General features: G+C 38.3%; 5 protein-coding genes across 5 annotated transcripts; 4 read left to right on the forward strand and 1 right to left on the reverse strand.

Annotated features, from left to right (window-relative positions):
• Window positions 1-11480: 11480 nt before the first annotated feature.
• On the forward strand, window positions 11481-13715 carry LOC115969942 (L-lactate dehydrogenase A-like). The gene is made up of 2 exons (XM_031089584.1): window positions 11481-12309; window positions 13068-13715. Exons 1-2 carry the CDS (start codon window positions 11701-11703, stop codon window positions 13509-13511), a joined length of 1053 nt encoding a protein of 350 aa, XP_030945444.1. The 5' UTR covers window positions 11481-11700; the 3' UTR covers window positions 13512-13715.
• A 1700-nt stretch (window positions 13716-15415) lies between these two features.
• LOC115969884 (L-lactate dehydrogenase B-like) lies at window positions 15416-17923 on the forward strand. Its single transcript, XM_031089519.1, has 2 exons — window positions 15416-16205; window positions 17238-17923. Exons 1-2 carry the CDS (start codon window positions 15597-15599, stop codon window positions 17679-17681), a joined length of 1053 nt encoding a protein of 350 aa, XP_030945379.1. The 5' UTR covers window positions 15416-15596; the 3' UTR covers window positions 17682-17923.
• Window positions 17924-18141: 218 nt separating this feature from the next.
• Window positions 18142-21954, reverse strand: LOC115969783. Its single transcript, XM_031089394.1, has 2 exons — window positions 21079-21954; window positions 18142-19059 (listed from the first exon to the last, which is right to left on the reverse strand). The coding sequence occupies exons 1-2, from the start codon at window positions 21357-21359 to the stop codon at window positions 18465-18467; spliced, it is 876 nt and encodes a 291-aa protein (XP_030945254.1). The 5' UTR covers window positions 21360-21954; the 3' UTR covers window positions 18142-18464.
• Window positions 21955-30369: 8415 nt separating this feature from the next.
• LOC115970072 (NADH dehydrogenase [ubiquinone] 1 beta subcomplex subunit 8, mitochondrial) lies at window positions 30370-34302 on the forward strand. The gene is made up of 4 exons (XM_031089742.1): window positions 30370-30576; window positions 30734-30820; window positions 31268-31363; window positions 34018-34302. The coding sequence occupies exons 1-4, from the start codon at window positions 30439-30441 to the stop codon at window positions 34072-34074; spliced, it is 378 nt and encodes a 125-aa protein (XP_030945602.1). The 5' UTR covers window positions 30370-30438; the 3' UTR covers window positions 34075-34302.
• A 6442-nt stretch (window positions 34303-40744) lies between these two features.
• Window positions 40745-41553, forward strand: LOC115971842 (14 kDa proline-rich protein DC2.15-like). Its single transcript, XM_031091917.1, has one exon. The coding sequence runs from the start codon at window positions 40813-40815 to the stop codon at window positions 41290-41292; it is 480 nt and encodes a 159-aa protein (XP_030947777.1). The 5' UTR covers window positions 40745-40812; the 3' UTR covers window positions 41293-41553.
• The last annotated feature ends 30536 nt before the right edge of the window (window positions 41554-72089 follow it).

The following is a 72089-nucleotide window of genomic DNA, read 5'->3' on the forward strand; positions in this document are numbered from 1 at the left end:
AGAGAGAGAGTAACACTAGGGACTTAAGAAAAAAAACGCTGATTATACCAACGAAAAAGAAGGAAAACCTTTTATGGGCTTGAGAGAAGATCTTGGAGGTAGATACCACAGTTAACCTAGCTCTTTACACCCACGCTCTACAAATCATATTGTCTGGGCCTTTTACGTACGAACCCAATACTGTTTAGGTTCGTCACCAAATCGTGTCCTTACAATTGGCGCCGTCTGTGGGAAGAGCTTGTGTTAACTTGTACAACCTCCGATACAACGTTTTCGATGGAAGGAGTGGAACTGCCTCACCCCGCAGCGGGGCTGCATCAGGGGGATATCAGCCCACATCAGGCGGAGTCAAGGGGCTCTCAACATGATGGTCCTCGAAAAAGTCCCGAACGGAGGGAAGTCCAAGAGGGGAGCATACATACTACTCACACCACGAGAACCCATACACGCGGGAAGAGTCACGTTTCCCACGTGAAGCATGATGGGGATCTGCAACGTGAAATTGCGGACTTGAAGAGAGAGTTACGTCATGCACGACGGGAGCGTTCCCCACCTCGCTCCGAACTATCATCCGGGGAGTCGGATGGAACTAGTTACAGGCGGAGATCGAGAACTCCGCAGAGTGAGACTTTCTCCTACGAAGAGGAGCGTCGTCATAGGCGTAGGCGTAAAAGTCCAACTAGTAGGGGCGTGGGAAACGATGCCATGAACAAAGTCTTGAGTCAAATTTCCAGGTCACCCTTTACAAGAAGCATAGATGATGCTATCCATCCTCGGCGGTTCAATCAACCTACGTTTTCTCTGTATGATAGCCATTCGGATCCGGTGGAACATGTAAGCTATTACAGCCAGAAGATGGCTATTCATTCCAGGGATGATGCCCTGATGTGCAAGATTTTTCCGTCGAGCTTGGGTCCGACGGCGATGAGGTGGTTCAATGGCTTAAGGGCCAACTCTATTGGATCTTTCAAAGCACTGACCCAGGCTTTTGGTGCTCGTTTTATTACATGCAGCAGGACTCCTTTGCCGTTGGGGTCCTTGTTGACCTTGTCTATGCGAGAGGGCGAGACTCTCAAGAGTTATTCGGATAGGTACTGGGAGATGTTCAACGAAATAGGAGGGAAGAATGACGCTGTGGCCATAACTACTTTCAAAGCTGGCCTCCCAGCTGATCACGACTTGAGGAAATCCTTGACGGGTAAACCTGTTACCAGTGTGCGCCAACTGATGGACAGAATAGAGAAGTACAAAAGGATAGAGGAGGATCAGCTTCAGGGGAAAGGAAAGGCCAAGATGATCCCTCAGGAGAGGAGAGATTTCAGGTCGGATTGTTATAATAACAACCGACCAAGGCGGGACTTTGTTGGCCAGTCGGCCTCGGCAGACACCCAGGTCGTTAATGCGGTATTTCGGGAGCCTGTTCAGCAGGTTTTGGAGAAGATAAAGGACGAGCCATTTTTCAAATGGCCTAACAGGATGGCAAGAGAGCCTACCAAACGCAACCCGAGTTTGTATTGCCATTACCATCAGGACCATGGACACACGACAGACAACTGCAGAAATTTATGGGACCATTTGGAGCAGTTGGTCCGGGAAGGAAAATTAAGGCAGCTCTTACATCACTCCAGTGGAAGGGCGAGCCAAGCAGGTTCCGAGGTGCGTGGGGATGCTTCATCAAGGCTCCCTCGGGGTACAATCAACGTCATCTTTGCGGCCCCAGGGAGGACTGGATCTTGCCCCACCAGAGTGTTGTCGGTGTCCCGATCCCCGGCTGAGGATCGTTCTCAAGCATGGAAGAGAGCCAAGAAGCGTGTCTCCTTGGTTTTGGGTTTTTCAGATGAAGATTTGGAGGGAACCATACAACCCCATGAGGATGCCTTGGTGGTAACGCTGAGGATCAGTGGGTACGATGTCCGAAGGGTGATGGTTGATCAGGGAAGTGCAGCGGATGTGATGTATCCGGATTTGTACAAGGGGCTAGGTTTGAAGCAGCAGGACTTGACAACCTATAATTCCCCTCTGGTCAGTTTTGAGGGAAGGTTAGTCACTCCCATGGGGCTAATCAGGCTGCCCGTGCAGTCAGGCACGGAGGTGGTGGAGGTGGATTTTATTGTCGTAGATGTTTTTTCTCCGTATACGGCTATCCTGGGCAGACCCTGGCTTCACACACTTAAAGCGGTTTCATCTACCCTGCATCAGAAGGTGAAGTACCCGTCCGGAGACCAAGTGCTGGAGATAGTAGGGAACCAAGCGGCTGCTCGGCAATGCCAAGTAGCGGCTATACTGCATCGGCCTGAGGCAGAAACCTCGGCTACAGCCGATAATGAGTCATAGCAATTAAAGATCCCAGCATCAGGTTTAGACGTACCAACCAATGGGGTAGAGTGTGAAGATCTGGAGAAGGTGACCGTTGCTGATGATCCAGAGAAATTCTTTCGGGTTGGGGCCAAGTTGCCTCTGGAAGAGAAAGCGAGTTTGCTGGAGTTCCTCCGAACTAATGTGGACGTCTTTGCATGGGACCCGTATGAGGCTCCAGGAGTAGACCCAAATTTTATTTGTCACCAACTCAATGTAAACCCTGCCGTTCCCCCCAGAAGGCAAATTCCTCGGCGACCATCGAAAGAGCATGCCGAGGCAGTCCGAAGTGAAGTTGCCAAGCTCAAACAGGCTGGGGCTATCAAAGAAGTCTTTTACCCCCAATGGCTGGCCAACACGGTGGTAGTGAAGAAGAAGACGGGGAAGTGGCGAATGTGCGTGGATTTCACGGATCTTAATAAGGCATGCCCCAAAGACCCATTTCCTATGCCGAAGATTGACCAGCTAGTGGATGCGACCGTGGGCCACCCTAGGATGAGCTTCTTGGATGCCTTTCAAGGGTATCACCAAATACCGTTAGCCACCGATGATCAAGAAAAGACCGCTTTCGTGACCCCGGTTGGGAACTACCATTACAAGGTGATGCCTTTCGGACTGAAAAATGCTGGATCTACCTACCAACGCATGATGACGAAAATGTTCGAGCCACAGCTGGGCAGAAGTATTGAAGTTTATATTGATGACATGGTAGTGAAAAGCAAGGTAGTCACTGAACATGTGGAGGACCTCACTAGCATTTTCGGGATACTGAGAGAACACAGGTTGCGCTTGAATGCTTCGAAGTGCTCCTTTGGCGTAGGTTCAGGAAAATTCTTGGGGTACATGGTGACCCATAGGGGAATTGAGGTTAATCCAGATCAGATTAGGGCTATTAACAGTTTGCAAGCGCCCCGGAATCCAAAGGAAGTGCAGAGGTTGACGGGGATGACCGCTGCGTTAAACCAATTCATTTCCAGGTCAGCCGAAAGGTGTCGTCCTTTTTTCTGTCTATTACATAAGTGGCAGGGATTCGAATGGACCGAGGAGTGTGTTGAGGCGTTCCAGCAGTTGAAGAATTATTTATCCAAACCGCCGATCATGTCTAGCCCTGAAGTGGACGAGATATTGTATGCCTATCTGGCGGTAGCTCCACACGCAGTCAGTTTCGTCTTGATGCGAGAAGACAATGGCGTCCAGAGGCCGGTATATTATGTAAGCAAATCCCTCCATGAAGCGGAGGTGAGATATCTGCCGTTAGAGAAGGCCATACTGGCAGTCGTCCATGCGACACGTAAACTTCCACACTATTTTCAAGCTCACACTGTAGTTGTTTTGACCCAATTGCCTCTCAAATCCATACTTAGAAGTGCTGACTATACCGGCAGAATTGCCAAGTGGGGGACGATTCTGGGTGCTTTCGACATCAAATACATGCCCCGCACCTCTGTGAAGGGTCAAGTACTCGCCGATCTAGTAGCGGAATTCGCTGAGTGCCCTGAGGAAGTTAGTAGGAATCAAGATCACATGGATGAAAAATCGGTTGGCATAATATCCGCGCCAGGAGGGCCGGTATGGAAGGTATACGTGGATGGGGCCGCAAACCAACGGGGAGCTGGACTGGGATTGGTCCTGATATCTCCCGAAGAGGTCATCATTGAGAAGTCGCTAAGGCTGGGGTTCTCAGCTACTAACAATGAATCAGAGTACGAAGCTCTGATAATGGGAATGAGCATGGTCCATAAAATGGGTGGAAAGGCAGTGAAACTGTTCTCGGACTCGAAGCTGGTCGTTGGCCAGGTGACTGGAGAGTTGGAGGCCAGAGACCCGAGAATGCAAGGGTATCTGAACCGGGTTAGGCATATGCGAACAGAGTTCGAGTCGTTCGACGTATTACATATTCCACGAGGCGAGAATACCCACGCAGACTCCTTAGCGACCCTTGCCACCTCCTCAGCACGAAATTTCCCACGGGTAATTATCGTGGAAAACTTGCATACCCCCACTTCACCAGAAAAGGAGATTTGCCAAGTTCGCCAAGCTAGTTTGACGCCGTGCTGGATTGACCCTATATTAAAATTTCTCGACAGTGATGTGTTGCCCGAAGATAAGGTAGAAGCTGAGAAAATACGAAGGAGAGCACCTCGGTACTGGTTGTCCGAAGATAAAAAGCTATATAGACGGTCCTTCTCTGGGCCATACTTGCTCTGCGTGTCTCCCGAGGCAGCAGAATTAATCCTGGAAGAGTTGCATGAGGGTATTTGTGGAAGCCACACAGGAGGAAGATCCCTGTCATGCCGAGCACTAACGCAAGGTTATTGGTGGCCGAATATGCAGAAAGAAGCGTAGGAGTACGTTAAGAAGTGTGATCAGTGTCAAAGATATGCTCCGAATATCCACCAACCTGGAGGAGTTCTTAACCCTCTCTCAAGTCCTTGGCCCTTTGCACAATGGGGGCTAGACATTGTCGGCCCTTTTCCTAAAGCTATAGGAAACAAGAAGTACCTGCTGGTCGGCACAGACTACTTCACCAAATGGGTTGAGGCTGAACCCTTGGCGAACATCCGGGACGTAGATGTGAAGAGGTTTGTCTGGAAGAACATTGTTACGCGATTTGGAATCCCACGAGCTCTTGTTTCGGGCAACGGGCTCCAGTTCGATAGCAATGCCTTTAGGAAATACTGTTCAGAACTGGGAATAAGAAACAGATATTCCACTCCAGCTTATCCGCAAGGCAATGGGCAGGCTGAAGCTGTTAACAAAGTCATTGTCCATGGGCTTAAGAAGAGACTAGACGACGCGAAAGGAAGATGGGTGGAGGAACTCCCACATGTGCTTTGGACGTATCGGACAACGCCCCGGCGTTCGACGGGAGAAACTCCTTTCTCCATGACCTATGGAGCCGAGGCCGTTATTCCGCTGGAAACTGGATTCCCGACATTAAAGACCAGTGCATTCTCTTCGAGTAATAATGATGCGATGTTGGAAAAAAGTTTAGACCTGATTGAAGAACGGAGGGAAAGCGCGATGGTTCGGCTAGCTTACTACCAGCACAAACTCAAGCAGTGCTACGATAGCAATGTGAGGATGAGGCCGTTAGCCATAGGCGACCTGGTGCTGAGAAAGGTCCTGGGGGCCACTAAGAATCCAAGCTGGGGAAAACTGGGACCCAATTGGGAGGGACCGTATCGAATTACTTCTGTAGCTGGAATAGGGGCTTATTATCTAGAGGATCTAGACGAAAAACCTGTACTCCATCCTTGGAATGTAAATAATCTCAGAAGGTATTATTATTAGTAAAGAAGTTTTAATTCAAATATTCTCTTTTAACTTACGTCAAATATGCATTCTATGAGTCCCGCATCCTGTCATATCATACTGAATTGTTAAACAGAAACTGAGTTATGCCGGGTCCTCGGATCGCAAACTTAGTGGAAATTAACATCCTATCATACTGAATTGTTAAACAGAAACTGAGTTATGCCGGGTCCTCGGATCGCAAACTTAGTGGAAATTAGAATTGTTAAACAAACTTTAGTGGAAATTAACATCCTATCATACTGAAATCGCAAACTTAGAAATTAACATCCTATCATACTGAATTGTTAAACAGAAACTGAGTTATGCCGGGTCCTCGGATCGCAAACTTAGTGGAAATTAACATCCTATCATACTGAATTGTTAAACAGAAACTGAGTTATGCCAGGTCCTTGGATCGCAAACTTAGTGGAAATTAACATCCTATCATTCATACTGAATTGTTAAACAGAAACTGAGTTATGCCAGGTCCTTGGATCGCAAACTTAGTGGAAATTAACATCCTATCATTCATACTGAATTGTTAAACAGAAACTGAGTTATGCCAGGTCCTTGGATCGCAAACTTAGTGGAAATTAACATCCTATCATTCATACTGAATTGTTAAACAGAAACTGAGTTATGCCAGGTCCTTGGATCGCAAACTTAGTGGAAATTAACATCCTATCATTCATACTTAATTGTTAAACAGAAACTGAGTTATGCCAGGTCCCTGGATCGCAAACTTAGTGGAAATTAACATCCTGTCATTCATACTGAATTGCTAAACAGAAACTATGTTATGTCAAATCCTTAGACCACTAATTCGGTAGAAACTTACCTGCTAAGTTGTGCATTGAATTATTAAATGGCAGAAAGAGTGGTGATGAGTTTTCTAAATCATAATCTTAGTAAAAGTAATGCCCTATGAACATTCGTTAAGGAGTCAGAAAGAGAGAGCTTCGAATACAAGATTGGCGTACAATAAAAGAGGCGTCTGAAATGAATCCATCCAAAATTACAACGACAAAGTAAGTAAGTGTAAAGATAACTTAGAACCATCAGAATGATAAGAAAGTAAGCGAGAAAGTCCTCTACTAAGTGTCTAAATTAAAATTACAAAGCAGTTTCCATCTTTTTACTTCTTGATGATGCCCCCAGCCGATTGAACTGTGGAGTCCAATTCTTGTTGAAAACCCTGTGAGACCGTATATGTCTTCGAAGCAGTGGTGGATTTGTTTGGAGAAGCTCCTGGAGGGGAGTTGCGAGGTAAAACCTCCTCGCTGGGGTTAATAGCTGGGGCTGGAGTATCAGCTTGGTGTGGTTGAGGAGCTGAGGAGCGTATCGCTTCGGGGTAATATACGCTCTCTGGCTTACGTAGTTCAGATGAGGCTTCAACCCCAGCACGGTTAAGAGCCTCGCTCCAGGTTCTCGCACAGAAGATGCGGCAAACCTCCGGAACTTCGGCTCTTAACGCTTTCTCAGTTTCAGCTATCCCGATTTCGTAGCCCCTCTGCTCGGCTTCACCCATTGCCTTCTCAGACTCGATTTTTGCTTTCTCGGCTTGTTCTTTAAGCTTTTCGGCTCTCTCCCTTAACCTCTGAGTTTCTTCTAGATGCTTCTTAAGAACAAGAACTTGCTCCTGAGTTTTCTTCAGCTCAGCATTCGCCTCGCGCAGAAGCTTGGCCTGTTCCTCGGCCTGCTTCTGGTAGCCTTCTGATGACGATTCAGCACTCTTGCGAGCTTCTTCCTCGACCTGTAGCTTTTTCCTTGCGACGGTTAGATCCTGTTCAGATTTGGACAAGGTTTGAACAGCCATTACCCTTCTTTTCCTTTCACCATCTAGCTGGTTGGAACAAGCATTGAGCATCTCATCTAGCTTGAAGGTATTTTGGATGATCTGTAAAAAATAAAAAGGGGGGGTGAGTTAGTGTTATAGTTAATGAAAAGTGCGCATTAGTAAGTAACAGTCACAGAATGAAGCAGTATAAAAGATAGCTTCTCACCATGCCCAAATATCGTTTATTGTCAAGGATGAGTTGATTCTTCCTCACATTCTTTAGCTCAGCCATATCCTTTGGGAGCAATAAGGCCTCCTCTATGGCCGAGGCCACATGACACCCTATGCCGCCGTTATAATCCCTTACAGAGGCATCGTCTCGCAGGGGTTCCCCACCGAGCATAGGAACTGGCAGCCACGCTTGTGAATCGGGATGTGGGAAATCGGATTTCTCTTGGCCCCGCATAGAGGGCTGTCTGGTTTTCTGCTGCTTTGCCGCTCGTTGGACATCCTCCTCTCGAGTGGGACGGGATTTGCTCGCATCTGCCACCCCCTTACCTTTCTGCTCTCTGCGCTTCTCTGGCTCGGCAGTGCTTGGCGGTGCTGTTTGCGGAGATGATTGAGGAGGGTGGCGGGGGACTGGAGGAGAAGACCTGGCTGGAAGAGATAAAACCTGGGATGGTACTGTTTGGGCAGGTGCAGACGTTCCCTGTTGACCTCCTATCAGCTCCATTAGGCTTTTTTGGGGTATCCTTTTTACCCCCATCTCGTCAAAACTTTCCTCGGGGTTTGAGGGCTGATCGAAAATCTCAAAATCGTCCGTGGATCCCGATACTGTAACAACGGTTTGCTTGCTTGTTTCCCTTTTCCTTCTCCTATTGGTCACCTTTTTCTTGAGGGAAGGTGAAAGTGAAGAAAGCCCCGCTGAGACGCTGGCCACGGAAAGAGGTTCTGTGAGAGGTGTGTGTTCGGGAAGTAGAATACCCTCTGGAACGATGAATCCTTCGTAGGCAACACTGACACGGCGAAGCCGAGGATCGCGTGCCCTAATCACGCCCTTCGGCGCCTGAAAGCCAAAAGAAAGGGGGGTATATCCGAGAATTAAATGTGCTGCTCGTAGTTGACCATCAGCCTCGTTCACGTATATTTCAGCTCTCAATAATCTGTCTAGGCTCGCTTTATTGACCAATCTGAGATTGGGCTTCGTGTAGCGTCTATCTGCAAGACCGTTGATTTTAAAGTTAAAAATTGTGAGACGCGAAAATAATAAAGGTGACTAAAATGTGATCATGAGCTAAGTAGCATAGGTCTATAACTTCGCACCCACCTGGCGTTCCCTCCACTGTCGGGCAAGATAAACCATCATGCCATTCCCCAGAAAAAATGAGGAAATCTTCTTTTAGGTGCTTATTTGAAGTAGGGAGGCACTGAATCAACCTTAATTCAGGATATCTCGACTTGAGATAGTAGTCCTGGTCAGCTAGGCGGTGAAGGCTGTACACCCAATTCACTTCGTGATGGGATAGATTTAGACCCATTCTCTGATTCAGAGCGTCTATGCTTCCCAGAATCCTAAACATATTGGGAGCGCATTGGGTGGGGGATAGCCTAAAGAAATTAAGGTAACCCCTAGTGATACTACCCATGGGGATGGTCATCCCTCCTTCAATAAAGGCGATCATGGGGATAACCACTTCCCCAGTTTGCCTGGCGTCAACCCACTCCCCTTGGGCCGCATACCTCATCCCTACCGTTGGTGGGATATTGTACTTCATGCGGAAGTTTCTAATACCCTCCTCGGAGTCAACGAGACACCGAAAGGGATTCCTCTGTTTCCCCATTTTTTCTAAAGAAACTTAGTAAAAAAAAAAAAAAAACTTTTTGATTTTGAATAAAAATGGTAAAAGCTTCGAGAGGACTTACAGGTTCAAAGGAAGGACCTCGGACAACGTACGATTATTTGTAGTCGCCAGGAGAATAGTGAAGACAGGAAGAAGGCAGGTTCAGTGTATAGGCCTTGGAACCGCGTAACCATTAAGGGTAAGGTACAGGTTTAATTTGGGAACGCCTTTATAGTCATGTGAAGATTGTGAGCGGCGAAATTCCCGCTCACAAAACAAGAGAAACCCCCTACCGTTTGATTTGGATCTAACCGTCGAACGTGGGAGACAAGGGAGTTGTCAGAATTTAATGCTGCCAAAATCGGGGCGCTGAAGCGTCAGGGGCATGCCCCGAAACGCGCACAGGTGCAGGCTCATGACGTCAAAACCCACCTTTTCTCCTGAGGAGTCGAAAAGTAGGATTTTGAGGGGCTATTGTGGGGATCATTTGGTTGATAGGCCCATAGGATTCAGAATTGGTTGAGGATTGTTGGGCCAGTGGCCCATCCGAGGCCGTATACCCGTCCGAGGACGTCATGCTCCTTGGCAGTATGCGTCCGAGGACGATCGCGTCCGAGGACGATCAGGCCGTGGTCTCACCGCGATCAGATCTCAGAATTAGGTCATCTCAAAGGGTGGAGCAGCCGACTAAAGATGAAAGAGATAAGGCAAACAAATATCTGAAACTATAGCTGCCTCCGCATTAATGACCTCTCAACCAACTCTCTGGCCGCATTAATGTGGAGGTGATACCTGAGCAGTAGGGAAGCAGCCTTACAGCTGCCCATAGGAAGTTCCAGGAGGTGCCAGATGGGACAGAAAGAAATCCCCCGGACACAATCTACACGTGTTCGGTGAGGATGGATCGCGAAGGGGAGTATATAAACTAAACGAAGAACATGAAGAGGGGGATCGAGAAAAAAGAAGAACACTCATAAAACTGAAGAGAAAGAAGTAAGAAGGAGGAGAGAGAGAGTAACACTAGGGACTTAAGAAAAAAAACGCTGATTATACCAACGAAAAAGAAGGAAAACCTTGTATGGGCTTGAGAGAAGATCTTGGAGGTAGATACCACAGTTAACCTAACTCTTTACACCCACGCTCTACAAATCATATTGTCTGGGCCTTTTACGTACGAACCCAATACTGTTTAGGTTCGTCACCAAATCGTGTCCTTACAGCTACCAAAACAGTTTGTAAAAATATTGTAAAAAAGTTTGTGAGTATAGCATTATGCTTAAAAGAATCAATGCTATCGTTTTAAGGGAAACAAAATGTAATTTTATAGAACAAAATTGATAAAATTAGTACACATATATAATAATTTTTTATTATAAAAATTGTGGGGGCCATTGCCCCCCTAATCTAATGATGGCTCCGTCCCTGGTTATAATGCACTCTAATCTCACATATTTCATAAGATTGTGAATGATTCAAGCACATTAATTGTGGACGTCATATGTTGAAACTCTATATAAAAATAAATAAAAAAAATTTTAGAAACCAAAAAAAAAAAAAAAAAAGCATTAATCTCTTGATTTAACATACTAGAGAGAGGAAGATTAACAATTCCATAAAATAAAATAAATGGAAACTATATGGTCATATATATAATATATTCACATTTAAAATTTAGATACAGTACTTTATGTACAATATATTATATTCTCTAATTAAATTTAAACACATAACTACATTAAATTTAATTATCTTCTTTACCATAACTTTTGAGTGGAGTTGTGGTGTGATTTTGTGTTAAAATTCTACTCCCTCTCCCTTATGTGAGTTTGTTTCTTTAAAAAAAATTAATTATCTTTAAAAAGTATAACACTATCTATATTTTATTCATCTATACATGTTTCAATATATCCTGTTGGTATACAATTTCAAATTCACATTTTATACAACATTATACACATTTTTACCTACACGAATTTCAAAAAATTACAAACAACGTTACTCAAACTCCTCTATCAAACATCCCATATTCTCCAAAAAAAAAAAAAAAAAAAAAAAAGAAAGAAGTTTAAACACAGTTATTTGTCCTGCACTCAAAATTCTCAACAGGTTAAAAAGGCGCGTGGTCCTTGTATTTTATGTTTTTTTTTTTTTCTTGGCGGCCCAAATAAATGAAGCTGTTGGGCAGGTTCAGATTCGCAGTCCCAAAGTCTTGTCCATGCCTTCTAGAATGTTGACCATTGAAAATCGCATTTCGTTCTCCCCACTCAAACTCAACCGCTGACCGTTGTGTTGCCCTTCTTTCTTTCTCTCCAACACATATAAATCCCCAACGCTCTCTGCAACAAAGAAACAAACCTTACACCACAATCTACACACAAAACAGTACTAAACACACGCACCCACACACACACACACACACACACACACACAATGCATAAGAGTGGTTCAGCATCATCACTTGGTCCAGGAGGGCTGGACCTAACCCCGACCTTCTTCAGGCAAATTCAACGCGCCGCCCCTCCTTCCCCAACTAAGCGACACACCAAAATCTCCGTCGTTGGAGCCGGCAACGTGGGCATGGCCATAGCTCAAACTATTCTGACCCAAGACGTAGCCGACGAGCTCGTCCTCATAGACGCCAAGGCCGACAAGCTACGTGGCGAGATGCTCGATCTTCAACACGCTGCTGCGTTTTTACCTCGCACCAAAATCCAGGCTTCTGTCGACTACGCACTCAGCGCTGGATCTGATCTCTGTATCGTCACTGCTGGGGCTCGCCAGATCCCAGGCGAGTCTAGGCTCAATCTGCTGCAGAGGAATGTGACTCTGTTTAGGAGTATTATTCCTCCGCTGGCGCGTTACTCGCCGGAGGCCATTTTGCTTATAGTTTCTAATCCCGTTGATGTGCTAACTTACGTGGCGTGGAAGCTATCCGGATTCCCTTCGAATCGGGTTATTGGGTCGGGTACCAACCTCGACTCCTCCAGGTTTCGGTTCCTCATCGCCGATCATCTCGACGTCAACGCTCAGGATGTGCAGGTCAGTCACTTGTCTTCTTCTTCTTTTTTTAAGATTCTCTCACAAAAAATGTAGTAATGCACTGATGCTTAGGGTTTGGCTAGAGTTTTGCGGATTATCTGCATTGGAGTTACAGAATTTCATATTGTATCTGGTTTATGTTATTCCGATTTTTATTTTTATTTTTTTATTTTTTATAACATATGTGATTAGGTTCTTCCTTAAAAAAAAAAAAAAAAAAAAAAAAAGGTTAGGTTGTGACTTGAAAAAGTGAAACATAAACGGACATGTCCGTATGTTGAAAGCCTTGTCCTAATTGAATAAACCTAGCTATCTCTAGCTTTAATTGGATTTTCTTTTTCCTCAGGCTACTTTCAAAATTAACATCTGCCTTGTTCAAAAAAAAAAAAAAAAAAAAACAATTATCAGTGAATTCAATTTACAATTGTGGCCTCCAAATATATATATATATTGGTAATACTAATAGATTTGTTATTCTAACTTGTATTTTTTTATTGGGCCAACAGTCAACTATAAATTTAGTTAATTGACCATGCATTGACTATTAAGCCATAAATTTAGTCGATTTTCTTTCTTTCTTTCTTTCTCTCTCTCTTAATATATATATATATATATATATATTTATATATTTATAATAAAAGAATGAAGGATATGAATGAGAGATTAACAAATTAAATTAATTTAGGTAATGCAATGGTACTTGCTTAATTTAGTAGACTCTAACTTGTTAATAAACTTGGTTGTAATAATTAATGCAGGCTTTCATAGTTGGGGAGCATGGTGATAGCTCAGTGGCACTATGGTCAAGCATTAGTGTCGGGGGCGTGCCGGTATTGAGCTTCCTAGAAAAGCAACAAATTGCATACGAAAAGGAGACCTTAGAGAATATCCACAAAGAAGTAATAGATAGTGCTTATGAAGTAATAAGCCTCAAAGGGTACACATCCTGGGCTATTGGGTACTCCGTGGCTAACTTGGCTCGATCCATACTAAGAGACCAGAGGAAGATCCACCCAGTCTCGGTCGTTGCTAGTGGGTTCTATGGGATTGAAGGTGGAGACGTGTTCTTGAGCTTGCCAGCCCAGCTTGGTAGGGGTGGAGTCTTGGGGGTGGCCAATGTGCATTTGACTGATGACGAGGCTCACCAACTTAGGGACTCTGCTAAAACCATCTTGGAGGTGCAAAACCAGTTGGGAATATGAGTCACATCATAGTGGATCCCTACTTTTGAATCCCTTTCCATTTGAATGTTTTATTTTTAATTTTTTTTAGAGACGCAATATGCCTATTGTGTATGTTATCTTTTGGGGGTGGATTTCAAGTTTATGTTTAGTTGATCTAACTTTCTAAAGTAATGTTTTTATTTTAATCAATTAATTAGAATTAATAAAAGAAAGCGTATTGAATTTTTTAATGGTTTCCTAATCTATTTTACAGTATAGCAAGATTACTTGATATTGTGTATTTCATTTATATTGGCTTTAATTTTTGGCCAATAGGTCAATTTCTGTCTTGAAAACTTTTTATTATTATTATTATTGAAATTTATATTTAAAAATATTATAAGTGCTTTTTACAAAGGATCCAGACACACATTAACAAATTCATTTAAGGAAAAGTTTTATTAGAAATTGAAAAAGTTGTCGATAAACTTTTTTCTAAAATTGGTTTACTATTGTGTGCCCTTAGGGCACACATTAATAAAATTCTTTTTACAAAAGTTATAACTTTTCTAAAGGGATGGGCAACAGGTCCAATGTGGTATAAAATATAGAAGGACTATATTGCAAACATTTGAATAAAATGAGTCTTATTAATTTTATAAAGGCGAAAACACTATTTTAGTCCATACATTTTGAGATTATGGTCAATTTGGTCTTTGTTATTTTTAACTTATAGTTAATTTAGTCCTTACCGTTAACTCACTAACGGAAAATGTTTATATGACAAACGGTTTGCCTTCTTGGCACACATGCAGCTAACATAATAATATAAAATCAGTTAATTAAATATTATAAATGCCACATCAGCATTTTAATAATAAAAGAAATCCATGACAGACAAAAAAATTCTGAAAAGATTAATTAAAAGAAAATGATTTTTTAAAAGAATCCTCACTTTCTTTTATTTTCTTTAGAATTCTTGCACTTTCTTATTTTCCAAACACAATATACCGAGCAACACCCAACAACTAGCAACAACACAATATGAAATCAAATCCCAATACCGAGTGTTTAGCCAAAAAAAATCTCAACAGTATTGGGCCTGTTAAGATGATGACATGTGTCTATTTTTACACACGTGTCATCATCTGACTGGGTCCAGTGCATTGGACCTAAACCAAGTCCGATATATAATTCTATTTTAGAATATTTTAAGTATATATGTGTTCGAGTCTCACTTAAACTTCGCCCCTTATTTTTCATACTTCACAAAAATTTATACTTATAAACTGTACAAAAAGCATTCTAAAAGTAGTAATCTAATAAAATCTAAATTATACAAATTTCATAATGGAAAAGGAAAGTGAAAACCGTTGTTAGTCGCCCATAGACTAAATTGGGTATCAAGAAAAAGCTGGATCATCAATCATTTACTCCTTCGATATAGAAGGGTCAGATTTAGGTCCAGTGTCTAGTAGTAATGGACCCGTTAAGATAATGATATGTGTCCATTTTTAGACACGTATTACCATCTGACTAAGTCTAATGCATTGGACCTAAACCAAGTCTGATATAGAATTCGATTTTAAAATAATTTAAGTATATATGTGTTCAAATCTCACTTAAACTTCGCCTCTTATTTTTCACATTTCACAAAAATTTATATTTATAAAATAATCATCGCATTATAAATAATATATACTTATATAACAACCGCCACACTAAAAATAAGTGCTGATAAGTCTCTTTGATTTGATGAGCAATGATCCAAGTTAGTACAAATTGATGTATCACAGTTCACATTTTCACTAATTATAATTTTTTTTATATTTATTTATTTATTTAGAAACGGTTGAACCGTTGAATAGTCCACCAGTCACACGTTTATTGTCCACTCAACACTAAAAACTTTCCTGGTAGTCAGCAGCATCTATATAGAACAGGAAGAATAAAAGGAAAACATTGGGCCATTTCTTTGACCACTGAAAAACCCCATTACGCAGCTCAACCATTGTCTTGCCAGCCTTCTTTCTTTGTTTCCTTTTTTCTCACTCTCCGACACATATAAAACCCCCTAACCCCCCCTCTGCAACAAACAAAGCAAAACACAAAAGTTGGATCAGAATGCACCCCAGTGGTTCATCTTCGTCACTGGGTCCAGGAGGGCTGGACCTAACCCAGGCCTTCTTCAAGCCCATCCAACGCGCCGGCCTCCCTTCCCCAGCTAAGCGCCACACCAAAATCTCCGTCATTGGAGCCGGCAACGTTGGCATGGCCATAGCTCAAACCATTCTGACCCAAGACTTAGCCGACGAGATCGTCCTCATCGACGCCAACCCCGACAAGCTACGTGGCGAGATGCTCGACCTCCAACACGCTGCTGCGTTTTTACCACGCACCAAAATCCATGCCTCTGTCGACTACGAGCTCACCGTTGGATCTGATCTCTGTATCGTCACTGCTGGGGCCCGCCAGAACCCGGGCGAGTCTAGGCTCGATCTGCTGCAGAGGAATGTGGCCCTGTTTAAGAATATCATTCCCCCTTTGGCTCGTTTCTCGCCTGAGACTATTTTGCTTATCGTTTCCAATCCCGTTGATGTGCTCACTTACGTGTCCTGGAAGCTATCTGGGTTCCCTTCGAATCGGGTTATTGGGTCGGGCACCAATCTTGACTCCTCCAGGTTTCGTTTCCTCATCGCCGATCATCTTGACGTCAACGCTCAGGATGTGCAGGTCAGTCACTTGTCCCATTTTTTTTTTTTTTTTCTTTTTTTAAGGGTTATGCTTTTGGGGTTAAGCTAATGAGTGCACTTAGTAACTCGTTAATAATTTATTTTAACAAAGTTTTGATATTATTTTTATGAAAAATAAAAAAAATTATCAAAATATTAATTTTTTTTCTTTTCTCATAAAATTTTTTTTAATTAAATTCTTAACCGTTGTGTTAAGGATATTTGTTAGCATTTCTCATGTAAATTTCTTTAAGGAAAATTATTGAAAGGAAATTATTGAATAGTGGGAGTGTGCCATAAATCTTACCATAAATTTATGTACCAAAAAAATACGCAATTATGTTACTACCTTATAATTATCTTATTTTAATAGTTGTTGAATTTTTAATCCATGGAGGGGAGTACGCATTAAGGTGCTCTGACAAAAAAGTGGTTGAATTTTTAATCCATGTCCATTACATCATGTGAATAACAGTTTCAAGAAACAAACCATTACGTGGAAAACGTGGAGAGTCCCTTTGGGAAAATGGAAATGGTGCTTTGTAGTGGATGATCTGCATTGGATTAGAGATTTTTTTGTTGTTACATAATTTCATATTGTAATTTGTTTATGTTATTCTTAATCTGATTCCATTAACTGTGATTAGGTTCTTCTTTATTATAGTATTAATTAACAAAAAGTTAGGTTTTTTTTTTTTAATATAATTATTATTATTAAAAACCTGTAATTGTAAATTCATTTTCTAAAGTTATACTTACATTATTTATTGGACCAAGAGCCAAGTATAAATTGAGTCAACTGACCATGTATTGAATGCTAAATTTAGTAACCAGGTCTTTTTGTTCTTTTTCTATAGTTTGTACGTAATAAAACAATGAGGAATGAGAATGCCAGGCCAACAAATTATCTTAATTGTTGTAATTCCCCCCTCAAAAAAAAAAAAAAAAAAAATTGTTGTAATTTTATGGTACTTGCTTAATTTAGTAGACTGGGCCATGTATTAAATAAACTTGGTTGTAATAATTAATGCAGGCTTACATAGTTGGGGAGCATGGTGATAGCTCAGTGGCACTATGGTCAAGCATTAGTGTTGGAGGTGTGCCGATATTGAGCTTCCTAAAAAATCAACAAATTGCATACGAAAAGGCGACCTTGGAGAAGATCCACAAGGAAGTAATAGATAGTGCTTATGAAGTGATAAGCCTGAAAGGGTACACATCCTGGGCTATTGGGTACTCAGTGGCTAACCTGGCTCGATCCATACTGAGAGACCAGAGGAAGATCCACCCAGTCTCGGTTTTTGCTAATGGCTTCTATGGGATTGAAGGTGGAGACGTGTTCTTGAGCTTGCCAGCCCAGCTTGGTAGGGGTGGAGTCCTGGGTGTGACCAATGTGCATCTCACGGATGAGGAGGCCGAACGGTTTAGAGACTCTGCTAATACCATCCTGGATGTGCAAAGCCAGTTGGGAATATGAGGCACATCATGGTTGACCTTTACTTCTAATTTGCATATTTGCATGTCTTTTGGGCCTTTCTGAACTTCTTTGGGTTGCTTTTATTTCACTATTGTCTAGTTTACTTATGATAGTCCTGTGTTTTTCTTAGAGACCCAATATGCCTATTGTGTATGTTATCTTTTGGGAGTGGATTTCAGGTTTATGTTTAGTAAACCCATTTAGTGCTTTTATTTTAATCAATTAATTAGTATTAAAAAGAAGGAAGGCTATTGAATTTTTTAATGGTGTTCTGAACCTTATATCCTTTGGGGTATTAAAAATTCATTGAACACCGATTAGAAAGAAGTAGACCAATATACAATCAAAATTCTACAGAGCCACGAAGCACACTACCCAACACTATTTCTCAGTCTTTCACAAGGGGTACAAGTATTAGAAACCTGTATTAAAGATAATATACAAAATGTTTTAAAGCATCTTTGAGACTGAACTATCATCAGTGTCGAATCATTAGTTTGTAAGTTGCTAACAGGTTACACAGAATAACATTTTGGTGGATTTGGAGATTCACAAGAAATAAAAGATGCTCTCTGTTTCTCTACAACACAAAAAAATAACTACAGATTTACACCTCTAAAAGCGCTTTTGATATAGTGATTTCAATCTGGGAGTATTGATCTACTAAAGTGTAACAAAATTATAACTTTTGATATTCTCAAAAAAGAAAGATAGAAACAAAAAAAAGAGGAATTTGCTAACCTCAAAAAAATCTTTAAAAAAATTAAAAGAGAAGTTCCCCACTTATGTAAAGAATGGGATTGCCAAATTAGTGATGTTTCGAGCGCTATCATACTTGGTACTCTCAGCAATTTCCTTCAAACCAGTCCAAGTTTTTTTTCTTCGTTTATTTGACATGCTCACAGTTTTTTCTGCATCTATTGGGGTAGAATTGTTTTCAGCTCCAGGTGGTTTCTTGGATGCTGATCGGTTCCTCTTTCTCCTTCTTGACTCCAACAAGGTAGTACCAGTTTTCACCAATGGAGTTACAGGACTATCTGTAGTTGGAATTTCCTTAGCTAGTGCTGGTGAAGAAATCTCATCTGTTTTATTGATACCATTCTTGTCTCCCGTAACCTTCTCCAAGTTAGTGCACTTCCGAAGCCTGGATTTTGCAGGTTCTGATTTTAAAGATGTTTTGGCTTTTGAGGGACATATCTCTTTCATATGTCCTTTTGGGGTCCCTCTCTTCAGATTCCAATGTGAACAGAAGTGACATTTGTACACCACGTTGTTCTGTGTGAAATCATTAGTTTTCTTGCGTCTATGCCTTGCCCTTGCCCTATTCTTTTCAATTCGAACGGTGCAGTTAAACCCAGGCTGAAGAATTGTTTCACATCTGCAATTCAATTATGTGGCAATCAAGGCCACTCTACATGTTATTTACTATGAAAGAGGAGCTCAAAATTAAATTAAGTGCAAACCAGTGTTGGTGACATATTTTGCCACTAGAATTAACTCATAATAAGCACATGTAAGTGTAATATGAAAGTGGTAGAAAAAAATCCTTTTACCAAGTATATTGCATGGTTCTTGGTTCTATGTAAATAGGTAATCAACAAAAAAATAAAGAAAGAAAGAAAGAAAGAGAAAATCATACAATCCATACAGTGGGAAGTAAAAACTGTTTGATGCTTCATATTTGCTAATCAATTTGAGACCAATGTTTTTATTTAAGTTTCATAATCCTACATCTTACATGATATTATACTCTAAATGCAAGTCTTTTAATGAAAAAATCACCAAACTAATTAAAGCCACATTGAAAGAATAAGAAAGGAAGATCACTACAAAAATTTCTAGTCAAATCATATGTTCTAGCAAAAAACAAGAGGATGATGAATTAGGAAATGAGGCATTAATGCTTTATACTTCCAGTAGGCAGGAAACACACACCAATTCCATTTTTCGGGGAGTTTCCAGCAAGGTTGACTTAGCATTGTCATGGTAATGTGCATCTAATTTATCATTTCTAGATAAAGGTTGAGTAGTGACTCATAAATAATGTTACTAAGATAAGTCAACACTGAACTAAGAAAACTTTACACCAAAGAGACTTTGCTTTGCAAATGGGACAATGCTAGAAGTTCATTTGTTCATGATTAGAGATGCAAAACCCCAGGTGCATGTTCTAGTTGATGCCATGAAGCTTCATGATTTGCTTATTTTGATGGATGAGCCTGGGCACTGGGGATTGGACAGTAATTCCAGATGCCTATTTCCTCCATAGTCTTAGGGTGTTACGGAATTTCAAGATTCCCATGCAAGTTCTCACATAAACTTCATTTGCATTTGGGAATGGTTGTAATTCCAAATACTCTGCAAGTAACTGAAGGTGATGGAGACAATACCAACCACTTATCATATCAGTTTTCTCTAACCTATTTGAAGGCTAACTGCAAAAGAACATTCTCATTTAATCCAGTCTTTCAAACTTCATTAAAATGTCCTGCTATTTATGCACAGTAGAATGCCTAAAGCATACCTACTCCATACCTCCACCATATTTAATTTTTTAGCATTACCATTAGCTTGTACAACAAATAAACAAAATCTCTATTACAACCCTCCTCAATGCACAAAGACATAGGCCATGCATTGAAAGGTTCTTTTGCCAAAATCTCATAAGTATTTCAGTGTGTTTGAAAAGTTAGCATATATGCACCTCCATCCTCCATACACAAATAGAAAAGCATATTGTTCATTTGATAATTGAAACATGCACATTAACACTAATGGAACTTATATATGTTTGAAATCAGGTCAGTTTGGTCAGGCAGTTACTCATCCATCAGCTCCTCTAGTAGATCAGAGCAATTTTATTAAGTGTCTAAACATGGTTCACTTGCGATACTCACACACACACACACACACACACACACACACACACACACACACATAGAAACCTTCATTCTAACTACCAAAATTCTACATAGACAGCGAGTTGAACTCTAGGCATGAAAAATGTCTCTTTCTTATTATAAAATCCCTTTTACTGTACAGTGTACAACCTACACTAATTAAAACACAATACAGTTGCTCTCAGTTATCTATTTAGTAACACTTCAAAATTCAAACAAACAACAAACTCGTAGTGCAAAGAAGACCTTTCCATAAAATATCTCATATGTTCTTTAACTCCAAGCTCTACTTTTGCATTAACAAAAATATGGAAACAGTTTACCATTCAACAAGAAAAATTTTAAACTTCAGGCAAAGGTAATTACAAGAAATATGTATGCATCCATCTATGCAAGAGCTAACCATCAAATAATCTTCAAACTGAGCTCAAGCCCCTACAAGCAATTACCAACTAAAAAAAAAAAAACTACAGTATAAATGCAAGTTAGATACAAACCTCTCACATGAAAACAGAGAAGGGTCAGCACGCTCCCCCATGGCCTCTGTTACAGTGGCCAAACGTTGGCCAAAGAAAGCACCTAATGAAGGAATAGCAGCCTCCCCACTGGCCCATGTCGCTAGCTTCTGCAAGTGCTCAAGTTTTAACATGGATTTAGCATTCTTAGAGCCAGCTTTGGTTTGCTTTCTTCCAGTAGCTTCTTCCCTCAGCGAGATTGGATTGTGTAACCCAGGTGACGACACATTTGGTGTTTTATTAGTCCTTCCTCTCTTGCCCATGTTTTCTCTTATTTTGTGCTCTCTCTCAATAATTTTATCAAATAATTTTATCAAGCACCTGGTGGAGTAGCTTATTGGGGGTAAAACAAGTCTAAAAGGGTTTTGATAACTGGGGGTTTTAATAAAATAATATATTCAATTCAATAAACCATCACAAACCACCACCGCTTCAGCACAACCATAGCCAACAACCAACATAAACCACCACAGCACAGTCATAGCCACCATCACCGGCACCCACAACCTTTACAAATCGGAACCCTCACCACCCAAAAACCAAATCACAAACTCACCGAACCCACGTCACAAACACCACAAATCACAAATCACATACCCACATTAAAAATCACAAACTCACGCCACACCTTGGCCGAGATGAGCAGCGACAAGTCACTCTGAAAACCCAGCTGGGCGAAACGGAGGAGCTGGGTGATGGGAGAGGGGGCAAGACGGAGCGAGGGCTGGGCGAAGGGGAGAGAGGGCTAGGCGATGGTGGCATTGGCTTGAGAGAGGCACTGAGATAGGAGGCTGAGGGAGGGACGCTGCGTTTGTTTCTTCTGCGTGAGAGAGGGTACTCGTTTCTGGCGTGGGGGAGGCTGAGGGATTTTTTTTCAAAATAACTACAAACCCAAACGATTTTATTAGTTAGCAACGTTTTCAAACTATTTAGGAAACTAACAATTCGAGTATGTGAGACTCAATTTTACTATAGCAAATCAAGTTTAAGAGAGCCGATTTCTTGAGGAACTCGAGTCTTTAAGACTCGATTTCCTATTCATCATCTTCTTCGTTAGTTCTTTTTTTTTTTTTTCTCCATCTGCCGTCCCACACCTTCTTCCCAACCCCCAAAAAACCCAAGACAATGCTTCCTTCTTCAACTATATCCATTTCTCAAAATCTCAAACCCAAATCGCAATCGGAGCAGAAATGGGTTTGGATTTTGAGAAATGGATTTAGATGAGGGGTTTGGATTTTTGCTCCAATTGAGATCATGAAAAAAAAAAACCTAAAAAAAAAAAAAACCACCACAACCCACTAACCACAAAACCCACTCAACCACTGCCATAGCCATAACAACCACAGCTACTGTCACCACCACCCATAACCTTAACCCCCAACCACCAAAATCACAACAAAATCTCAAACCTAAACCCATAACCGCATCATTAACAACAATCGGAAAAACATAAACAAAAGCCAATCAGGGATCAAAACACCATAAAAAATCAGAGAGAGGGATGTGGGTTGATTTGGGTTTCTAGATTCAACAATTTCACTATATGTGGGTTGGGTTGATGGAAGTAGTGACTTCATGGAATGTGTGGTGAAGAAACGGTGGTTAAGAGAGAGAGATGTAGATCGGGTTTTGAAGGAGAGAGGGGGTTGAGATGGAGAGAGTGATAGAGGGAAATTTGAGAGAGAGAGAGAGAGTAGAGAGCGTGAGATTTGAGAGGAGAGAGAGAAGGGGAATACCTCCAACATATTTAATTATTTAGCATTACCATTAGCTTGTACAACAAGTAAACAAAATCTCTATTACAACTCTCCCCAATGCACAAAGACATAGGCCATGCATTGAAAGGTTCTTTTGCAAAAATCTCATAAGTATTTAAGTGAATTTAAAGAGCTTGCATGTATGCACCTCCATCCTCCATACACAAATAGAAAAGCACATTGTTCATTTGATGATTGAAACATGCAAATTAATGTTAATAATGCTTATATATGTTTGGAATTAGGTCAGTTTGGTCAGGCCATTACTTGGGCTCTAAAGAAATGTAGTCATTAGAGAGTCAGTTATTGTTGATGACTCTAATGCCTCTTACAAAAACTAACTTATACATAATAAATTAATGTAAAACAAGGAGATAGAACATCTTCTTCTCGCCCCTTTTTTCTCTATCTATTGCTTCTCTAAAAGGTTCTATATTGGACTCTAATATCTGATGTCATCAATAGGAATAAGGATATACATGTTTGTGTGTGTTTATGTTTAAACTTGCCTCATGTCCCAGATCAGTGCAATTATATTAAGTGTCTAAACATGGTTCACTTGCTACACACACACGTATATATAAAAACCTTCATTCTAACTACCAAAATTCTACGTAGACAGCAAGTTGAACTCTAGTCATGAAAAATGTATCTTTCTTATTATAAAATCCCTTTTAATGTACAGTGTACAACCTACAATAATTAAAACATAATAATGTTGCTCTCAGTTATCTATTTAGTAACACTTCAAAATTCAAACAAACAACAAACTCGTAACGCAAATAAGACCTTTCCAAAAAATATCTCATATGTTCTCTAACTCAAAGCTCTACTTTTGCATTAACAAAAATATGGAAACAATTTACTATTCAACAAGAAAAATTTTAATCTTCAAGTGAATGTGATTGCAAGAAATATGTATGCATCCATCTATGCAAGAGCTAACCATCAAATAATCTTCAAATTGAGCTCAAGCCCCTACAAGCAATTACCAACTAAAAAAAAAAAAAAAAAAAACTACAGCATAAATGCGAGTTAGATACAAACCTTCCACATGAAAATAGAGAAGGGTCAACATGCTCCCCTATAGACTCTGTTACAGTGGCCAAACGTTACCTAAAAAAGGCACCTAATGAAGGAATAGCAGCCCCCCCACTGGCCTATGTCGCTAGCTACTGCAAGTGCTCATGTTTTAACATGGAATTAGCATTCTTAGAGCTGGCTTTGGTTTGCTTTCTCTTAATAAGATTGGATTATGAAACCTAGGTGACACATTTGGTGTTTTATTAGTCCTTCCCCTCTTGCTCATGTTTTCTCTTATTTTGTACTTTCTCGCAAGAATTTTATCAAGCACTAGGTGGAGTAGCTTATTGGAGGTAAAACAAGTCTACAAGGGTTTTGGTAACTGGGGACTCCTTAAACTAGATGCACAAAAACAAGCTTTATATGCTCCACACAATGGAGAAGGACTTCTCTGCACAAAACTAAACAAAACGGTATTGACCCTTTAAGTTCAGTCATAGTTTAATTGATTCTTAAAATTTAAAGAACTACAATCAAATCTCTAAAATTATAAAATTTTTATAATGGGAAATTCCTCCATGAAACAGAATTAAGGTTTTGAGGGATGACGTTATATATAAAATCATAAAACAATAGAAAAATGAATAATAACCAAACCCAAGGAATTAAAACAAACTCTTAGCACAAAAGAATAAAAAAGAAAGTAGTTACATGAAGGTTAAGCTGGATTGCATGAACGGAGATGGTTGAGGCTGCATAAAGAGGATGGTGGGAATGAGGACAAAGCTACACGACATGTCGTCGAAGAGGCAACGTCGAGCTCGAGTCCAGGGTGCTTTGCCTTGCTGCTTTGTAAGTCCTTTTTGGGTGATAATTTGATTTGTTTGTTAGTAGTAAGACTGATAATAGTTTTACAAGTCGGATAGTCGAATTTTGGTTCTTTTTGTATTCTTTTGTAAAACAAAGAGATAGAACATCTTCTTCTCCCCCCCCCCTCTTTTTTCTATCCATTGCTTCTCTAAAAGGTTCAATCTTGGATTCTAATATTTGATGTTATCAATGGGAATAAGGATATATGTGTTTGTGTGTGTTTATGTTTAAACTTGCTTCATTTCCCAGATCAAATTCAATGAATTGAAAAGGAAGCGTACTCATCCATCAGCTACTCTAGCAGATTAGTGCAATTCTATTAAGTCTCTAAACATGGTTCATTTGCTACAAACACACACACACACACACACACACACACATATAAAAACCTTCATTCTAACTACCAAAATTATACTTAGTTAGCAAGTTGAACTCTAGGCACGAAAAATGTCTCTTTCTTATTATAAAATCCCTTTTACTGTATAGTGTACAACCTACACTAATTAAAACACAATACAGTTGCTCTCAATTATCCATTTAGTAGCACTTCAAAATTCGAACAAACATCAAACTCATAATGCAAAGAAGACCTTTCGATAAAATATCTCATATGTTCTCTAACTCAAAGCTCTACTTTTGCATTAACAAAAATATGGAAATAGTTTACTATTTAACAACAAAAATTTTAATCTTCAAGTGAATGTGATTGCAAGAAATATGTATGCATCCATCTATGTAAGAGCTAACCATCATATAATCTTCAAACTAAGCTCAAGCCCTTACAAGCAATTACCAACTAAAAAGAAAAGAAAAGATAATTACAGCATAAATGCGAGTTAGATACAAACCTCTTGCATGAAAACAGAGGAAGGTCAGCACTCTCCCTTATGGCCTCTATTACAGTGGCCAAACCCTGCCTAATGAAGGAATAGTAGCCCCCCCCCCCCCCCCCCCCAACTGGCCCATGTTGCTAGCTTTTGCAAGTGTTCATGTTTTAACATGGATTTAGCATTCTTAGAGTTGGTGTTGGTTTTCTTTCTCCCAATAGCTTCTTCTCTCATTGAGATTGGATTGTGAAACGCCGGTAACACAATTGGTGTTTTATTAGTCCTTCCTCTATTGCCCTTGTTTTCTCTTATTTTGTGCTCTCTCTCAGGAATTTTATCAAGCACCTGGTGGAGTAGCTCATTAGGGGTAAAGCAAATCTACAAAGGTTTTGGTAACTGGGGTCTCCTTCTTAAACTAGATGGAAAAAAAAAAAAAGGCTTTATATGCTCCACACAATGGGGAAAGACTTCTCTGCACAAAACTAAACAAAATAGTATTGATCCTTCAAATTTAGTCAGAGATTAATTGATCCTTAAAATTTAAGGAACTATAATCAAATCTCTAAAATTATAAAATTGTTATAATGGGCAATTCCTCCATGAAACAGAATTAAGGTTTTGAGGGATGATGTTATATATAAAATCGTATAATAGTAGGAAAATGAATAATAACTAAACCCTAAGAATCAAAACAAACTCTTAGCGCAAAAGAATAAAAAAGAAAGTAGTTACATGAAGGTTAAACTAAATTGCACGAATGAAGATGGTTGAGGCTGCATAAAGAGGATGGTGGGTACAAGGACGAAGATACATGACGTGTTGTTGAAGAGGTAACGTCGAGCTCGAGTCCAAGGTGCTCAACCTCTGTTGCTCTATAAGTCCTTTTTGGATGATAATCTGATTTGTTTGTTAGTAGTAAGACCCATATTAGTTTTACAGGTCTGATGGTCGGATTCTGGGTCTCTTTATTTTCTTTTGTTTTGTTTTTGTTTTTGTTTTTTTTGTTTTTTTTTGTTTTTTTTTTTTTTTTTTTTCGGAGTAAATGGTTTCTTGGAGAATGCACTGCTTGGTGCTTCTTTGATGTATATTGTGGTTGAAATACTCTATACCTCCAACATATTTAATTATTTAGCATTACCATTAGCTTGTACACAAATAAACAAAAGCTTTATTACAACTCTCCCCAATTCACAAAGACATAGGCCATGCATTGAAAGGTTCTTTTGACAAAATCTCATAAGTATTTCAATGAATTTAAAGAGTTTGCATATATGCACCTCCATCCTCCATACACAAACAGAAAAGCATATTGTTCATTTGATGATTGAAACATGCAAATTAATACTAATGGAACTTATATATGAATCGAATCAGGTCAGTTTGGTCAAGCAATTACTTGGGCTCTAAAGAAATGTAGTCATTGGAGAGTCAGTTATTGCTAATGACTCTAACGCGCCTTACAAAAACTAACTTAAACATAATAAATTAATGTAAAAAGGGAGATAGAACATCTTCTTCTCCACCCTCTTTTCTTTATCTATTGCTTCTTTAAAAGGTTCCATCTTGGACTCTAATATTTGATACCATCAATGGGAATACACACACACGCATACATGCACACACACGCACGCATACACACACACACGCACATACATACAGAAACCTTCATTTTAACTACCAAAATTCTACATAGACAACAAGTTGAAATCTAGGCATGAAAAATGTCGATTTCTTATTATAGAATCCCTTTAATTGTACAGTGTATAATCTACACTAATTAAAACACAATACAGTTACTCTTAGTTATCTACTTAGTAACATTTCAAAATTCAAACAAACAACAAACTCGTAATGCAAAGAAGACATTTCCAGAAAATTTCTCATATGTTCTCTAACTCCAAGCTCTAGTTTTGCATTCAAAAAAATATGGAAACAATTTACTATTCAACAAGAAAAATTTTAATCTTCAGGTGAATGTGATTGCATGAAATATGTTTGTATCCATCTATGTAAGAGCTAACCATCAAATAATCTTCAAACTAAGCTCAAGCCCCTTACAAGCAATTACCAACTAAAAAAAATAAAATAACTACAACATAAATGTGAGTTAGATACAAACCTCTCGCATGAAAACAGAGAAGGGTCAGTAGACTCCCCCTTGGCCTCTGTTATAGTGGCCAAACACTGCCCAAAAAAAGGCACTTAATTAAGGAATAACAGGCCCCCCACTGGCCCATGTTGCTAGTTACTGCAAGTGTTCAAGTTTTAACATGAATTTAGCATTCTTAGAGTTGGTTTTGGTTTGCTTTCTCCTAGTAGCTTCTTCCCTCAATGAGATTGGATTGTGAAACCCAGGTGACACATTTGGTGTTTTGTTAGTTTTTCCTCTCTTACCCATGTTTTATTTTATTTTGTGCTCTCTCTTAGGAATTTTATCAAGCACTTGGTGGAGTAGCTTATTGGGGGTAAAGCAAGTCTACAAGGGTTTTGATAATTGAGGCCTCCTTAAACTAGATGCAAAAAAACAAGTTTTATATGCTCCACACAATGGAGAAAGACTTCTCTGCACAAAACAAAATAAAATAGTATTGATCCTTCAAGTTTAGTCATAGTTTAATTGATTTTTAAAATTTAAAGAACTACAATGAAATCTCTAAAATTATAAAATTATTATAATATGCAATTCCTCCATGAAATAGAATTAAGATTTTGAGGGATGATGTTATATATAAAATCATAAAATAGTAGGAAAAGGAATAATAACCAAACCCTAGGAATTAAAACCAACTCTTAGCATAAAAGATTAAAAAAGAAAGTAGTTACATGAAGGTTAAGCTTGATTGCACAAACAAAGATGGTTGAAGTTGCACAAGGAGGATGGTGGGTATGAGGACAAAGCTGCACAACGTGTCGTCGAAGAGGTAACTTCAAGCTCGAGTCTAGGGTGCTCTACCTTTGCTGCTTTGTAAGTCCTTTTTAGGTGATAATCTGATTTGTTTGTTAGTAGTAGGACCCATAATAGTTTTACAGGTTGGATAATCGGATTCTGGGCCTCTTTGTTTGTTTTTTGTTTGTTTGTTTGTTTTTTTTTTTTTTTTTTTTTTTTTTTTTTTTTTTTTTTTTTTTATCGGAGTAAATGGTTTTCTAGAGAACGCATTGCTTGGTGCTTCTTTGATGTATATTGTGGTTGAAATACTCCATACCTCCAACATATTTAATTAATTAGCTATACCATTAGCTTGTACAACAAATAAACAAAATCTCTATTACAACTCTCCCCAATGCACAAGGACGTAGGCCATGCATTGAAAGGTTCTTTGGCCAAAATCTCATAAGTATTTCAATGAATTTAAAGAGTTTGCATATATGCACCTCCATCCTCCATACACAACAGAAAAACATATTGTTCATTTGATGATTGAAACTTGCAAATTAAGAAACTTATATATGTTTGGAATCGAGTCAGTTTGGTCAGGCAGTTACTTGGGCTCTAAAGAAATGTAGTTACTGGAGATTCAGTTATTGCTGATGACTCTAACACCTCTTACAAAAACTAACTTATACATAATAAATTAATGTAAAACAAGGAGATAGAACATCTTCTTCTCCCCCTTCTTTTCTCTATCTATTGCTTCTTTAAAAGGTTCCATCTTGGACTCTAATATCTGATGTCATCAATGGGAATAAGGATATATGTGTTTGTGTATGTTTATGTTTAAACTTGTCTCATGTCCGGATCACATTCAATGAATTGAAAGGGGAAGCCTACCCATCCATCAGCTCCTCTAGCAAACCAGTGCAATTTTATTAAGTGTCTAAACATGGTTCACTTGCTATATCCCTGAGTTTGTTACTAAATTCTTTGGGCTTTCTCGACCCTTTTACTACACCTTAACCTCTCATTACCTTTTTTAGCTTATTGGCCATTAAGCCAACCTATTGTGTTTACCAATTCATTCCTTGGGCTTTCCCGGCTCATTTACTTTTTCTTTACCTCTTATTATTCCCATGAGTTTACTATTTCATTCCTTGGGCTTCCTCTGCCCATTTACTCATTCTTTACCTCTTTTTATTTTCATTGGATTGTTGGCTATCAATCCTGCTGCTTCAGCCTGCTGGGCTTGTTTCCTTGTTTCTTTACCATTTTGCCCCTCATTTCCTTCTCATCTTCTCTATTGTTGGGCCTCTTCTGCTGTTGGGCCCTTTGTCAAAAGTGGGCATCAACAACGCTCTTGTTAAAAATTAATATTATATTGGCATTTTAACTCTTGCATTAGGATGGAAGAAAAGAATCTCCTCTCTTTGACCTTGAACTCTAAATTAAAAGAATTAGTACATATTGTTTCACTGAAATTTTAACCTCTTTTTTAAGAGACAAACTCACTGCTAAACATGCACACACACACTTAATTACACTCTCTTACTAAACTTAAACACATTACTTAATCTAAATTACTACTACAAAATGGCCTACTAAAAATTTAGCCTAATTCCTTTATATTTTGTATTTTAGTGGATACTAATGGAATAAGTTTGTGAGAGAGTAGTATCTATAGCAGAATCGAAATTAAGATGGTTTTAAAGCCTTGTAGGTTGTAGCTTAATTAGATATTTAAGATTTAAATCTTTATTGAATATTTTTTAAAATTTATTTTTTGGACTGCCGTAAATTGAAGCGGGCCGGTTCACCTTGGACACGAGCCCAATACGGAGGAGAATGAAGATAGCTTCAGACGCTGTCGTTTAGACCGCTTTTCCTTTGATCACAATATATACAAATAGAAAAGAAAAGAAAAGCGAGTGTTTGGTGCTAGAGAGCAGAGAAAGAAGCAAATCAGGGGGAAAAGAACAAAAAAGAAAGGAAAATGGCAGGGAGATTGAGCAACGTAGCTTCTAGAATCATGGGCGGAAACGGCGTCGTATGCCGCTCCGTCGCCTCCTCTCTTCGCCTCCGCGCCGGTATGGGCCTCCCCGTCGGCAAACACATCGTCCCTGACAAACCGGTCAGTACCTCCGAAAATCACTAGATTTTCACTCTCTCACACACACTTCAATAATATATATATATTTTTTCCCCTTCCATTTACTTCAAAATAGTTTTGAAAAGCATTGGAAACGAAGCCCTAAAAACATGATACTGTGTGTGTGTTGATGTTTCAGCTTCCAGTGAATGACGAACTAGTTTGGGACAACGGGACCCCATTTCCCGAGCCTTGCATAGATCGCATTGCTGATACTGTTGGAAAGGTAACACTATTGTCTTGCCCAATTATCATATCCATTTCTTATTATCTATTTCAACATGGTTCAATTGTATTGTATTGTATTGGTCAATGCAGTCATAAGTTTTGCCCTTTTAGGATTTGGGTTAATTATTCGCAAAATCCATCCTATACTGTAAATTTTGAGCTGATTGGCAACAGATCAGTGGGCTAATTGGATAGTGGGATGCACTAATATGTCAGAATCAACTGATTAGTTTTCATTAAGCAACTATATCCACTCCAATCAGTCCATTAATTTTTGTTAATTTTAATGTTGATTTTGGATTGCGTGTTGGAAGCTGTGAAAAATCTTGAAAGTTTATAGCTTGGGGTGGGTATTGTAATTTGCAAATGACCCTATAGTTTAGGGTGGATAGCTACAATTAACCGTGACCGCATTTTGTTTTCGTTTTTGTGGTTTTGGAAACAGTATGAAGCATTGGCTTGGCTTTGTGGAGGTTTGAGCTGTTTCGCAGGTTTGGGACTGTTGGCTGTGTGGAACGATAAAGCTTCTAAGATACCATTTGTAAGTCAAGAAGCTTGGATTTGATCTTTCATTTTGTGTTTTGAATTTGCAGAATACAGTGATTTTCTATGATATTTTATAAGGTTATTATTTTATAATTTTGAACTTAGTTATGCTTTGCCATATCTTTATTGATCTCTTTTTGAATATCAAAAAAAGAGGAAGTGAGTTTGTTGCCTTGTGTAGTCATTGGATGAGTTTCTTGCCATTTTTGATGGTGTAAAGGGGTAGTAATCCTTTTGTGAGTAATGGAATAGGTTGGAGAATCCCAAAGAGGGGTGCAATCAGGTACGTGAGAAATATGCAAAAAGTGGTTTTAGATGCTATAAAAGATAGGTCTTTCCTCAATTACAATGATTTGAACAATTAGAAGGGTTCATGTAGCTGACCTGGATTAGCTGGGTCTAAGACTTCATTTACTTATTAGTTATTTATTGGAAAATAGGTTCGAACCCCACCTCTCCCTCCCCCAGTGTCTGTCTGTAATTTTTTTGGAAAATAGGTTCCAATTTGAAATGGTAGAAATTGGAAAAAAAATCTTAATTTAATGCTAATATTAACGTGAACATCCAAGAAAATTCAATAGTCTTTTAAGCACTCCTTTTTGTTAATGTTTGTGATAAATTAGAGCTCCTGCATAGAACCTTGAACAGAAATGTTATGTACTTGAAATATTTTTTAGATATCTTGGATTGTTATAGAATAGAAGAAAAGAAAACATGTGGCTGACCCTAACTAATATGTTGAGGATTCCCAAAATTTTGGGGTTAAGGCTTTGTTGTTGTTGTTGGATTGTTATCTTTAAATTTCATGCTCATGTGCTTAGTGTAGCAGTTTTTAACTTTGCTTTAATGTTCATATATTAACAGAGCTAAAAATATAGCAAAATTTGTGTTTGCTGTGACCCAAGTGAATCAATTTGGGACCAGATATTATGCATAACATATACTCTAAAATTATGGAACAGAATCAAGTCATCCACTTCTCTCCTTACTTATTGAACATAATGTACAAGTTGGTTTGATCTTTCTAAATGAAAAAAGGGTGATCAAGTACAATAATCTAATGTTATGAAGGTGATCTCCAACTCCTACACATTGACATGTGACACTTCAGGAAAAAGAAACGAATGAAGCTGGTCTTCGTAATTAGAACCTCTTGAAATGTGTCATCTTGGGCAAAAGAAAGGAATGAGTGGTTGGATTCAATAAACAATTCATTTTAAATTAAATTAATTAAAAAATTATTTTGAATTCCATTTTATTTTCTTCTTCTTCTTCCTCTCTCTCTCTCTCTGTGTGGGCCAAGAAATTACAAAACAATAGACAAGGTTGATGGCTAGGCGATTATGTGTCATGTGCCGTTGGATTTACGGTGGTGCTCTATTGGTTGATGGTGTTTATTTTATTTATTTATCATAATTATTTTTTTCACCTGATGGGATTGATTTGAAGAATTTTGACTTTGAAATTGTCTCATGCTTGGGTATTTTGGTTGGATTGTTGTGGTTGGTGAAGGAGGGCTTGGTAGGTGATCATTGAGGTTGCTTAATGAAGGATTAGAAGCCCAAGGTGGTAGTGACATTGAATGGCACAACTGGCAATTGTGCCTTTTGGGTGGCAATTTGGATGATTTGGGATGTTGACTGTGGCTTGGGGTGTCATGGGTGCTCGGTGTTGGTTGGATTGTGGTAGGTTTTTTTTTTTTTTTTTTGTAGGCATAGTCTGGTGGCAGAGATTTCTTATGGCTGGCTGATTTGATGGAATTCCATGGCAGGGCTCTTGTGGTGGACGAGTCTTGGGCATGATGGTTTTGGACATGGTGTTTGTGGGTTTGATTGGTGAGACAATAGAGTGTGGCTAAAATTGGTGTGGTGGTGGTGGTGTTGCTGTGGGTGTGATTATTCAGCGATGTGCTGCTGTGGGGGTGTAATTTGGTTAGTTTTGTGTGGTGTTCGGTGTGGGAGGATCTGGCCAGGGGAGAAAGTGCTCAAGTGAATGGAGGAAGCCGGTTGTGTGGTGGTGAATGGTGATGAGCTTAATGGGCTGTCAGTGGGGTGAGAGAAAGGTGGCTGTTTGGCAACTAGTTGGCCATAGAGGGTTGTGGTTGTTGGTAGTTTTAAAATTGGGCCATGGTGGCACTAGACGGAGGAAGACGAAGAAAGGAAGAAAAATTTTTAAGCAATTTTTTAAAATTATATTTGAATTTAAAAAGACATTTTTATTGAAATGCTGTCATGTGCACAGAGTGCGATAGTGTTCTGCCAATAATCAATGGAATGATAACAAAAGGGTCAATTTTCTCAAAGTTTAGGGGTTTATAATTTCACATTGGAAGGATAGGAGGTTAGTTTGATTTTGACCTAGAAGTTCAGCGTGTGTTTTTGCATTTTTCCAGATAAAAAGAGAAAAAAGCCTAATTTCAAGTGCATCACTAGATCCAACACCAATTATCTTGCTAAAACTAGTTCAACGTGAAGGGAGTGTACTTCGTCTTTGAAGTAGTCTGGTGTCAGCGTTTGGTCGTCTTAAATCTTGTCTGTATATTCCATTCTATTTGACATTGTATATGTTTTACTCATTTCCTGATGTTTTTGTAGATCATTTAATGCTTTCTGATGCTGAATTGTGACATTTCCCTTTTCTATTGAGCAGGCGCCAAAAGTCTATCCATACGACAACCTACGAGTGGAGCTTGGCGGTGAACCATAGTTGGGTCCACGGGCAACTAATTGAACAGTTATTGTTGTTCCAGTTGTGCGTACTTTTTGTTTATTTGTATGGTTTTGGAGTTTGATTGGTTGAAATAATGCACCATGTTTATGTGTCGGCAAAACAAACATCTTCAGACAACTGGCAAAGTTTTCTTTTCTTCGTTATTATGTTGATTCTCATGACAAGATGCATAAATTCCATGTTTTATTTGTGTTTGTTGCATAATGTAATGATTGCAATACCGTAGTGTAGGGTACCATGTATTAAGGAAATGAAAATGATGGAAAAAGTAAAGGGCAAATTACAACTTATCCACTGTGGTTTGGCCTGAATTTAAGTTGTCTACTTTTGGTTTGAAATTTGATACTTCACTCACTTGAACTTTGCTCTATTAGGATTTCATAACCCACTTCTTTATTTGTAGTTAGAAAAACACATTTTAATTTGAAAATATAATATTAAACGAATCAAAAGGATATGGTTTGGAATTTTACAAAAAAATGGATGAACATTAGCCTTTTAATTTGTAACGTTCACATACATTACACCATCTCCCCAAGAAACCCATAAAGCAAACCCCCAAGAAACCCATAAAGCAAACCCAGAATTCATATAGAAAGAAAAAAAATAAATTTGAGAAACAAGTTTATAGAATAACCACATTCTACTTCGTCATCTTTGTACTCATTTTTAACAATAAACTCATTGCAAAAGCAAAACACAACCCAACTCAAAAATTTTATCTCTATTCTCTTAATCCAAGATGACCAATTCCTAAACCAAACCCAAATTTCTTTCATATAAAACAGAAAGAAACAATGAAAACCCATATTCATGTAGGAAAAAAGAACCAACCAGACTTCATATTGAAAGGAAAAAGATAAAGCAAGAAAAAGAAACACCTTGATATTAAATATGGAAAAGAATTGAGAAGAAAGAGCAAAATTGTCCTAGTATTAGAAGGTTACTATGGCCGCTCAATTCCAAAGAGAAATCGACCATGACCACATACATCATGGGCTTTTAATGCACTCAAGCTTCTTTCTCTACCTTTGAAATTTCAAAATGTTCATAACTCTAGCTTTTTAATCTATCTTATTTTATGTTTTTGAATTAAAATGTGTTTTCTAACAATAAATGGGGAGGTGGGTTACAGAAGCCCAACAGAGTTTAGCTTAGGTGGGCAAAATGCCAAATTTCAAATCACAGGTAGAGAACTTAAATTCGGCCCAAACCACAGGTGGGTAAATTGTAATTTAACCAAAAGTAAAATACTTAAATGCACAACTGGATAAAATGAAAGACCTATATTTGTTCTAAAGATTTACATGGTGTGGCATGAATCAAGAGCAGCTGGTATGCTTTGGTCTCCACACATGGTCACCAATTCTATCGTTGAGGTGTTTTTATTTTTGATACCATGATGGTTAGTTAAAATTAGTTATTTTCTGATGATATATGCTTACCTGCATACTTAGCCTTTAATGTACTTCGAATGTTTCATTCAAAACTCAGCAAAATTGTGAGAAGCATTTCTAATTATGTTGTGATTGTTTATTTTATTTTATTATTTTATTGTTAATAATAGGGTTTGACTTATCTTCAATTTTTTTATTTTTTTAATTGGACATATCATTTTGTTTTAAATATACAATGACAAGTAGCAATGAGTTTTAATCTCAACATTTTATTTAGTTAGCGGATGACCTGACAGTCTCTCATTAAAACAAAAGAAGATTCTAATTAAAAAGTACTGAAAGTAAATCAAACACTTAATAATAAAGCGGCAATGGTTTTTGCTCTCAGAATGGTTTATGCTCTGAAAATGGTTAATGATCCTCGGAGCTGATACAAATCGTGTTAATTTGGAACCTTAGAATGCAGAGAAAAGAACACGTTTGATTGACTAATGAAATGAAAGAGGATCTATTTCAAGCTGGAAGCCATTAATATAGAATTAAACAAAAATTGTCTTCTTGTAAACACATGCACAAACGCACAGACAGAGTACTTGAAACTTGAAAGAGATGGGACGAAACCAGAAACGGCAACAGTGCCATTGGTGAAAACTATAGCGACAAGAGATTGTTCGTTGCTTGGAAGGGAGGCTTTGGTTCCTAGATTTGTTTCAAATTGTTGTAATTGGTAGATATGAATGCTGCAAATTCTTGCAAGCCAAAAGTGTCAAACTCCACCGTTATGTCAACTTAAGCTCTTGCTTTAATTGATTTTCCTTTTCATTTAAAAAAAAAAAAAAAGCCCAAACAAACAAACAAACTACTTCAGCGTTAGTTTATTTTCTGTTCTGCCCTTCATTACTTCATTTACCGACTGATTACCTCCATGTTCCTTCATTCACACTAATGCTCCGGAATGAGACCTTGATAAGGAAGGTCACAATGCAGCATTCAATGTCAAATCTAACTATGCTAGACCTTGACAATTGATTAACACCACCACGGATAGGTTTGTCATATTATATTGTAGTTACTAGCAAGTGTGTGGATATTAATCCATATTGAGCCTCCCATAGCTAGAATTGAAAATTGAGGTCAAAGTTATCGGTGTCACAGGATCATGTCTGAACTATGTGTAACATCAGTGCCCAAATCATCTCATTGGTGCATGAATAGTAGTGTGTCGACATAACAATAATTGGTAGTGTGTCGACATAAGAACAATATAATAACAATAGAATTAGTCATATTTGTTATATTTAGAGCTTTGTAATTCAATTAATTAGAATTTTTTGGTATTTCTTGTAAAGACATTTAGAGTTTAAATTTCCATCTCCCAACTATCAAATTATGAAAGAGTGATGTATTAATCTTGATGGTTTCACACCTTTTTTTTACCCTCATTGGATTAGGAGATTATGCCTACCAATTATTTGTCTTGATATTTGATGTGGTTCCATCTCGATGAAATGAAACCAAATATATGTTTAAACCTTTATGTTTCACTGCTTTTTTTAGCATCACATAGCTTGTTCTTATCCCTAATCTGTGCATTTAGTCCTGAAAAGAGGCGAAAACCTACTCATTTTTGTTGTTGTTTATTTTGGTTCTCGTTTTCTGAAGCATTTCACTTTTTGCTATTCTTTTATCTTGTTTTCGCTATTACCTTCTTCCACCTTCAGTTTCAATCAATCACACATGTTTTCACATGGGTTTGCCGTTTTCTCTGAAAATTTTGAAAATATAAAATTGAATAGCCCTCTATACTAGATCACTAAGATTCTTTGCATCAATTGGGTTGCTGTAAATCCAAGTGTAAATGACTCCAGCTTGGCATGACTCAGTAAGTTCCCAGTGAACTATGGCTTTCTTATTCTTCTTCCTTTTTTTTTTTGTGTGACTGCATCCAGTGTCAATGAAGCATAAGAAAGCTACTACTTCATAGTTAATCTTGAGCATGTACAGAGTACCATGACATGTGCTTCCCTGGCCAATTACAGCACACAACAAAGTGGGTTCCTACATTCCCATTTCTGCAAACTCATCAGTCATCAGTCACCATCCAATTTCCATTTTCACTACTTAGCTAAGTGACAATAACAGCACCAGGGGCTCACATGCTTAATGATTTGGACGCATCTAGCTAGCATTCTGAATTGTAGTCAATATAACCGGTTTTGAGTGAGCAACGTTTTTTGTTTTTTGAGAAGCGAGTGAACCGCTAATAACCAGTATCCATAATCACATGATAGATCGAGATCGAGGACCTAAATTTAGCCATAATTATCTTATAGGTTTGCAGTTTTTTTATACATGTGTATCGTTCGTGACTCCCTAGCTGCCAAATATCTCAACAAGTAAATTTTTTTGTGAGTTGATATCGACAAGTAATTGAAACATGCTTAGCATATACTATATATGTTGGGAGTTTAGACCCATATTGATTCTTTCTTCGAGAAAAGCTGAATTGATTTTTTTTTTTTTTTTTTTGGTTTTTTTTTGGGGGAAGGAAAAGCTGAATTGATTAATTAACCAATTATGTATAATTGATTTTTTTTTTTTTGAAAACATTATGTATAATTGAATTAAATTATGGTTAATTTCACTACATAAATAAACATAAATAGTATAACTAAAAGTAAAGTGTAGAAAATAAATAACAAATCAAAATATTTATGATATGAAAAATAAATGGCCAGCAACAACCAATGTAAAAAGCACACCAAATTAAGGTTTATCTACCAATAAAAATCAATTGACCCTAATTTGTAATGCTATCTCCAATATTGATTTGCTCACATGATCACACGCAACTCTAACCTGATTGGATTCTTTTACTTTGAATTCCACCACATGAACTCCCTATTCTTGACTTTAAGGACCATCTTGAGGTTTGCACATCAATTGCACTGTGATTATATCGTGGCTTTAGGTTCTTCATCAATTTTTTAGGAACTGATATTAATATTTTTAGTATCTTTGGTTTAATGGTGAATTGATGAACTTTGGTATAGAAACCCAGTGTACACAAACAACTCTCTCTTCACTTTGTTTAGGTCAACTTTAATCAACCCTTATATACTCTAAGAAATAGGGCTTGAATTCCCAATTAGAAGTTGACTTGTAGGCTTAATAAAAATAATGTTTGACGCATCTCAATCGATCAAGACTTAATTGAGGTGGCTATCGCTAGCTTATCTCTATTGATCAAGGTAGCTATTGCTAGGACAAAAACATCATTTCTCTTCAGCTATTCTTTTGTCTTCAATCTTGATCTTAAAACGCACATCTTCAATAAACAAGACTTGAGCTTTATTTATTTATTTTATTTTTAACATGATTTTTAGAACAAATTCGTTAGTTAGCATGCTTATGAAACATATTTGTAAACTAGCATCTTTAATCTTTTAGACTTGAGATTGCTTATCAAACTCGAGCCTTTAAGGCTCGAGTTCTATACCAAAAACTCCGTTGGTGGAAAACCCCAACACCACAACCAACTAAGGTAAGAGAGAAAGTCCAAGGTATGAGAGAAAGAAAAGAGTCAGCCAAAAACAAACCCAATGTTAGCCAAAAACTTAGCCGGTGGAAAGCCCCAACACCATAGCCATCATTGCTGCTCGCCACCACTTCGATGCCGAGATCGAAACCATAAAAAAAGGTCCGCTGCTTCATAACTGTGGGGTTGTGTTTTGATTTGGGTTTGGAAAAATGGGTATTTTCTTATTTTTGGGTTTAGATACTTGAGAATTGGGTTTGGATGTTTGAGAAAGGAGAAGAAGAGATTTGGAGAAAGAAGAAAGAAGGAAGAAGAAAGCTGGAGAAAGAAGAAAGAAAAGAAAGAAGGAAGAAGAAAGCTAAGGAAAAAAGAAGAGGAACTAAGACTCAAGTTCCTTTAAGCAACTCGAGAACACATACTCGAGACGCTACTTTGCAAAATAGTTTGCAATACTTGTTAACTCACGATATTGTTAGTAATTTTATGTTAAATGGCAAAAAACCCCCACAAGACTTATAGTTTGAGTTACAATTTGACACCGTTGCAAATACACTAAACTAAGGACCTAATAATGTATATGTCTAGCTAATTTGTTGCTTCCCTTACGAATGAGACTAATTGATGGCTTCTCTAGGGTTAGAGTTTCCCCTGAAAAAGAATACTATTGAATCATGTGATGTCGCGGTAGCTTAAAGAGAGCACACACAATACTCTTTTGATGGAACAGAAACTAAACTATTAGCTTTTGGTAATAAATCTCAAATCTATGAGAGATTTTCCCTGAATCTACGAGGAGATAAACTGGTATTCACCAGGAAAGAATTTGAAAAAATTCTGTGTTTATTGTTAATAGTATAATTTGCCTCTGATGGCTACAAAACATATAAATATTGAGAAAAAGTCTAAAACCCTAATTCATACTAATTACGCGATTAGGTGACAAAATACCAAAATTTACCAAAAATAGAAAAATTGAATTAAATACAGAATCATAAACTACTGACCTTAAGGGTCGTCCTAAAACAACCGGGACTTTATTCTGATTTTTGAGCAAAAAGTTATCAAGGAAACAAAAATTACTATAAATGACAAAATTGCAGTTTTTGGGGCCTAAATGAAGGAATTTGCCATTTTCAGGAGGTATCTTGTAGCAAAGTAATGACTATTGGTCAAAAGGCCATTTCTCTTTAGCCTGCCAAATTTCATGCGATTCCAACTCTGAGGCCCATAATTTTTACTAGTGTTTTTTTGCCTTGCGCAATGATTTCAAGTGCGCATGAGAGTCCAAGAAGGTTATAGCGGTTTGTTCTGCTGTTCTACATCATCATGTGTATAGAATCTAATTTGATATGGTTTAGTCAATTATTTTGTTTTTCATATTCATCATAAGAGAACAAAGTACCAAATGCCAAAGATCGAGAAAACAGGAAACTATTAGCTATCAAATTTCAAATGTGATCTTCATCATTTAGTTAAAGTACAAAATATTATTTTTCACCCATTGACACTATTTTCTTTGTTAGAGAGTGAATTGACAACTACGAATTGCAGCACCAGAGGCCGACGCATCAAAAGTTTATCCCTCATCCTACACTGCCTGGTTGCGCTGAGCCCACATGTGGTTTTCATTCTAATTTCTTTAGGCCATGATAAAGAGAAAAAAAGAAAAGGAAATAAAGCCACGAGCTCCCCCTATAAAACCCCTAGCTCACTTCATCAATTTCATCATTCACATTTCCTCTATACACCTTCCCTTGTTGGTGTACGTCTTTGTGAAATATGGCTTCTAAGGCTCTAGCTTCCGCTGCCCTCCTCCTCTCCCTCAACCTCCTTTTCTTCACCATGGTCAGCTCTAATTGTGTCCCTTGCTCATCACCCCCATCAAAGGGTCATAAACACCAACCCCCCCACAAGAACCCACCATCAACTAAGCCCACTCCGCCCAAGAATCCACCATCAACTAAGCCCACTCCCCCCAAGAATCCACCATCAACTAAGCCCACTTGTCCCAAGGACGCCCTTAAGTTGGGTGTGTGTGCTGGCTTGTTGAATGACTTGATACACCTTGTTGTTGGTACTCCTCCTAACACCCCTTGCTGCAGCCTCATTGGGGGTCTTGTTGATCTTGAAGCCGCTGTTTGCCTTTGCACTGCCATCAAAGCTAATGTCCTGGGGATCAACCTAAACGTTCCTTTGTCATTGAGCTTGCTGCTAAACTTCTGTGGAAAGAAGGTCCCCTCTGGCTTCCAGTGCGCATAAACTTACACTAGATCTTACCATCGTCCTATCCTATAGCTGTTTTCCTATTTCACTTTTCCGCTGGTGTGTTTGGAAATTTGCTTGTTTATTGGCGCACGCTATAAACATTTATCAATAATTTCCTTTTGGTGTTTTCGTTGTTTTGATCGATGGAATAAGGTCCCTCACCTTCTTCTGCTTTAGTAGAAATTGGGGCAATAAAGCTTTAAAATAAACTCAGATATTGTTTCAAAATGAAATGAATTTTTGTTCATTGTGTTACCTACTTGCTCTCTTTATATAGCTAATGATTACTTCTGATTAAATAAAAAGTAAATTATTCTTTGGAGGAGATTATGAGCAATTCTTGCATTTGCTTTAATTTTGGTACTACGGAAAGCAAGATCAATTAATGGTCACCGAGGGAGTGTCACCACTTCTGTGTTCCATCCAATCAAGAAAAGAGGAAGAAAATTTGTTGTTCCCCCATGATGGAAGAGAGAAGCATTTATACATTTACATATTTTTCATCATAAACATTTGTTTCAGCTAGCTAGCCGCTTCCCAACAGCTATCAATGAAAAAGTACTTTATTGATAGGATTGTTTAGACCTCAATGATTGATTTAGCAGAATTCAACCAACTTTATTAAGTTAACCAATTATGATGTTCAATGGAATTCCAGTTAACTAGCCACAGTAAACAAATCACAAAAATAAAGTAATGCATAGTAGAGTAAATAACACCAGTTATTTGTTGATGAAGTGAAATTAATTAATGGACTAATCTAAAGGGAAAAAAAAAAAAAATACTTTGAGGGTTACCACCAACCCAAAGAAAATTTCATTATTAGAATTGAAGTTTTACAATAAAAATAAACAAACCCTTATTTCTAATTGCTAATTATAGTAAAACTTATAGATGTGAACACACACTACTCTAGAGTAAATAACACCAGTGATTTGTTGATGAAGTGAAAAACCAATGGACTAATCCAAAAGAAAAAAAAAATACTTTGATGGTTACCACCAACCCTAAAGAAAATTCCATTATTAGAATTGAAGTTTTACAATTAAAATAAACGAACCTTTATTTCCAATAATTGCTGATTATAGTAGAACTTATAGATGTGAACACATACTACTCTAATCCACTTGGACTCTTCTAATTTGAAGTTCTTGACACGAATCTTATCTGTGATTTCAAGAACTACCTTGAAAAATTCTTCTCTGCTATAAGTATGTAACGGATTGGAGTTGTTGTTGCTTTAGCCTAGATCACTCACGCGAACAACCAATTTTTAAATTCACTTGATTATCTCATGATAGTGGTGAATCTAAAAGTTTAGGGTTTCTTTTGATGTCTCCAAAAATCTTTTTTTAGTTGACACTTACAGTGGCGGCTCTAGGAATTTTTTTTAAAGTGGTCATCAAGAAATTTAAATTATACAAAATCTAATAAAGCGATAACCTGAATATTTGCTACAATTGCGAGTCAAGTCACTAAGGAGAGCAAAATTGTTGTGATTGCAAAGCCAAAAAGAGTATAACTATCGTCACTATCAAAGAGAACTCACAACCACAATATTTTTCTTAGTACTATTTTTTAAGGAAAAATGAAATTAGAAATTATTTTATTGAATAGGTTGAATGATCTATGAATTTAAATGATTAGCAATTTTTATCTTTTTGTTTTATAATAGGCTTTTTGTTGAACAATTTGTTCACTTGTTGTTGTTTGGTCTTGTCTTATTTTTGTTTGGTTTATGTTTGTTGTTATTTGGGCTAATATTTATTATTGTTATTTAATTTTTTTAATTTATAAAAAGGATTAAGAATATGTTTTTTTTTGGGGGGGGGGGAGAATTAATTTTGGAGTAATGCTACGTCCACAAAATTTTTACAATAAATCTTATGCAAAAAACTGTTATTAGTGGGTAAAAAAAAAATATCGGTATTTGGGTCAAATTAGAATTAGTAATAGCTTATTACATTGAATTTGTTGTGAAATTATTGTAAAAATGTTGTGAATGTAACATTACTCTTATTTTTATTGAACCCAAATTTTTGTAATTCTTAAGTCAGGGTATTCAATATTTTGATTAGGGTGGTCACAATAAGTTAGTTTAGCATATAATATTTTTTTAACAAGTGTTAATGTATACATTTTTTTTTCAAGTAAGGTGCAAGTCAGGGTGGTCCTGTGACCACCCTGGCTTGCATGTGGAGCCGTCAGTGGACACTTTTGTACCCTTATATAGTTTTGCGTCTAGGGTACTAAATCCCACTTAAACAGCTGACTTAATGGATTTGTTTAGAATTCTCAATTCTCATACGATTGAGACTTGGTCGAGAGTTGATCGATTGATCTAGCTAGAGTCGATTGAGAGATTGTAGAGAAATCTGAGACTACCTTAATTAACTTGAGCTGAATCTTGGACTTGGTCTTGCACTAGAATATCTACATTATATTACAACTCAAACAAACTAACATTGTCATGGATATATCAACACTGTACCTAAAAAAAATTCTCTCACAGCTATAATTTTTTTTGTTTGTTTGTTTTTTGAGAATCAAGTTAGGAGTTGAAGTAAAATTCACTCACAGCTATAATTTGTTTTTTGTTTGTTTATTGCGAATCAAGTTAGTAGTTGAAATAAGATTGTAGGTTGTTGACGATTATAGAAGAAACATGAACTGCAAATACTAGAAACTCTCTGTGTATATGTATATATATGTATAAAATCAACTTAACTGCCCCTTGGTGGCTTCTCCGCCACAGATTATGACTGATATAATTATAACAGTAAGGTAATGAGTCTTTGACAGTCCACCATTAAGTTTGTTGATGATCAAAATAGTGGTCCATGTCTAGTTTTAGTCATTAATGTTAATGTCTAATTAAGAAGTTGAATTAGCTAGGCTGAGTTGAAGTGAAGAGTTGTCCTCACTAGCTGCAAGGATAGGGTGGTTGCGACATAACAGTCCATTATAAGAGCATCCACATCAGTGGGTGCAAAATTTCCTTCTATTTTGCACAAAAAAACCTACTTTTTCTATTTTACACATCTAATTTTACAAAACACTCACATCAGTCTATCTATTCTACACATCTAATTTTACCATTTTTTTATTATTTTCTTCACTGCCTCTCTCTTCCTCTTAGACCCAACCACCATCATCATCACTACTCGGCGAACCATTCAAGATCAAACCAACCCAAGATCAGAAACCCATTCAAGCTGAAACCAACTCAATCCAAAAGCCAAATCATTAACCACCAACCCGAATGACGAGAACTGGAATAATTAGAGTTTGGTTTCAATGGCTTGGCCAAATCCTTTGTACTATTTGTTGCCTTTCAATACCAAGAGATCCAACCTTTGTTGCCTTTCAATGGCTTGACCCTTCATCGTTCTGGGATGCGAAACTAGACCGTTTTGAAGGATTGAGATTTGAGATTTCAGTGGGTTCCGACGAAGCCAGCGGTGCCGGTGACGAGGACGGTGAGGTCGGAGTCGGTGTGGCCGGTGATGAGGACGGCGAGGGTTGGAGCTAGAAGGAGACGAAAGAAGGAAAAAGCAGAGAGAAAAAATGAGAAAAAAATGAAAAAAAAAAGGAGAGCACCAAAGACAAGAGAGAGTAAAAACTAATAAAATAATAAATGCAAGTGCTATAGTAACTGTGCATATATGCACGGTTATTGTTGCAATTGTGCATAAATGCACAATTTTACACCCGTTGATGTGGGTTTTTTTTGCTCAAAATGTGTAAAATGAGCAAATTTTTCTATTTTGCACAACTTTGCATCAACTGATGCAGTTGCTCTAAGTTGGTCAAAAATCCAAATATGATCCTTATGTGTGTGTGAGCTAGAGTGCATGGAATGGGAGGTCTAGACTCTAGAGGGGTTGAACTGTCCTTTAAAGATGAAGTACTGACTTAATTAAAAAATTACCCTAGCCAATGCAAGGTTTGTTTGTAGGTTCATGCATAGAATCCTCATATGCCAAACAGGGTGTCAGGTTGCCATTCATGAAAGCTGTACGTTTTTAGACTCCTTAAAACATAAGTTGTTTAACCTAGTTATTTAGCCAAGTGATTACTTAGATAAATTATTCAGATCTAGGTTAACACAATAAAATCATATCATGACAAAAAGCGGAAATATAAAGAAGGCATGATATGATAACCCAGGAAAACCAAACCGATAAAAAACCTGGGGAGGATTTAACCTAGCTGTCCTTAAGGTAAAACCGATCCACTATAAAAGAATTGGAGTTTGTACAATAAGACTTAGACCACTAACATCCTATTGCTACCTCGAGTAGAAAACTTACTACCATGACTATGTGACAGCTCCGAGTCTATGGACTACTTTCCTTGATCCACTGCAACCACAAGTACTCCTACTTGTGACTTTGAGACTCCACTCAAAGGTTTCGGATCTTCTTTAAATTCTTTATGCAGCAACTGAAACGATCACCAAGTTCTTGACATGAATCTTGATCTTGATAACCCTAAGTGTGTATGAAGGTAAACACCTCTAGATCTCACAAGAGATTCAACACACAGCACATCAAAGACTTCTGAAACGTAGCTAGAGTTTTTCCTTTTATACTTAGAGTTGTTGGGAAATTTAGACCCCGGTTGGTAGAATTAATAAGTTTTAAACCCAAGTTGTTAATTAGATTTATTATGAATAAAACTTGTTAAAACAAACAAACATCAATATTATGTCAAAATTATGCAGCGGAAAAATAAATAAGACAAGATATGATGACCTAAGAAAACCAATGAAACAAACTAGTTTCACAGTAAAAAACCTGGGGCGAAACCTTCCCGAAAAGCAATTCACTATAGTAAAGAGAAGTTACAGATTTAGTACAAAACCTTTGTCCCTAAACTCTACAATCCTTGTAGATGAACTCATAGCAGAAACCTTTTACCGCTTCAGAACCTCTGAACTCTTCAATATATGAACGCCACCCTTTGATGCACGAATCCCAGTACGTGACTAATCAATTGCGCGGATCTCAGTATGCGACTTAATCACCAACTAGAAGAAGATGTTGGTTGCAAAGTTTTTTACTTCATCAACAATGAAGATCAAGAAGCACTTGGTTACAAAACCCTAAGGCGCAAAATGCAGTAGTTTCTTTTAGAGAGAATAAGGCATTGGTCACCTTTTGCATATGTTCTCCTTGTATTCTCTTATGTGACGACCTCTAAAATAAGCCTTATATAGGTCTAGGGTTGTGAAAAAAGAAACCCTACACATGCATGTCAGCATGGGCCAAAAATTAGATCTGAAAATTTGAATTCCTGTAACCTCGATTGATCGAGAGGTGTCGAGGAGGTGTCGAACTTTAAACTTCGACAAATACAGCTATCGAGGAGGTGTCGAGGGGACAGAAATTTTCTCGATCGATTGACCTAGTTATCGAGAGGTGTCAAGATTGCGATGAGAAGCAACTGAAGAGCTCAATAAATAAGCCAGGCGTGAGGTGTCGAGCAGCTATCGAGCTTAAAAATTTAGCACTTTCTCACTTGATTCTTGGATAGACTTGCATGACTTTAACACTTGAACTTGAAATAATGTTTCTTGAAGTATTAAACACATTTTAGATCTACCCAAATACAAGTAAAGTGCATTTTGTCAAAAGATTAGCCAATTACATAAAATAGTGACATATGTTCCTAACAAGTGAATCACATATGTCCTAACAGGAGTAAAACATAAAACCCTACACGTCAAATCGGGCTTGGGTTGAGATGAAAAATTATGCAGAAAATTAATATGCACGTGGTTCAATCGATCGAGCCTAATTTTCGATCGATCGATCCTTGCAGATTTAGACTAATAAATCCTACAATCACTCGATTCCAACTTTTACAAATAAACACACTTTAAGCAAGCCTAAACCTAGACTCTATGTTTTGATCACGGTTTGCCAACATAATACATAATGAAGTTCTAATACATTTAGTTCCTAAAGTCTTAGAACCTAACAAACTCCCCCTTTGGCAATTCGTGACAAAACACATTACACAAATGAAATGCTCAAAGTTACAAACAACCCATTTAAATATTTAAAAATGCCCAAAAACAATTCAACCTAACACTATCTATTAGTTGCCAGTATAGACAGCAGCATGACTGAATTAACTTGTAAATTCCTAAAACACTCAACAAATACATAAACGTATATGTGGAAAATACAAGTAAAACAAAATAAATTCTTGATTTCACAAAACATAAAATAAGACATATACCATGAATAGCCTCATAATTTAAATCAATAACCAATGTACCATATGTGAAACAAGAAACAATAAAAGAAACTAAAACATAGTGTCTCCCCCTAACATATACAACCCATAAACAATAAATACATCGCAAGCCAAATAAACCAAAAAAAAAACACATACACATAAAGCTCCTAGATACAATCTAAAGCGCCTCCAAAGCTCCAAAGTTCCTCCTATCTCCATCAATATGTACTCCCCCTTTTTGTGACGAATTGGCAAAGGATAATCAAGGCTCATCATCAAAAGGTGGAGGTTGCGGAGTAGAACAACGAGTACTTGCCAAATCCACTCGTAAAACATGAAGCTCACTAAGCACATCTAGCAGTAGTTGTCCATAAGCCGCCTGAACGGTCATAATAGTCTCCAACATACTCTAAATAGAAGAATCACTTGATGAAGAAGGTGGAGGATCCATAGCAACAGTGGGGTCAACAAAATCCTCAGTAGTAGGATCACCAGAAGGAGGCACAGATACAGCACCTGTAGAAGACTCAACTTGAGGGCATTTAGAGCTAGCTTTTAACTGAGCCATTCTTTGCCTAAGGAAGGTGGCACCTGTGGGAGCAATAATATGAATAGGCTTGGATGCAGGAAAATCCTCTAAACCTAATTAAGTGTAACAGACACCTATGGATAAAAACTGGAAAGAAAAGACCATGTGATTTAGAACTACTCTTATGAACCTCAACTAAAGAGCTAATAAAAAGAGAAGGAAAACTGATAGGAGCATCAGTGACGAGAGCGTACAAAAATGCACATTTCTTAATGGGAATAGTGTGTAGATGAGAGATAGGCCAAAGAGAATGACAAGCAATCCGGAAAAACAGATAATTGAGCTCAGTAAGCTCATGAATAGTGATACGAGGATCGGAATCCATCTAATGGAAGTACTGGTGATGTGAGACATAATCTTATCAAGGGGAGGGACCTCGGTGTAAGGATAGATTGGCTGCCGTACCAAAGGTACACCAAGAGCAGTGGCCACTACAGAAGGAGTAATGACATACTCTTCACCCCTTATCCAACTCCTCACATACTGAGTGTTGGAATCATTGGAGTGGACAGAGAGGTTTGAATAGAACTTTCTAATCAAAGCAGTCGGAGGGGGATGCTCAAAGTCCAAAAGAGGTAACCAACCCTGACTCTCAAAATTCTGATGTATCTTAGGATCTAACACATTTAGGATCACTTTACGCTCAGCCCACATCGATCTATAAATATAGAGTTTCTCATAGTTCTCTTGGTGTTTCTTGGTTCTAAACCTATCACTCTCAAAAACAGGGGTAGAGGAAGAAGAGGTTTTCTTATTTGCTCTAGTTTTCCTAACCATGATGCTAAGGAATTAGAATAAAAAGAAAACAGAAACAAAGAAAGAAACACAGGGGCAGATTGCATTAGAGAGGGTTAGAGCACAAAAATGTCAATAAATAACAATCTATATGATGCATGTAATGAATGCACATATGATGCATGCTCTAATGCATTGAAATTTGTTCAATTTTACTTCATAAACCATCAATTGACTTGAACATAGAGTTTTAGAGCAAAAACCCCAAATTTTGAAAAACTCTTTTTCAAAAAGTAAATCAAATGGATCAATTAAACATTACACTAGTTAATCAACATCATATAATGTCATAATCAATTAATAACACAAGTCAATTTCATCAATTTTAGCCCAATTGAACAAAATCCCCAATTTCTCAAAGTTTCAAGCCTTAAAATTTCAAAATTTTCTCAAAACAAAAAATTGATCAAATTAATGCATGAGAATCACATGTATATGATTTAGGAACAAAAACCCATTGATTGAAATTGAATAAAAACAACCCAAACATCAAAATCCCCAAAAATCTTATGTTCAAAAATCCTAAGTAAAATGCATGAAAAATGTGATTTTAATGAAAAAGGAAGGGTATTTAGGTCTTACCTGCACTTGAGGACAAAAACCCTTGAAGATTTGATGAAGAAATCGACAAAAAATTTTAGATTGGATTGGTCGAGGAGAGAAAGTGAGGAAAAGTTTGAAAAAGCTTTTTGAAATAGTGAAGAACACGTGAGAAGAAGTTTTTTTAAAAACACTCACTGACCGAAATTCGATTAGTCGAAAATTAGCTTTGATCGATTGAAAAACAGATTTGATTGATCCAGCATCAATCGAGCATCGATTGAGCCAGGTAGATTGTAACCAAAATTTTTATCGCATTTTCGATTGGTCGAGCAACAACTTCGATCGGTTGAAAATCTGGAGAACTTAAATTTTTGAAAAATAGATCAATTTAATGCAGAGACTCCTCAAAGCACAGTGTTTCATGAATGAAATGCATGAGTATGAGTATGAGATTAAAAGTTTTTCAAAAACACTTGAATTCAACCCAGATCTTCCAAAAACAAGATTTTCAATCAATTTGTCCTCAAAAACACAAACATTAAACACATTTTGCATTAAAATCAAGGAATATGTAATCTTGGATGGCCACAACGAAATCACACACAATATCATGTACTTAGTTTAGCAAAGAATAACTTGTGTAGTGTGTGCAACTAATAATAGCTTAAGATACATGTGAGGTGATATGTAGATAGTAATTAATCATAATTTCTACAAAATTCATCATATAAGTTTGAAAGAGACTATCACCTAAAGAGTTACATCATATAACTCTCACATCTCCTAGAAAATAAGCTTGCAATCAGGTAAGTTTCTTGTTTTGCCTCATAATGTACACACCAATTTTATTTCAATGTGAAAATATTTGATTAGCCAGATAACGTACACACCAATTTTAGTTTTATTCCGAGGCTACACCTTATTTTCTTTTTAAGCATGTGCTACACTTTCTCGAGTACAAAATCTTATGATATGTACTAAGGTGTTCATGATTGGCTAGTAAATAGTGATGAGATGGTTATTTATGCTTTTCTCATTAAGTTCAAGTCCTAACAATCAAAAGCATGTGACTTCAAAATTAAGATCAAGCGAAAAAAAAACTATAAATAGCTCCCACACAACATGCACTACATAGCTAAAACTAGTAAAGTGCAGTAAAATAAACTCATCCAAGCTAAACAAGGTACACAAATATGTTATGTAAAGATAATATGGCCAGTCTTGATTACAAGTTTAAGAAAAATAATGCAAAATACATTTTTCTTTCATTCCCCCCCCTTTTTTTATATATTATTTAAAAAAAAAAAAACTAACAAAAGCAACCTATCATAAAATGCATGAATGATATGCAATGCAAATCCTTAAAAAAAAAAAAAGAAGCAAAAGGAGAATGGTCACAAAGAATATTGAGATGAAGCACAAGGACCATGTCAGAAAGACTCAATTAGATTAAACCTTTTGCATCCAAAACTTTTTAGATGCAACTTTTACATTGGAGTTATTATTCATATTAGAATGATGAGCAACTTCAGGATTGGTATAAAGGTTTAACGCCTTTACCAACTCACCAATAAGTACCATAAGATCTTTTGCTTAAGGCTGTGAGAGACCGCGCCCCCTGGCCCGTTTTATAGAGTGTTGGGTCAGACCCACGTGAATGGGTGGAGTCGTGTTATTGCCTCTCAAAATGGAGGTTCGACTAGTTATATTTTCCCCTTTAGATTAAGGGTTTTACAATGAAGTCGCAACTTATTTAATTATTGGGATAAATAAGAAAACCAAAATTGAAAAATTTCTCATTTTATTATTTTTCAATTGAATTTGCATTGATCATAGGAAAATTACATGGCTTGGGTCCTAGATACAATCTAAGATAAAATACATAGTTTTGTTTCCCAGTTACAATCTTTAAATTGAAAATTATAAGGATAAACATTGGTCTATTAACCCTTGATCTAAGCTCGGAGGCTATGTTACAAGGTAGGAAGGTGTTAGACACCCATTTTGCCCGGTGAAACCGGTCTTCTAGACTATGGTGGCCAGCATTCAACATTCATATCACATCATCCAATATGTTATTAATCAATTTGCATGTTAAATTTAAGTGTGTGCATGTGATAAACCCTAATTCAATTTATTAAGCATTGTATTTGGATTGAAAAATAAATTTTAGTGAATGTGTGTGGATGGTGATAACCTAGGTTCAAGGATTTGAAAGAATTATGAAACAAACATATTTTTCATGTGGATTTAAGATTAAAACTAGTGTTATGCATGAACATGTGATGAACAATCAAAAACATGTGAAGAACACATAAGAACATTCAAACATATTCAAGAGAATTCAAATAATTACTATCATGCTTTAATTTTAAATTCTCATCATGGCAACACAAAAAACAAGTTAGGAAAATGGATTATACCTTCATGCAAGATCCATACGGTGGAGGAGGAGACTCTTGGTGGAGGTCCTAAGGGTGGAGGAAAAAAGAAGAATTAGGAGAGGGAGAGTGAGTCTCACTCAATACCTTGAGTCTTAGGAAGATCAAGATATGACAAGACTACTCAACTTCACTAGAACTCAAGAGAGGGGATTTTTTTTTTTGTGTCATCTGGAATGAAGGAGAGGGGGGTTTATATAGTAGTGGTAGAGGAAATATGAATGGAAGACCATTTAATGAGGGTTGACAAAGAATCATAAACCTAGACCTCATTTTAGCATTGGGAGAAATCTGGTGCATTAAATGGAAAGATTAGTAGGAGTGAGGAGCAAGCCAAAATTCGGTTTTCTTGTAGCTGCTGTAACAGCCTGTAGAGCCAATTTTGAATAATCATACTTGACTCAATTCTGATTGGAATTGTCTCGCTCTTATGCTCAAATTGAAGCCCCGAATGTCTAGTTTCTGGGAAAATTAACCTCATTCACAGATTCAAAAAATACTGAGAGATATCGATGAAATGGTGAGCAGAGGTTATTTGTTAGAAAATGATTTCAGCACAATTAACATTAATAGGTCCCAAATTAGCTCACAATTAACATTAAATGACTCCAATCACTCCCATTTCAGACTTAATTGGTTCCAAATTTATCCTAATTAAAAGATAATTGTACAAATTACTCATTGAATAATTAATGTTGAACTATCTAGTTAATTAGGTGTGTGCAACCCTACCATAAAATGTAATCCTAACCAATCAAATTATGACACATCATCGTTCTCAAATTGATTATACTTATAATCAATTGAAATCAATTGTTCATAATTACATATAGTCGGACTCAATTTGTGATAGTGCATTTCGGCTATTAGAACTTGATTTGATGATAACTTTCAATCTAATGGTCCGATTAGGGCTTATGACCAGTCGATTTGATCGTTACAACATCAAGATCATTTTGGTGAAATGAGATTAATGATCTAGTGACCAGAATAAAAATACATATTTCCAAAGTGAAATGACCCTTTTGCCCTCCATGTGAGGTTAAATGCGGGTTGCAAAATGGGGTGTCAATAGAGGCACAGGTACTTTTGGTTTATTTGCTCGCTTTACAGCTTGCAACTTGAAACAATTTGGGCAAATATGTCCAGTCTTTTCACAAAAATGACAAACCCATAAAGGTCTATGATGCACTTTATACTTAGGAAGGGTAGGATTCTTAGGCTTTGACTCTTTAAGATCAACCCTAATCTTCCTAGGAGGTGGTGTAACTTCTACTGGTTTGACAATCTCACTCTTGGGGGGCTCAGAAGAAGAAACAAAATTTATGGAATGAGTTTCAGATACAGAGATGCTATCTGCAAAACCTAGACCAGTTTTGTCTAAGGGAGACTTCTGAACACTCAACATGCGATCAAGTTTAGAACTAGCAGACTTATTTGTTTGTTTTCTAGCAATAGATAATTCTAGTTCCAAGTTTTTAACCTTATCAAGCACCTACGTGTTTTCAGTTTTCACCTTATTAATCATTTCATTAGCATCAAACAATTTCAACAACAAAATTTTCTTATCAAGCTCAAGGGAAGAATTTTCTTTAAACCTAAGTCAACATTCGTTGCATCCTTTGCAGCAACCTTGCAAAGCTTATTGCAAGCTTCTTGCAAATCAGTACTCTCAGAGAGTTCCCTATTAGAAGGGTTCTTTTCATCCACAATACTTTCATCAACTACAGCAGTAGCTATGAAAGTAATGAAATTTCCATCCTCATCACTATCAGACTCATGATCAGAAACTTCATCATCACTAAGGGTTATAGTCATAGCTTTACTCTTTGATCTCAAGAATGTAGGACATTCTGATTTCACATGACCATACCCTTGACAACCAAAACATTGTTGACCCAAAGAATGATTAGAGGTTTGACCTACTTTCTCTTTAGATTTATCAGTATTGTTCACTTTAATGGGTTTATTCCTCTTAAAATTCCTAGGTTCAGCATTGTTTTTACCTCTTGCCATTTTGTTGTTGTTCCTAAGAAAGTTTCTAAAGTTCTTGGCAAGATATGCAATCTCTGTAGAAGAGAGTTCATCATTAAATCCATTACCATCAACATCATTAACTGACTTAAGAGTCATTGATTTGGATTTGTTTGTTTTAGGTAGGTCTAGCTCATAGGACTGGAGAGATCCTACAAGCTCATCAACAGGGATGGAGTTCACATTCTTGCTTTCAGTAATGATAGTCACTTTGGGTCTAAAGTTCTCAATCAAGGATTCAAGTATCTTCCTAACAATCTTAGGTTGATTATAAATTTCACCCAAATTATAGGCAGAGTTAACAATATCATTCAGTTTAGCATAGAATTCATCAAAACATTCATCATCAGACATTCTAATACTTTCAAATTTGGTAGTTAACTACTGCAGTTTATTAATCTTAATTGCCTTTGTGCCTTCATGCACAGTTTGGAGAATATTCCATGTAGTATGAACAACCTCAACATTAGAGATTCTCTTGAATTCCTCCATAGATACAACATTAAAAATAGCATTCATGACTTTGCTATTAAAAGCGGTTGCCTCTTTTTGAGAAGTTGACCACTCGCTTATAGGAGTAGTCGATTTCTCCAATCCGTATTTAATGTAATTCCAAACTCTTTCATCAACAGATTTTAGGAATGTTTTCATCCTTACTTTCCAGTAGGCATAGTTGTTCTCATCAAAGTGAGGTGGGATCACAAGAGAGTGACCGTGTTCCATGACAACAGGGATACCACTTGTACGTTTTTAGACCCCTTAACACATAAGTTGTTTAACCTAGTTATTTAGTCAAGTGATTACTTAGATAAATTATTTAGATCTAGGTTAACACAATAAAATCATATCATGACAAAAAGTAGAAATATAACGAACGCACAATATAATAACCCAGGAAAACCAAACCAGAAAAACACCTGGGGAGGATTTAACCTAGCTATCTTTAAGGTAAAACAGATCCACTATGAAAGAATTGATGTTTGTACAATAAGACTTAGACCACTAACATCTTATTGCTATCTCAAGTAAAAAACTTACTACCACAACCACGTGACAGCTCTGAGTCCACAGACTACTTCTTTCCTTGATCCATTGCAACCACAAGTACTTCCATTTGTGACTTTAAGACCCCACTCAAAAGTTTCAGATCTTCTTTAAATTCTTTATGCAGCCACTGAAGCGATTACCAAGTTCTTCACATGAATCTTGATCTTGATAATCCTAAGTATGTATGAAGGTAAACACCTCTAGATCTCATAAGAGATTTAACGCATAGCACATCAAAGACTTCTAAAATGTAGTTAGAGTTTTTCCTTATATACTTGGAGTAAAACATAAAACCCTACACGTCAAACCGGGTTTGGGCTGAGTTGGAAAATTATGCATAAAATTAATCTGCATGAGGTTCGATCGAGCCTAATTTTCGATCAATCGAGCCTTGCAGATTTAGACGAATAAATCCTGCAATTACTCGATTCCAACTTTTACAAATAAACACACTTTGAGCAAGCCTAAACTTAGACTCTATGTTTTGATTATGGTTTGCCAACATAATACATAATGAAGTTCTAATACATTTAGTTCCTAAAGTCTTAGAACCTAACAAAAGCCACGGGGCTTTTAGTGTTGATGTAGAAAAGCTATCGCTGGACTTTCGTATATGAGTTCTTGAAATGCGAAGCAATTGTCCTTTGGTATATAGGACGAAAAGATGCTATCATTATGTGAAATTTGTAACTTTGCTGCTTTTGTAATCTTCAATCCCCCCTCAATTTGTAATAGAAATGTGATCTTATATAGTTGGATTTGGACAATCCAATTTTCTTTTGTAGTTGGAAGAGGTTGGCATCGCATAACATCAAAATGGAAATTTTTTAGTGTATTGGACAAATACTAAAAAAACAAGTGCCTTCTGCTTTATTATATTTTTAGTGAAGTTAGAGATATATATACAACGAATTTGACTAACATAATCCTTATAAACTAATGTATTACAAAGCATACAAAATTAATTAACTCATACATTTATTTATTAGGTTTTTGAAATTTACCAATTATATTAATTCACTGTCACATACGTTTTTAAACGTATTTCCTTTTTATTTTTTCCCCATCGTACACGAACTATAGTGGAGCTCTATGACTATAGGACAGTCCTATAAAAAACAATGATCAACATGTGAAAACCATATAGACTATAGTGCACAAGTTACATTTTTTAATCATCATGGCATGCAAATTCTACAAGAAACAAAATACTTTGTTTGAAGAAGAAACTTTTAGGAAAACTCCAAAAAATTTGTCAATTAATGCTCGAATGCCTTTGGGCTGCAACCACTAATTTATATACAAAAACATTAGAGTAACTCTAGAAAGTCTAGGAAATTCTACAAGAAACAAAATACTTTGTTTGAAGAAGAAACTTTTACGTTTACAAGGAAAACTCCAAAAAATTTGTCAATTAAAGCTTGAATGCCTTTGGGCTACAACCACTAATTTATATAAAAAAACATTAGAGTAACTCTAGAAAGTCTAGGAAATTTTAAAGGAACCCAATTCGTGGTAGGCATGAAAATAGACTTAAAAAGAAGAAGGGAAAAATCATGAAAAAATATCTTAACAGGTTCTAATGAATACCCTGCCATATAATTAAGGAATCAAGTTTGACTAAAATAATCCTAAAAACCCTCTAAGACAAGGAAAATAAAATTATATTCTAGAAATTTCAAAAATTTCAAAAATATTAAAAATAATAAATAACAAAAATTAAACAATATATTCTATCCTACATCAAATTTCTCTCTTTAGTAAAACACGTCCTTTAGCTCATATTTGGGATCCGTAATCTTCCATTCTACGAAAACAAATACCTCGAATATCTTAACTTTTTTGACTTCTTTAGGCAACTGATAAGTTTCAACAAATAGAAATTGACAACCCAATTAAATATTTCAACCCCAATAAAATTAATAAACTTTGGTATGTTGCTTCCTACTAAAATAATACGATCTTCATTTTTGAAATCATTTGATTTGATTTCATCAAGACCTTTGACATTTTTCTCAACAATTTCCACCTCTTGATCTTTTGCTTCACTATGATGTTCATCATTTGTCTCAAGACATCCATTCTATCCTCTTTGACTTCAAAATAATTTTTATGCAAATTATTTTATTTTGCACAAAATTATTCGACTTGTGATATTAAGGCAATATTGTATTTAGGAATGCATCTATAAATAGGTTTACCATTGTTGCCACGACTCTGATTTGCCTCTAATGTTGTCTTCCTAGCAAAGGAGATTGGTGAGTTCTTGCCACGTACACATTAACTTCAATTTACATCACGTATGGCTTGCTGGGTGTAACGTTGAAACTAAAGGAAATTTTTTCTCGTAAGAAGTTCTTTTTTGAGATCTTCGTTAATGGAATTGCTACGGTCACATTCATCAACCATCAGACTAGGATAAGGAACCAAACTTTGATATATATTGAAGTGGGTAAAATGGATATAGATGGACTCACCCTACTGAACTAGCCACTAGCGACGGTACATTTGGTTCATGATCAAGACGAGGGAAGAAGACGGGGGGCTTGTGCACAAGAGGACGGACCCAACATGACGGCTGGATCGGAAAGTCGACGGATACAAGGTGGACGATAGCAAGGCCACGTGGCATCCCCATGGTTTAAGTAGTCCTCAAGAAACTTTAGAGGGAAATATCTTGCACCCCATGATCAACCCTAGTCAATGAACTCTTTATATGGAAAGAATCCTGTAAAATGTGTGCTCTAAAAAGGATCTTTTTTATAAGGAAAAATTCCTCTTCCCCAAGAGAGGGAAAAGTCGGTTCTACACTACTATAAAAACCCCAAAAGCACTCCCAAATGAAGGTACGCATAATTGACCCCAACTCTGATACTATAGGGTTGTGAGAAGATTTCTAACTTAACCATTGGAGGGTCTTTGGCTGGTACCACATTGGTACTCTCCTAAGGTCTCCTTCTTCTATATTGTGCAGGTGTTGTCTCGAGCACATGAGGATTGTGTGACTTACTGATGATTTTCGACATCATCAGTTGGCGCCATCTGTGGGAAAGAGGAGATAAGCCATACTTACCGCTTCTCGGACAAAAAGTTGCATGGTACTTACTCATTTGATGACAACAACCACTAATAATTAGGGTGACAAACCGCGCACCACTGCCTTAGAGAGATAGGCTCAAACTCTCGTAGTAGCAGTGGAACGGCTCACCAAGCAGAATCATGACCTAGAAGAGCAGTTACGCCAGAAGAACGCAGCGCTTAACACCTAGGAGGAGGACCAAGAAGGAACTAGCGCTGAAAGAAGGAACCAAGAGAGGCCGGAAGGTAGCAACGTCCTATGCAGACAAGAGCGGCAAGATACAAGTCGTCTATTTGCCACAGATACAGCTCCGCCTCACGTAGTAGCGGAGACGCAGATGATGAAGGAACATATGGACTTCATGATGAACACCCTCAGATGATGCGTGTCTAGTGACCTCGATAACTTGGTCCATCGAACTGATTCACCATTCATCGCAACTGTCATGTCTTTCCCCCTTCCACCAAAGTTTAGTATGCCTCAGGTGGAAAACTACGATGGATCTAAGGACCCCCTAGATCACTTGGAGTCCTTCAAGACTCTGATGCATCTGCAAGGAGTGGCAGACGAGATTATGTGCAGGGCCTTCCCCACTACGCTGAAGGGTCTTGCAAGGATTTGGTTCAGCAGGTTGATGCCCAATTCCATTAGTACCTTTAAGGAGTTGAGCTCCCAATTCGCCTCACACTTTATCGGGGGACATAGGTATAAGAAGTCCATTACATGCCTAATGAACATTAAGCAACGGGAAGATGAGATGTTGAGGTCTTACATAGCCTGCTTTAACAAGGAAGCGCTATCGATTGATGAAGCTGACGACAAGATACTCGTGGCGCGTTCACGAATGGGCTGCGGAAGGGTAAGTTTCTATTTTCCTTGTATAAGAATGACCTGAAAACCATGTCGGATGTGCTCTATAGGGCTACTAAGTACATGAACGCGGAAGACACATTGCTGACCCATAAGGAGAAGCCTAAAAAGAGAGAGAGACATGAGGAAGCATAACAGGACAGAGGGCGAAAGATGGCCAGGACAGGAGGAGATAAAAGGGAAGATAGACGCTCCAAGCCTTTCACTGGAAGATTCACAAGCTTCACCCCTCTGAACACCCCGATTGATTAAGTCTTGATGTAGATCAAGGACGAAGGAGCCTTGACATTCCTTGGCAAGTTGAAGGGAGACCCTAGCAAGAGGTCTAGAGACAAGTACTACCGTTTCCACCATGATCATGTCCATGATACGTTCGAGTGCTATGACTTAAAGCAGCAGATAGAAGCTCTCATCAGGCAATGAAAATTGCAGAGGTTCATCGGTAAGGAAGGGACCTCCAAGGACAGCCTGCCCAGAGAGAAAACGAACGCCCTAGGCCACATTTGGGAGATATAAGGATGATTATAGGAGGCAGTGCAGCTTCCAATTCTTCCAAGAAGGCACGCAAGACTTACCAATGGATGGTTCAGAACGTCCAGCTGATGGGGTACGTCCTAAATATGGCATGAATCGATAACCCCGTGATTGGGTTCACGGAGGAAGATGCCTGACGTCTCCATCACCCACACGATGACGCACTTGTAGTTAGCATACGTGTAGGGGATTACAACACACACCGAGTCCTTGTAGACAATGGGAGCTCTACCGACATCCTTTACTACCTAGTGTTCCAGCAAATAAGGATTGATAAGGATTGATAGGGATCGATTGATCCCAGTTAATGCGCCGCTTGTCGGATTCGGAGGAATAAGGGTACACCCACTAGGAGCAATCACTTTGTCCGTAACAGTTGGGGATTACCCGCAGCAGATCACCAAGGATGTCACGTTCCTGGTTGTTGACTGTTAATTCGCTTACAATGCCATATTGGGTCGTCCAACCCTTAACTCATGGAAGGCTGTAACTTTGACTTACCACCTAATGATAAAATTCCCAAATGAGTACAGAATGGGGGAAGTACGGGGAGATCAAGTGACGGTGCACGAGTGCTACATTGCCATGTTGGAGATGGATGACCATTTGTAGACTATGTGTATAGAGGAACAACGGACGGTGGTGGAATTGGTAGAGGAGTTGGAAGAGGTAATCTTGGACAATGCCCAGCCCGAACGAATGACCAGGGTCGGAACTCTAACTAGCCTGCCAATCTGTTAGGCACTTATGACATTTTTGAGGGAGAACCAGGACGTATTTGCTTGGAGACATGAGGATATGCCCGAAATTGATCCTTCAATTATAGTCTACAAGTTAAATGTATCGCCTTCCTTCTCTCCAGTCCGTCAGAAGAAGCGGGTGTTCGTGCAGGAACGAGACAAGGCCATATCCGAAGAAGTTTGTAAGCTACAGGAAGCAGATTTCATTCGAGAAGTATTCTACCCTGACTGGTTGGTCAATGTAGTGATGGTTAAAAAGGCCAACATAAAGTGGAGGATGTGCGTAGACTTCACGGACCTGAACAGGGCATGCCTCAAAGATAGCTACCTTCTTCCGCGGATTGATGTTTTGGTAGATTTGATTGCAAGACATTGGTTGTTAAGCTTCATGGACGCATTCTCTAGGTATAACCAAATCAAGCTGGACACAGCTGACTAGGAGAAAACTTCATTCGTTACCAGCTAGGGCCTCTTCTGTTACAAGGTGATGCCATTCAGACTCAAGAATGCAGATGCTACATATCAAAGGCTGATGAACAAAATGTTCGGACACCAGATTGGGAAGAATGTGGAGGTCTACATGGACGACATGTTGGTAAAAAGCATATGGGAGGACAACTACCTGAATGACCTCCAAGAGACCTTGACACCCTCTGATCTTATAACATGAAATTGAACCTAGGAAAATGTGCGTTTGGAGTAATGACATGAAAATTCCTAGGGTTCATGGTATCCTAAAGGGGTATTGAGGTCAACCTGGACAAGATTCAGGTCATAATGAAGTTAGCCCCGCCAAAGACTGTCAAGGAGGTACGGAGCCTAAACGATAAGGTTGCTGCCTTAAATAGGTTTGTCTCAAGAGCAACGGATAAGTGCCTAACTTTCTTTCGTACATTGAAGAAATCATTTGAATGGACGACCGAGTGCCAGCAAGTTTTCGAAGACCTAAAGACGTATCTTTCTTCCTCGTCGTTATTAAGTCCATCAAAACCAGGGGAAGTATTGTTCCTATACCTAGCCATCTCCCCCGTCGCTGTTAGCATGGCCTTAGTTAGAGAAGAGAACGAAGTGCAGAAACCAATGTATTTCACAAGCCGAGCATTCTGAGGAGCGGAAGAGAGATACCCCCCGATGGAAAAGCTCGCCTTTGCATAAGTAATTGCGGCCCAAAAGCTCAAATCATATTTCCAGGCACATATTGTGATCGTCCTAATAGACAAACCCCTTTGAAGGGCAATTAGCAACCTTGAAGCCGTTGGACGGGTGGCACCATAAGCAATGGAGTTGAGTGAATCTGACATACAGTACCAACCATTTATGGCTATAAAGGGACAAGTTATTGCTGACTTCATCACAGAAGTCACCCTCGCGGAAGAACAGGGGGCAGAAGAGATTCCCCAATGGAGCATCCACACGGACGGATCATCCAACAGGCAAGTAGGTGAAGCTGGCGTAGTACTCCACAGCCTAGAAAGGGATAAGGTCGAATGCATGATCTGTCTTGATTTCCCTACAACTAATAACGAGGCAGAGTACGAAACTCTGATAGTAGGGGTGGATCTCGCCAAAGCGGTAGGAGCTATAAATATGGTCATATACTGCGATTCCCAAATAGTAACCAACCAAGTCAATGGCGACTACGAATGCAAGAACGAGCAGATGAAGAAGTACCTTGAGCAAGTGAAGGATCGAGTTAATGACATCCAAGTGAAGTTTGTTCAAATACCAAGGGAGGAGAACGAGCACGCCGACCACCTTGCCAAAGCTGCCTTAGCAGAGCATATGCTCATCCCTGGTTAGGTACTATCCTTTGTTTAAATTTCATCGTTGATAGATGGCATCAGTGTGCAGGAAATAGATTTCGAGAACTATTGGACGACACCAATAACCTCTTACCTGAAGGACGGAGTGTTGCCTGAAGGCAAAGAGGCCGCAAGGAAGCTGAAGGTTCAAGCAGCGCGCTTCTTTTTGATTAAAGGTGTTCTATACAAAAGGGGCTTCTCTAGACCGTATCTGAGGTGTCTCATCCTCGAAAATGCAGACTATGTAATGCGAGAGGTCCACGAAGGAGTCTGCGGGAACCATTCTGGGTCTTGATCGTTGGTGCACAAACTCATCCAGGCAGGATACTACTGGCCTACCATGCAGAATGATGCCATTGCATATGTTAAAGCCTGTGATAAGTGCTAGAGGTTTGCCAACCTCATCCGGCAACTAGCGGGAGAACTCACTCCATTAACGGCCCCATGATCTTTCGCACAGTGGGGGTTGGACATCATAGGCCCGTTCCCAATAGCGGTTAGACAGTTGAAGTTTCTAGTAGTCGGAATAGACTACTTCATGAAGTGGGTAGAAGTCGAAGCCTTGGCCTCCATCACGGTGAGGAATGTGAGAAGTTTCGTATGGAAGAATATCATTTGTAGGTACGGTATACCTGGAGTACTGGTCTTAGACAACGGGAAGCAGTTTGACAACGACGCATTCAGAGACTTTTGTTCACAACTAGGGGTCAAGAATCACTACTCATCACCTGCCCACCCTCAAGCCAATGGATAGGTTGAGGTTATTAACCGATCCTTGCTTAAAATCATCAAGACTCAGCTCGAGGGGGCAAAAGGTATCTGGCCTGAAGTACTACCCAGTGTCCTATGGGCTTACAGGACGACTGTAAGGACACCTATAGGAGATATGCCGTTTCGTTTAGCGTATGGAAGCAAGACAGTCATCTCAGTCAAAGTGGGACTCACAAGCTATCGAGTAGAAAACCATGACGAGGGAAGGAACGATGAAGCACTATGTGTTCAGCTTGATCTAGGGACGAGGTTAGAGCAAAGGCTGAGCAAAGGTTAGCACGGTACCTAGACCTCATGGCTAAGCACTACAACTCTAGGGTCAGGCATAGGGACTTCAAGGTTGGAGATCTTGTCTTGAGAAAGGTGATGGGCGCCATAAAAGACACCTCCTAGGGGAAGTTAGGACCTAATTGAGAAGTATTGTATAAAATTGCCTCATGGCATAGGAAGGGGACTTACCACCTAGAGACGTTGGACGGACAAAGGCTGCAGCACCCATGGAACATAGAACACCTGAAAAAGTACTACCAGTAGACAGTAACAAGGTGATGTCATTTGGACACAAGAATGCAGACGCTACGTATCAAAGGCTGATGAACAAAATGTTCGCACACAAGATTGGGAGGAATGTGGAGGTCTACATGGATGACATGTTGATAAAAAGCATACGGGAGGACGACCACCTGAAAGACCTCCAAGAGACCTTTGACACCCTCCGATCTTATAACATGAAATTGAACCCAGAAAAATGTGCGTTTGGGGTAATGACAGGAAAATTCCTAGGATTCATGGTATTCCAAAGGGGTATTAAGGTCAACCTGGACAAGATTTAGGCCAGAATGAAGTTAGCCCCACCAAACACTGTCAAGGAGGTACAGAGCTTGAATGGTAAGGTTGTTGTCTTAAACAGGTTTGTCTCAAAAGCAACAGATAAGTGCCTACCTTTCTTCCATACATTGAAGAAATCATTTGAATGGACGACCAAGTGCCAACAAGCTTTTGAAGACCTGAAGACGTATCTTTCTTCCCCGCTATTACTAAGTCCATCAAAACTTTTGCGGTAATTATCTATATATATATATATATATATATATATATAAAACCGAAATTTCTGAAACTCCTACAATTTTTCACGTCAGCATAATATTAAAAAAAAAAAAACGTAACAAAACTTTTCTAAACCCGATGCTTTACCTCTCGATGCACCTTCTCTTCCCTGCCTTCCTCTACTAGCTCCTCCTCGATCAAACCCACGACAAACCAACGACAGAGCATTGCATCGCATAAAGACCCACATATTCCTCAATCAAAACCCACCATACCCACCATACCCACAAACCAACAGCCATCTTCTTCCTTAGAACAGAGGTCGATCTTCTTCCTCAGATCACCCATTTGTCACAAACCACCCACATTCAACTTCTACAACCCAAAAACGGCGCCCCATTTGCTGTGGGTCTCATCCAGCCCATGGCCACAGATTCCTCAATCAAAACCCACCAATGGAGCTTACAGTCCCATACAAACCAAACCCATTTTTATTTTCTTCAACTCCACTCACACACAACTCGCAAACTCTCATTCTTCTCAAGCTTCCTAAGAACCCCAGGTCCAAAAATTCCCACCACAGACCCAATTTTCGTGTTCTAGCTTCTGCAAACCCAATGGGTCTGATGGGTTTTCATGGTTGAGTTTGACTTGGTCAGTCTGACGTGGCTCTGTTGTAGGGAAAAGAAAAGAAAAATTAAAAAAATGGAAAAGATAGGAGAGCAATACGGAGTGACAGCTAAAGAGAAACTTCCTGCCAATGTATATGTAAATACCATTTCAACTATCTCCCAATAGTCTTAATAAAATATGTGTTATTTATTTATTTATAACTTCTACTCCAACAATAACTCTAACCCCAATGTGACTCTATTTAGTATTTTTTTTTCCTTTCTTCTATCTCCAACAACAACACTAACCCCTAGCGTGATTCTATTTAGTATTTCTTTTAATCTTTTATCTCAAAAAAAATATATTTTGTTTTTACAATTACTTGAATTTGGTGTGGCTTAATTTCTAAACATTTTCACTATTTAAAAAAAAAAAAAAACCAACTTACAAAAAAAGAACAGCCCAAACTGTTGGAAATTTAGATGACATTTTATTTTTCAATAGGCACATTTTTGGTTAAAAGGAACATTTTAATATATCTAATATTAAGAGTTATGACATTTCAATAAGAATCTTTTGGTAGGCATCTTTTTATTCAATAAATACATTTTCATTTAATAGACACATTTTCAGCCAATAGACACTTTTTGACATATATATTAACCTATTTTTTATATATCTATATATACATCATAAACTAAATTAGAGATGCAACATTCTGTCTCTTATTCATTCCCACAAAAAAACTAATAAATAAAACAACATTACTTCCTTCTATCTAATTAATAAAACTTTATACTATTTCTTTCAATATCAATTTTTTTTTCATGCATTTTTACTTACTACTCCAACTCAAAAATAATGGCTTTTTCTTTCTTTCTTGAAACTCATTCAGTAGTTATTTTCGTACATTGCATAGGTTAGCGACTAGTTGAATTAAAAAAAGAAATTTTTTTTTTTTTTTTTGGACTGCCATAACTTGAAGCCGGCCGGTTCACCTTGTACACGAGCCCAATACGGTGGGGAATGAAGATAACTTCGGACGCTGTCGTTTAGACCGCTTTTCCTTTGATCACAATATATACAAATAGAAAAGAAAAGAAAAGCGAGTGTTTGGTACTAGAGAGTAGAGAAACAAGCAAATCAGGGGGAAAAGAACAAAAAAGAAAGGAAAATGGCAGGGAGATTGAGCAACGTAGCTTCTAGAATCATGGGCGGAAACGGCGTCGTATGCCGCTCCGTCGCCTCCTCTCTTCGCCTCCACGTCGGTATGGGCCTCCCCGTCGGTGGACGAGTCTTGGGCATGATGGTTTTGGACATGGTGTTTGTGGGTTTGATTGGTGAGACAATAGAGTGTGGCTAAAATTGGTGTGGTGGTGGTGTTGTCTGTGGGTGTGATTATTCAGCGATGTGCTGCTGTGGGGGGTGTGGTTTGGTTAGTTTTGTGTGGTGTTCGGTGTGGGAGGATTTGGCCAGGGGAGAAAGTGCTCAAGTGAATGGAGGAAGCCGGTTGTGTGGTGGTGAATGGTGATGAGCTTAATGGGCTGTCAGTGGGGTTAGAGAAAGGTGGCTGTTTGGCAACTAGTTGGCCATAGAGGGTGATGGTTGTTGGTGGTTTTAAAATTGGGCCATGGTGGCACCAGACGGAGGAAGACGAAGAAAGGAAGAAAAATTTTTAAGCAAATTTTTAAAACTATATTTGAATTTAAAAAGACATGTTTATTGAAATGCTGTCATGTGCACAGTGTGCGATAGTGTTCTGCTAATAATCAATGGAATGATAACAAAAGGGTCAATTTTCTCAAAGTTTAGGGGTTTATAATTTCACATTGGAAGGATAGGATGTTAGTTTGATTTTGACCTAGAAGTTCAGCGTGTGTTTTTGCATTTTTCCAAATAAAAAGAGAAAAAAGCCGAATTTCAAGTGCATCACTAGATCCAACACCAATTATCTTGCTAAAACTAGTTCAACGTGAAGGGAGTGTACTTCGTCTTTGAAGTAGTCTGGTGTCAGCGTTTGGTCGTCTTAAATCTTGTCTGTATATTCCTTTCTATTTGACATTGTATATGTTTTACTCATTTCCTGATGTTTTTGTAGATCATTTAATGCTTTCTGATGCTGAATTGTGACATTTCCCTTTTCTATTGAGCAGGCGCCAAAAGTCTATCCATACGACAACCTACGAGTGGAGCTTGGCGGTGAACCATAGTTGGGTCCACGGGCAACTAATTGAACAGTTATTGTTGTTCCAGTTGTGCGTACTTTTTGTTTATTTGTATGGTTTTGGAGTTTGATTGGTTGAAATAATGCACCATGTTTATGTGTCGGCAAAACAAACATCTTCAGACAACTGGCAAAGTTTTCTTTTCTTCGTCATTATGTTGATTCTCATGACAAGATACATAAATTCCATGTTTTATTTGTGTTTGTTGCATAATGTAATGATTGCAGTACCGTAGTGTACGGTACCATGTATTAAGGAAATGAAAATGATGGAAAAAGTAAAGTGTGAATTACAACTTACCTACTGCAGTTTAACCTGAATTTAAGTTGCTTATCTTTGGTTTGATATTTGACATTTTACTCACTTGAGTTTTGCTCCGTTAAGCTTTCGTAACCAACTTCTTTATTTTCAGTTAGAAAAACACATTTTAATTTGAAAATATAACATTAAACGAATCAAAAGGTTAGGGTTGGGAATTTTACAAAAAAATGGATGAACATTAGCCTTTTAATTTGTAACGTTCACATACATTACACCATCTGTCCAAGAAACCCATAAAGCAAACCCAGAATTCATATAGAAAGAAAAAAAAAAAAAAAATTTTGAGAACAAGTTTATAGAATAACCACATTCTACTTCGTCATCTTTGTACTCATTTTTAACAATAAACTCATTGCAAAAGCAAAACACAACCCAACTCAAAAATTTTATCTCTATTTTTTTAATCCAAGATGACCAATTCCTAAACCAAACCCAAATTTCTTTCATATAAAACAGAAAGAAACAATGAAAACCCATATTCGTGTAGGAAAAAAGAACCAACCAGACTTCATATTGAAAGGAAAAAGATAAAGCAAGAAAAAGAAACACCCTGATATTAAATATGGAAAAGAATTGAGAAGAAATAGCAAAATTGTCCTAGTATTAGAAGGTTGTACTATGGCCGCTCAATTCCAAAGAGAAATCGACCATGACCACATACATCATGGGCTTTTAATGCACTCAAGCTTCTTTCTCTACCTTTGAAATTTCAAAATGTTCATAACCCTAGCTTTTTGATCTATCTTATTTTATGTTTTTGAGTTAAAATGTGTTTTCTAATAATAAATGGAGAGGTGGGTAATGGAAGCCCAACAGAGTTAAGTTTAGGTGGGCAAAGTGCAAAATTTCAAACCACAAATAGAGAACTTAAATTCGGGCCAAATCACAAGTAGGTAAGTTGTAATTTACCCAAAAGTAAAATACTCTAATGTGCAACTGGATAAAATGGAAGACCTATATTTGTTTTGAAGATTTACATGGTGTGGCATGAATCAAGAGCAGCTGGTATGCTTTGGTCTCCACACATGGTCACCAATTCTATCTTTGAGGTGTTTTTAATTTTGATACCATGATGGTTAGTTAAAATTAGTTATTTTTTGTAATATCTGCGTACCTGCATACTTAGCCTTTAATGTACTTTGAATGTTTTGTTCAAAACTCAACAAAATTGTGAGAAGCATTTCCAATTACGTTATGATTATTAATAATAGGGTTTGACTTATCTTCAGTGCTTTTTTAACTGGACATATCATTTTGTTTTAAATATACAATGACTAGTAGTAGTGGGTTTTAATCTCAACATTTTATTTAGTTAGTGGATGACCTGACTGTCTTTCATTAAAATAAAATGAGATTCCAATTAAAAAAGTACTGGAGGTAAGTAAAACCCTTAATCCCAATAAGTAGTAGATATGAATGCTGCAAATTCTTGCAAGCCAAAAGTGTCAAACTCCACCGTTATGTCAACTTAAGCTCTTGCTTTAATTGATTTTCCTTTTCATTAAAAAAAAAAAAAAAACCCAAACAAAAAAACAAACTACTTCAGCGTTAGTTTATTTTTTGTTCTGCCATTCATTACTTCATTTACCGACTGATTACCTCCATGTTCCTTCATTGACACTAAAGGGAATAAAAATCAAAGCATGATGGATACATGAGCATGACGACACTAAATTAGGTAAGACGACAGATCGAGGTTTTGGACAGAAAGAATACATGACAGGTAGTCCTATGCGGACGAAATCCTTGGTGTATGGACACGAGGGTGACTGATGTCAAGGCCACGTGGCTCCCACATGGCTTAAGTGAACTCCAAGGAATCCTAAATAGAAATATCTTGCACCATACGTTTGACCTTGGTCAAGGAACCCCTATATGGGAAGAATCCCACAAAATACTCACATTTATTAGGATTCTCTCTATAAGGAGATACCTTCTTGCCCAAGAAACAGAAGTTGATTCTACTTTACTATAAAAACCTCAAGCCCTCAAAAAACAAGGTACTCATAATTTTCTCCAGCTCTAGCATTTTAGAGTTGTGAAAGTTTTCTAACTTAACCTTCAGAGGGTCTTTGGCCGGTACCGCACCAGTACTCTCTTAAGATCTTCTTGTTCTGTATCACGTAAGTGTCATTTTGAGCATGTGAGGACTGTGTGACTTACTGACGATTTTCAGCATCAACAGTTGGTGTCGTCTGTGGGAGACAAATGAAAGGTACACTATCGCTTCCTGGACAAAAAGTTGCATGGTACTTACTCGCTTGATGGTGACCATCAACAACTTTCAAGGGGACGAACCACGCACCACTACCCTTGAAAGACAGGTTCAGACTCTCGCAGCAGTAGTGGAACGCCTCACTAAGCAAAATAATGACCTAGAGAAGCAGTTGAGCTAGAAGAACGTAGCACTTAACACCCAGGAGGAGGACCAGGAAGGAACTAGCGTTGAAAGAATGAACTAGGAGGCGCCAGAAGGTAGCAACGCCTCGAGCAGACAAGAATGACAGGATGCCAACTGTTTGTCTGCTGCAGATATTGTTCCATCGCACATGGTCACAGAGATGCAAATGATGAAAGAGAGGATGAACCTTATGATGAACGCCCTCAGAGGACGGGTGTCAAGTGACCTTGGCGAGCTAGTCCATAGGATGGACTTGCCCTTTACTGCACCAGTCACATCATTCCCCTTTCCACCGAAATTCCACATGCCACAGGTAGAAACTTACGATGGGTCCAAGGATCCCTTGGATCACCTGGAGTCTTTTAAGACCCTAATGCACTTGCAAGGATTTGGTTTAGCAGGTTAACGCCAAACTCCATCAGTACCTTTAAGGAGTTAAACACCTAGTTTGCCTCACACTTTATCGGGGGACATAAGTACAAGAAGTCCACTGCGTGCCTAATGAACATTAAGCAACGGGAGGACGAGACGCTAAGGTCTTACATAACCTGCTTTAATAAAGAGGCCTTCTCTATCGATGAAGCTGACGACAAAATACTTGTGGTTGCATTCACGAATGGACTACAGAAGGGTAAGTTTCTATTCTCTTTATGCAAGGAATGGCAGACGAGATCATGTGTAGGGCCTTCCTCACAATGCTGAAGGGCCCTGCAATGATTTGGTTTAGCAGGTTGACACCCAACTCCATCAGTACCTTTAAGGAGTTAAGCGTCCAGTTTGCCTCACTTTATTGGGGGGTATAGGTACAAGAAGTCCACTGCGTGCCTGATGAACATTAAGCAATGGGAGGATGAGACGCTGAGGTCTTACATAACCCGCTTTAACAAAGAGGCCTTCTCTATCGGTGAAGTTGACGACAAAATACTTGTGGCTGCATTCACGAATGGACTACGAAAGGGTAAGTTTCTATGCTCTTTATACAAAAAGGACCTAAAAACCATGTCAGATGTACTTTACAGGGCTACTAAGTACATGAACGTGGAGGACGCCCTATTAGCTCGTGAAGAGAAGCTCAAGAAGAGGGAAAGATAGGAGGACACACGGCAGGATAGGGGGCGGAAAATGGCCAGGACCTGAGAACAGCGGGAGGATAGGCGCTCCAAACCCCCTGTAGGGAGGTTCACAAGCTTCAGCCCGTTGAACACCCCGATTGATCAAGTCCTGATGCAAATCAAGGACGAAGGAGCCCTAACCTTCCTTGGTAAGTTGAAGGGAGACCTTAGTAAACGATCCAGAGACAAGTACTGCCATTTCCACTATGATTACGGTCATGATACATCCGACTGCTATGACTTGAAGTAGCAGATAGAAGCTTTTATCAGGCAAGGGAAGTTGCATAGATTCGTCGATAAGGAAAGAACGGACCAGCTCTAGGAGCAACCTTCAAGGAAAGAAAACGAGCGTCTCAAACCTCCCCTAGGAGACATAAGAATGATCATAGTGGGAACCACAACATCCAGTTAGTCCAAGAAGGCATGGAAAACCTATCTACGGATGGTTCAGAACGTCTAGTTGACGGGCTTCGTCCTGAAGATGGCACGAATCGACAACCTCGTCATTGGGTTCATAGAGGAAGATGACAGGCGTTTCCACTACCCATATGACGGTCCACTCGTAATTAGCATGCGGGTGGGGGACTACAACACCCACTGAGTCTTGGTGGATAATGGGAGCTCTCCTGACATCCTCTACTACCCAGCGTTCCAACAAGTGAGAATTGATAGAGAGCGGCTGGTCTCAGTTAACGCACCCCTTGTTGGATTCGGAGGAACAGGAGTACATCCCCTCGGTGCGATCACTTTGTCTGTAACGGTTAGTGACTACCCTCAGCAGAATACCAAGGATGTCACCTTTTTGGTTGTCGACTGTTCGTCTGCTTACAATGCCATCCTAGGTCGTCCTACCCTTAACTCATAGAAGGCCGTGACTTCAACTTACTACCTGATGATCAAGTTCCCAACTGAGTACGAAGTGGGAGAGGTACGTGGAGATCAAGTGGCAGCGTGTGAGTGCTACATCGCTATGCTGAACAAGGTGATCATTTACAAACCATGTGTATAGAAAAACAGTAGACGGTGGTGGAACTAGTGGAAGGATTAGAAGAGGTAATCCTGGACGACACTAGACTTGAGAGAACAACTAGGATTGGAACTCTAGTTAGCCCGCTAGTCTATCAGGCACTCATGACGTTTCTGAGGGAGAACCTAAACGTGTTCGCCTAAAGCCATGAAGACATGCCCGGAATTGACCCTTTGATTATAGTCCACAAGTTGAATGTGTCACCCTCCTTCCCTCCCATCTGCCAGAAAAAACGAGTTTTTGCGTAGGAGCGAGATAAAGCTATAACAAACAAGGTTTGCAAATTACAAGAAACAGAGTTTATACGAGAAGTGTATTACCCCGACTGGTTGGCCAACATAGTAATGGTCAAGAAAGTTAATGGGGAGTGGAGGATGTGCGTGGACTTCATGGACCTTAACAGGACCTGCCCCAATGACAGTTATGCTCTCCCACATATTAATATCTTGGTAGACTTAATTACAAGGCACTAGCTGTTAAGCTTCATGGACGCGTTCTCTGGTTACAACTAGATCAAGTTGGACAAGGTCGACCAAGAGAAAACTTCATTTG

Source organism: Quercus lobata, chromosome 12 (genome assembly GCF_001633185.2).
Source record: "Quercus lobata isolate SW786 chromosome 12, ValleyOak3.0 Primary Assembly, whole genome shotgun sequence".
NCBI lineage: Eukaryota > Viridiplantae > Streptophyta > Magnoliopsida > Fagales > Fagaceae > Quercus > Quercus lobata.

Bases quoted from the DNA above. Each gene is read 5' to 3' on its own strand.
- LOC115969783 (XM_031089394.1), bottom strand. From the start codon at position 21,359: ATGGGCAAGAGAGGAAGGACTAATAAAACACCAAATGTGTCGTCACCT. The intron at 19,060-21,078 runs GTTTGTATCTAA...ATTGAATTGCAG, and splicing joins TCTCTGTTTTCATGTGAGAG to ATGTGAAACAATTCTTCAGC.
- LOC115969942 (XM_031089584.1), top strand. From the start codon at position 11,701: ATGCATAAGAGTGGTTCAGCATCATCACTTGGTCCAGGAGGGCTGGAC. The intron at 12,310-13,067 runs GTCAGTCACTTG...TAATTAATGCAG, and splicing joins TCAACGCTCAGGATGTGCAG to GCTTTCATAGTTGGGGAGCA.
- LOC115970072 (XM_031089742.1), top strand. From the start codon at position 30,439: ATGGCAGGGAGATTGAGCAACGTAGCTTCTAGAATCATGGGCGGAAAC. The intron at 30,577-30,733 runs GTCAGTACCTCC...TTGATGTTTCAG, and splicing joins ACATCGTCCCTGACAAACCG to CTTCCAGTGAATGACGAACT. The intron at 30,821-31,267 runs GTAACACTATTG...TTTTGGAAACAG, and splicing joins TTGCTGATACTGTTGGAAAG to TATGAAGCATTGGCTTGGCT.
- LOC115971842 (XM_031091917.1), top strand. From the start codon at position 40,813: ATGGCTTCTAAGGCTCTAGCTTCCGCTGCCCTCCTCCTCTCCCTCAAC.
- LOC115969884 (XM_031089519.1), top strand. From the start codon at position 15,597: ATGCACCCCAGTGGTTCATCTTCGTCACTGGGTCCAGGAGGGCTGGAC. The intron at 16,206-17,237 runs GTCAGTCACTTG...TAATTAATGCAG, and splicing joins TCAACGCTCAGGATGTGCAG to GCTTACATAGTTGGGGAGCA.